The sequence below is a fragment of the Pinus tabuliformis genome, chromosome 3_1 (assembly GCF_031772625.1).
Source record: "Pinus tabuliformis cultivar Carrire ecotype Pingquan chromosome 3_1, CPIR1, whole genome shotgun sequence".
NCBI lineage: Eukaryota > Viridiplantae > Streptophyta > Pinopsida > Pinales > Pinaceae > Pinus > Pinus tabuliformis.
Window position 1 is genome coordinate 931,582,964 of NC_142301.1, and position 72,089 is coordinate 931,655,052.

General features: G+C 37.2%; 1 protein-coding gene and 1 pseudogene across 1 annotated transcript; one reads left to right on the plus strand and one right to left on the minus strand.

The window, feature by feature from the left end:
• Window positions 1-26,545: 26,545 nt before the first annotated feature.
• Window positions 26,546-27,115, minus strand: LOC149190811 (surfeit locus protein 1-like). The gene has a single exon (XM_089410596.1). It carries the CDS (start codon window positions 27,113-27,115, stop codon window positions 26,546-26,548), a length of 570 nt encoding a protein of 189 aa, XP_089266722.1.
• A 10,687-nt stretch (window positions 27,116-37,802) lies between these two features.
• Window positions 37,803-46,023, plus strand: LOC149190812 (putative E3 ubiquitin-protein ligase ARI1 pseudogene; annotated as a pseudogene).
• Window positions 46,024-72,089: the final 26,066 nt, after the last annotated feature.

Consider the following 72,089-nt stretch of genomic DNA (forward strand, 5'->3'; position numbering starts at 1 on the left):
AATGAATTTCATACATTGTTTGACAGCTTGCTATGGTCTATGTATCATATTGTTATAAGAGAAGAATTCACCTAGAGTTGGATGGAATTCTCAAAGCTTCACCAACATAATCAGAAACTGAAAATTAATTTTTTAATGTCTACACAAAGAAAATAGAAAATATAAAATTATGTATATACTATACGCTGTTATCTATAAAATTTCTTAGTCCTCTTCCAAAGCTTTCCCACCAGCGTAACAAGAAACTAAAAATTAATTTTTTAATATCTTGAATCTTTCATTGAGCTTTATCATATACTTTATAGCCTTCAGGTAATTGATAAATTAGCTATATATATTAAATACAATATCCACTATGTGGGGTTTCAAATAGGTGGAAAGACATCCTTTAGTAAAAATTCAAAAATCCCTAAAACTCTAATTTTATTTGCTTGGGATCTAGCATGTGAGGGGGAACTGGTAGAGGATTTTTTTTGCAGCAGTGGATCCATTTCTGGGCTTGAATGATCCATTTAATTGTCAAATCCTATACAAATGTGGGCTGATTTGTATTTGTATCTTGATCTGAAATGTGGATTTGCAGATCCAGCTTCAAGCCTTACAGATCTAGTAATACAAGGATTATTTACATCAATATGAGTGCTATAGGTCATGTGCTTTATATAACTTTAGATGTTATGAAACATATCAATATTACCAACACCGGATCAAAAACAAATCTGAAGTCTGAATATTGTGATTCTCCCCAGTGTAATCTACAACCACATATCTATGTACTACTTCAAGGTTGCTTGATGAAAATTTTTCTCATATTTCTGTGCATAATGTAACATATAAATAGAGAAGTTTAGATGATAAAATATGCTCAACGGTATGAATGTTTGATACAACAATGGCCATGATTTATTTATTTTTTATAATTGTTAAGTTTAGGTATGTTCTATGCTAGAGAAGTTTATTTAAATTTTCATAGTTAGCTCAATATATTTTCCAAATTAGCAATCACATCAGCATTAAAGTAAACTGCAGATAGAACATAAATATAAATCACAGAAGACAAGTCAAGACAAGAGGACATAAGATATGGTGTCAGCCAGGGACAAACCCGAATGTGGAGAAACCCTTGATCAATTCTTCTTTTATGTTCTTCAATAATTCAACAGAGAGAGAGAGAGATAGTACATATACAACAGAAGTGAACACTTTGACTTATCTAGATATGAGCATGGATCATCTCCTATCATGATGATATATGAGATCAGTTGAAGGCATTCTACTTCAACTAATTCTCCAAAGTGATGATTTCACCTAACTTAATCTTGTAGCTTGTACTCATGTTGTTATGTTGCACCTAGTCACCGAGTTGCTCCCATCTGCTCCTATCATCATGCTGCCCCTTACTGATATGCCCATCATGATGCATCTTTCATCATCATGTTACCCTTTACTAACATTCCCATAATTCTACATCTTCCTTCATCATTCCTTCCACTGAGATGCTCATTCACATTAGTTCCATCAAGATCAAGTTTGTGAGATCATCTTTTATACTACCATTCACTGAGATATGAGAGTTATATCGAGATCAAGAAATGATCCTATAACTGTCATAAGACTGTAATTAAGAACATATCACAGAGATCATTCCTTGTCATTAATATAGACTCATTGATCACCAAGTATGAAATCATAGTGATCTTCTATACTATTATAGTTATGCAGAGAACGTAGCTCTTATGCTTCAAACCCTAACTAATGCTGGCCATTATGCTGAGACTACTATAGGAATACCACCTGGATCTACTTCATCAATGGTCTGCCAAGATTGTAATGTTGCTTCAGTGATGACGGAGATCATTGAGACTGGGAGGAGACTGAAATTGAGTCTTCATGACTGCGTATGAATTCGGTTCCTTTTCATGATAGCAGATAATTGCGACTGCTTGTCTTAACTGTGGTTCCATATACCTTGACTGCGGCTCTTCTATCCCTGCAACTTCATATACCTTGGATCTCTGTGACTAGGTTTCTTCCTCATTGTGGCTACTACAGCTAGGGCATCACTGCGACTAGGGAATCAGTTGCCGCGGCTAGGTGTCTTCCTTACTGCGGCTACTGTGGCTAGGTGTCTTCCTTACTGTGGCTATTGTGGCTAGGTGTCTTCCTCACTACAACTACTATGGCTAGGGCATCACTACGGCCTTTGTTACCCTTACTGCATCTCCATTACCATGACTCTGGCTTCGTCACCCTTACTGCGGTTATGGGCAGACTTCTTTGCGGTTGTGGATGGACCCTTCCTGCGGTTATGGACAAACTTATTTGTAGCTATGGATATACCCTTCCTCTTCTTATGTATAGACTTCTCCATGACCTTTTCTAGGGCTTCTACGTTTTAGATATAGGGCATCATTCGTACATAGGCCAATGTATCCTCTATGTGTCTCTCCTTCACCAAAAACCCAAGTCGTGGAGAGGAGGAGATCACATGAAGAATGTGTGTCTCCTTGACTTCAAGTCCTCACATATTTATACTAAAATGTAGATGATGAATAGACATGAATATTGGGCTTCTGAGCCTACACAAGTTGTTTTCTGACTTGACAATTTGTCTTATAATACAAATAAATTCATAACTCCATGAATACTTATCGTAATCAGATGCTCTTTAGATCAATCCTACACCTCTCAACGAGAGGGATCCAATAAAAATATTAGCTTCTATAATTAAGATGACCCACATGGCGTTTGGCCCTAGTTGCAAATTTTAACAATAATAAGTACATTACTTCTTGGGTATCTTCTTTTTCTAATTGTAGCTATTAAAAATATATTTTTTATGATGATGCTCTAAGATATCAAGCCTTTTGATTGTTAGCTATTAGCTAATATTAGTAAAACTACATCACGTTTTGAGAATTTTCATTTTCCGATCATAGCTCCTAAAAATATATGTGAAATGACCTTTTGGTAGTCCTTTTGATTGTAAGCCAATATTGGTAAGGTGACTTTGATGATTTTATGAAACCAGATCATAAAAAGATAGAAAAGATAGGTCAACAACTTCAAAATTAGCCTCTTCGGGGGGGAAACCTCCTTTCAATTACACAAATGAATAATTCTTGGATGATACAAATAACAGGACCTCCTTTCTATATATAGGATTCTAAGGGGTCCTAATATAATGAGAACCTACATAACAATAATATTGTAGGGGCACAACAATAACAATAATGGGCTTCTATGGGGCACAATAATAACAACATGGGGACCATATGGAAAAAACAATACAATAAGGGGATTGCACTAATAATAAAAAGGGGCTACACTAGTAGTATAGGGACCTAACATGCCCCTCTCCTTCAAAAAGCGTTGTCCAAAACACTTGAGTAGTTCTTGATGCTTATGTATAAATTCTCCTCCTCCTAGGTGGAATATTTAGTAGTTAGGTTCTTCCACTTGATGAGATACTCGGAAATTGATCGATTTCGTAGTTTTTGGGCTTTTATTTCGATGACCTTTTCAGGTTCCACTATGATTTTTCCTTCCTCCTCAAGTTTTGGCAATATTGTTTGAACTAGGAGCTTGTCATCTATAACCTTCTTTAAGAATGAAACATGGAAAACTAGGGGAAGTCAGGAAGATGTAGGAAGCTCCAATTTGTATTCCATAGTACCAATCTTTTGCATCACCTTGTAAGGACCATAGTAAATTGTTGATAATTTATTATCCTTCTTAGCTTTCTTGACGGACATTTGTTTGTATGGTTGTAGCCGTAAAAATACCCAATCGCCTACATAAAAAATTCTTTCACTGTGATGTTTCTCTTTGTATCCTCATAATGTGCTATTATTTCCTCCGTGAAAATTAACGAGGTGACAGGTGGTTTACGGCAACAAATCCCTTTATACCATACAAACTGATTTGGTTCTAAATATAAAGATGCAATATGTACATTTTGTAACAATTGTGTATCATGTAGATGAAAATATTGATCCATCTGTAGTATCCAATTTACTGGATCCTTGCCATTAAACTTCCTCATATAGTTTTTTCTTGATTTTAGGAGCTTGGTCTTGAAATGACTTTAACTCTGTAATTTTGGATCTCCAAGTTCTGAAATTGCATGATGTGATAGCTCTCTGAGTCCTCTTTCTAACCCCACCATTTTGATAAATATTGGATTCTCCAAGAAAGATTTATGCCAAAACAACTACAATGACTTGATTATATATTCATTCAGTAGAGAGAACTTGTGCAAAGTTCCACGTGTCACTGTTTCAATCTTCATCCCCGAAAATGATACAAAGAGAACTACAGTCTATCCTCTCTCTGTAAATTCTTACGAAATTTCAATCTGATTCTCAGAGAGAAAGTTATGACAATTTTCCCAAGATCACCTGTTTGGGATGTAATTCGCGAGCCTGCAAAAACCCTAAATGTCTTGGACCATATCTCCGAAAATATAGCGAACCAAGATATGAAATATGGGCCCAATCTTCAAGAATATTGCGGCACAAATGGGTTTTAATTTTGGAGTTTGAACCTTCATAGAAAAAAACATATAAATGGAGTTTAAAGTTCCTCAGACGGAGTTATGGTCTGGTCACAATGTGCAACAGAAAAAAATGTGGGTTTTCCTAAGGGCTTTTTATCTCCAATTTAATTCATTTTCTAAGTGAGCTATGGTAAATTTGGATAGGAGTAGAAGGCCCTAAATCTCATGGAGATCATAGCAGAAAAATTGACCATCATAATTGACATCTATGACTTTCAGGCAAGTGGGCTTACTTGTCTAAAGATGGCCTTAATGCCTTTTGGAATGATGGTTCCTATTGAAGAATTGAGGGAAGATGAAAATGAGAATGAACTACTATAGGAGGTCTAGATCATCCTCACCCACTAAGTCAAACATGGGGACTATGTGGTAAAGCTGTTATGCTATAGAGTAGAATATTTGAAGATATGGTATCAAATGTATACGATATGCGATGTGAATATGGCTCACTGGAAAGGTTGGTAGGACAAACTATCCAAGGAATGGAATGATAATCAACCATACCTAGATTCAGTGGTATCTAGGACGAGACTTATCTTAACCAATAGAGAAGATGGCTAGGGGAAAATAATCATGCCCCCAAGCATGCTATACTGCCCGCAAACATATGTGATGGAGGGGACTGATCTAATATGAAAAGGTGGGAATGATGCCCCCTAACAAGAGCAGTTTATGGATCAACATTGTGTTTCAAGAGCTCAAAAAATGGATTCAAGCATCTCGGCCCAACTTGGCATGAGATCCTCCAAAGGATGATAAGGAGGTGTAAGGTCCTATGTGCCCCCTAGTATGTTATGGGCGTACTAGATTTATTTAGAGTGGTGGACTTCAAATATGGAAGGACGTACGCACGATGGTGCATATCATCCCAAGGATAATCAGGGGTAGCCATGGCTTCCATGATCCATCAGAATGGAAGATGGGGGGATGGGAGGAAGATTGACTAGATGATGTGGTAGCAGTACCTGGTGCATCATCCTGAGAAAGAAGGTTCACATACACATCATTTGAACTGTTAGATGACGAGCTAGTAGATGGAAAAACTACCGATGTTGAGACCTAGGTTTCTAATGAAGGAGGTTCGATAGAAATGCACGTAGAAACCTCAAAAAGTTTTTCCTACGAGGAACTCAAGGATGATGACAGGTAAAGGATATGGACTTTGGATTCTGTCATCTTGACATCAGGGGGAGGGATCATGATGGTGGGACTAGAGTCCCCATGTTCTAGTGTACTAGTGGTACCATAATCCATAGGTAGAGGAGTAGATAATCCACTACGAGTGGCCTTGTACTCGCAAAGCGTTTGAATGAAATCATGAAATTCATTGAGACGAGGGAAAAAATGGGAATAATGACCATAATGATCGTACAAGGCACAATGGTGATTTGTATGAAACGCTTTGAGTTCTTGGCTAGTCTCAGTAAGGTAACTTAGACCTTAAGGATCTTTTACTTAGGGAACATTTCATGAACCAAAGGTTTGAGATGAGGAAGCTCACGACAGTTATTAGTGGCATGCCTAACTACCTCACACTGGCACATGAAGGTGTCAGCTTTGGAGGTTTGGGAGTTAGAGGTGTTTGGGGATCCTTTTCCTTAGGTTCCTTCTTCTTGGCTTTTCCCCCCTGTCCAGATGTTATCACAACAAGAGTGGGTTCTTGTTGAGGTTGTTGTGGAATTGGAGCAGTGACAGGAATCGTAGGGACCAAGCAGAACTGGGGTTAAAGCATGATATGGTATGAGCTGACTAGGTAGAGTGTTAGATGGGTGATTAATGTACCACACTAGGATCCCCAAAGTCATATTAAGGAGAATGAATGAAGCCATGACACGGACATAAAATATTCCAAGAGGAGCAAACAAAAAATGTATTTGTCCTAAAGGGTAATGTCCCAGCGGAACAACTCTTCGATGGTTGAGACATAGAGGAATGGTTCTTGTAAGGAACAAAGGGGAGGCACCCAAAAAAGGAGGAGGTCTTGGGGGGGTGGGTCTGGATGTCTTGGATGAGATGGTAACAACGGGGTGCTACTGAGTTGGTTGTTGATCAGATGTACTCGACTACTTTTGAGCAGCCCGTGGAACTTGTAACATGCAAAATCAAAAAGCTAGGCTTAGAGACAGGAAGGGGAGGACCGAGGAAAGAACCTAATAATGAGGAATATTTGTATACTCCAGGTGAAACATCATATGATCTAGTCTGAACATGATTCATTGATTATCTGCATATCGATGATATTCAATATATTGTTATTCTGGTTTGTTCATATGTGTGGAGGCTACTTTCCTAAAGGCTTATTTGTTTTAACTTTATCAGCTGAAAAAAGTTGGTTTAATTGTGTTTGCTAAAAATCTATTTCTTTGAGGTAAATGCCTATTGTCTGTTTATTCTGTAGGAAAAAGAAAGAATAGCTAAATGGATTGATAATTAGTTAACTAGTCAATGTTTGGTTAAATATCATCTCTATTTACGTTAACTTTCTCTTTTTGAGGAAAAGACTCATCGAATGTGGTTTTTGCAAGCTAGAGTAGGAATAGACTATGAATCATCATATCAAAAAGTCCGTCCAAATCATACGATATTGAAGCTTTAGAGGACAACACCATATTAGAAAATAAACCGTGCTCATGTATATAGTTTCTATGTTCCAAGTGGGTGTACATGTGTTGCTAAATATCCATATCGGCATGAGATGCCTATAACAAGGGAACTTTCTCAGTAGAATATAAAATATTGACATTATCGGTAAGTATTATTGTCTAAATATTATTGATTCAGTTGATTCTTTTGTGAGTTGAATTTATTGTCTGATATCTTTTGAGGTGCAATCCATAATAATTTTTTGAAGTGTCGCATAACTTCCATATACAAAATTTTGCATGTTTGGGTGCTGGACCAGTGTTACCAGACTCCTTTGAGTCAAGCCAACTTGAAAGTTTGTCTCTCCTATGTGAGGAAACTGAATTGAGTCAGCACTTCCTTTTCTAGTTTAGCCCTGATTCATGCTCACTATTATGATTTGTGATTATGACTCAGTCTTGCAAGTTAAACACAAATTGTATTGACTCGGTGAGTCAGACTTGGTTGTGATTAGTATGTCTATAAGATACGGAGAAAAATGAATTCTCATTTTACCTTTTGTTAACCAATAGTAAAGTAGAAAATGAACAAGTTTGTTAACTTCAGTGCAATTCCATACCTAACTCTAAAAGAGTCATGACGTTTGGTCATTTTGAGCCTACATGGAGGTAAGGCCGACCTTGACAATTTACATAAGAGTGGGTATAAATTCAAAAATACATTTCTACTTATCCAAATTTGATGATCTTTAGGTCAATTTTGGTCCTCTCGAAACGAGGAATTCAATGCCATAATTATCTTCTTCACAACACTTGCCCAAAGTGGAATTTGGCCTTAGTTGCCAATTTTAAGAAAACTATTTGAAACTAAGAATCTAATGTGGGAGTTTGTTTTGGCACCATCGATACTATATCACTTATTTGGGTAATTTTGCTTCTATTTAGGGCATGAGAATTAGAAAGTTATTGAGCTAAAAATTTATTGGAAAATAGTGGTTGCAGTTAACATCAAAGAGTGTTATTGGGATGTGATAGACAAGTTGAAAAACTGCCTCTAATGTATCTAACATACATAATTAAAGGTTTTAGTCAAGCCTTTCTCATGGTCAATTCTTGATGTTTCTAAGTGTTTGCTAATTTATGAAATCTTGTTGTTTTCCTTGTTGCACGAGTCTTTAGTCAAGAGTATCTGTACATTCTAGACCATATTTTCAAGAATAGACTCAAAATGGAATTTTCAAGTGGCATCATATTGATGTTTTTCATGCCCTTTTACTATTGATCCATTTTCTTGAAAGGCATATTTATCATTTAAATGGTGTTTTTTGGTTCCAGACAAACATTGTTAATGAGATATGTACAAGCTTTGAGACGGTAGTGTCATGAAAGGAACATCATGTTCTGTTGGCATTATTTTGAAAGGATATAACAACCCTGAAAAGAGGCGTGGACAAATATATGCATTCTTATGTATTGGCAATTAATCATTACGTCATTCTGTTCTGCTTGTTAATTGCTAAATTATACTTTTTCTGCAAGGTTGGAGTAAGAATATTTTGTCAGAATGAAAAAGAATGGGGCCTTTTCTTGACCATGATTCAACAAATTTCATTAAATCCTTAAATTGTTGTCAATATAGATAACTTCCTTCTTGAATCTAATGGTTTTTTACAATTTATCTCTGAGTAGAGTAAATTATCCAGTTGCAGCAAGGTTGTTGAATAAATCTGGTGAGATGCCATCCCTTGTTCCTTTGGAAGATGAGAGTATAAAGACTATGTATGTGAGCATGCTTGATTCAAGGGTTACTATTAATAAGTATTCTTCTCAAAGATGTACGACAATGAACCACTTAAGACCGCGTATGGCAAACAATCCTAACAATATAAATGACTATTAAACAGTGTAGATCTGCAACAAATGATAGAAACAAAACCTGCCAAAGCCTTGATCTATGCCACAAACATAGTTAAACAACAAAATGGAATAGTAAAATAAGCACAAATAACTCCAATAATCTAATGGAAACCAGATATATAAAGAATATATTTTATTAAACAACACCTGTGAAGGGAACAAATAATGTTACCAGTCCCCCTCTATGGGATGGGTTCTTGGCTATCCTCAATGTCTTCAGCTTTTGTAGAGTCTCTCTCCTCTATAATGTGTAAAACCCAGAAAACAAAATGTTTGAGCTCAATGAGAACTCAAATGAAAAAGAAGATGGTGTGCAATAGTGATAATAATCAGAGCCGCAACAATGAGTGCAACCATGAAAATAATCGAAAGTGAAGAATGAATGGAAAACCCTTCTATTTATAACAAAATATTAGGTTATCCTCTAATAATGAGAAATAATAAAATATTACTGACCCCATTCTAGAATTAACCATTTGGAATATTTTATTATATTTGGTTTGGAGGGAAAAATATTTAAACTTTTATTTAGAAATAATAAATAAATAAATTAGTTATTTATCATATCAAGAAATATTGTTAAGGAATAATAAACAAATAATGATTTATTTAATTATTCCTAAGGGATTTGGTCAAACTTAACAAGGAATAATAACTAATTAGTGATCAATTAATTATTCCTAGAGAAAAATAAGATAAGTAATGATTTATCTATTTATTTCTCATAATTGGGTCAAATGTGACAAGGAATATTAATTAAACAATGTTTCAATTAATTATTACTAGAAGATAATTAAATAAATAGTGATTTATTTAATTATTATTTATGGGTTTAATTATAAATTACTTAACAAATGTGGTTTATTAAGTAATTTCTCAGAGTGAAAGCAATTTTACTATGGTAAAATTATCCTTACATGGTGTACTTTGATCCATCTAGTACATTATAGCTAGATGATAATTTTTTGTCATAACAAATTGCCCCCCAATGTACGAGTGTTAGGAGAAAAACGTATGACCAAAGTACGTTTTAAAGACACAATAACTAGACAACAAAGTGGAGTCTGAGAGAGATAGAGAGAGACCAATGGAGCTAAAGCAAAAGAGGATACTGACAGAGGGGGCGAGACGAATGTAAGTCTCCTTTTATTTTATGGCACTGAATCTCAGTGAGGCGGGGGAGGCATACCTATACTCACTGAGATAATGTAATACAAAAATAATGATGCACCCAGAAACATGAAACTGAGCAATAAAATACATGTTGAATGGCACATGACATGCTCACATAAATGAGCTAGAAAATAATACAATGTGTCGCATATACATAATGTGCCTGGAAAAAACTTGATCCATGACTAAATACCATAACATCTGAGTACATGAGATATAATTTCCCTTCTCACAAAAAATGGGTGGGAGGGAGGGTAGAACAACCAAAGGAGCCCTGCTAAACAGGAAAGGGCCCCGCAAACTGAATGGATCATCTGAAAGAGACATGCATGTTATGAGCACAAAAAGTGGCAAGAATCAAATGATCCAGATGGATGTTGGTGGCCACCCACCTATCCAATTTGGACCCCCACAACTGTCTCTTTCAATCTTTCAGTTTCCATAATTGTAGCACAATTTATTATTTTTAGCAGTTTTTCAGGTCCTGAACTTCCGAAGCCGTTTGAGGCCCTAAACGACATTTTTTTGGAAATCTGGGAGTAACATGGGTCCATCAATTGATGGTGCTATTCTCAAAGTTTTAATGCTCGAATAGATCTTTTTGACGAGCTATTGTATGCGCCAAATGAAGATCGGGTGCCAAAGTTACGACCCCGGGAAGTTGATGTACCAACTTACCCAAAACGGGGCCCACAGTTTGGCGTTTCACATTCTAGGGTTAGGTTTTAGGATGTTAAGGGTTTTCCATTGCTTCTCAACAATAAACAGGCCTTTGTGCATGATTTAACACAATTTAGAGGCATGTAGCTACCACATCTCTTCTCAGAGATAAGCTGCCATCGCCCTAGCTGGTTTATTTCCATTTTTGTTTGCAAGCATATTTTAGTATTTTACATTAATGAAATGAAGTATTATTTCAGTTGCATCTTTGTGTATATGGTTATCTCTGTATTTTGTTGCGTTCTTGTTTAAATCCAGATCAGTGGTATCAGAGCAGTCTACTTTTTCTCTACTTTTCTTTGCATGTCCCCAACGAGGTCGGAAATCCTATCAAAATCTTGCTCGAAGAAGCCCTTGAGCGATAAAGGAACACAATGATGGACAACTTTGCCCAAATCCTTTAGGGGCTACCCAAAGGTGACGCATCGACTTCCAATAGCTACTCTGGAAATGCCACACCATTTAAGGTACAAGTTAATTTTGAAATCCCCATCTTCGAGGGTCAAATAGACGCAGATGTCGTAGATAAATGGTTAAATCTGCTAGATGGGTATTTTTCTATTCATGAATTTTCGAGTTGAGAAAAGATTGTTTTCACTCTTCTCAAAGTAGCCCCCCATGTCAAGCACTGGTGAGAAACCTATTGCGAGCAGAAGAATGAAAGTATGGGATCACTATTTTCAGCCGCACCTACTTGGGGTTCATTCCGGGATGTCGATAAGGAGCAGTACTACCCTGTCAAAAGCTATGAGGACAAATACATCAAATGGACCACACTGTGGCAAGGAAGGGACCAAGATGTGCTGGAGTTCACAAACATTTTTCATACCCTTCGCACACAATTGGGTATTAAGGACTCTGAGCTGCATTTGGTACTCAAATATTGCGGTTGCCTACACAAATACATCCAGGAAGAGATGGAGTTCTTGAGCATCTCCTCGCTTGACATGGCGTACCTTTACACTGTCAAAATCGAGCAAAAGTTCAAACAGAAGAAGCGAGACTTTAGATCTGCAAATCCGAAGACCAAAGGACAAAGCCAAGGTGGGGTGACCGAAGACAATTCGTTGAAGCCGCACAAAAAGAAAAACAGCACAAAGTCGAAGAAGGACACAGGAAAGTGGCGTGAGTTCCACAACAGTCCCACTCATAACACAAGTGAGTGTCAGACCAAGTAGTAGCTGGTGGCCGAGTTGAAGGCTTTAAAATCAGATGCATGTTTCGACCTTGAGTCAAAACATGACAAGGGGAATGCCAAAGGGAAGTAGATCATTGATGTAGAGCCTAGCGTCATTGTTGCCACTAGCAAGATCCAAAATAATGAGCTCGAAGACCCAAAGGAGGGGGATAATCTTTTCCACTTACAGATGTGAGTGAAGGGTTCACCACTGCAATTCATTGTCGACGGTGGCAGCCAAAAGAACCTCATTTCAGTAGAGGTTGTGAAGTGGTTGGGCCTACCGACTACACCACACTCGCAACCCTACAGTATCAGGTGGATTCATGAAGGACAAGATCTCAAAGTTCACCAGTAGTGTCGCCTTCCTTATAGCATCAAGCCCTTCACAGATGAGGTATTGTGTGATGTTACACCTCTGGATGTTTGTGATGTACTATTAGGCCAACCATACTTATGGAGGCGACATGTTGTGTATGAGTCAAGGCCTCGCACTGTTATTATTTCTTTGGGTAATTCATTATACCGGATATCGGAGATAACCCCACCTACCACCACCTCTTTGATCGCTATTAATAAAGGCAACAAGCTCGTCTCACAAACTAGGAAATTTATTTTATGTTTGGTTCACTCCCAAAGTAAGGGGAAGATCGTTGTTACATCCATGACCCCCACGAAGGGTTCCTCCACACAGTAGTAGTAGCAAAGTGATACGGTCATGACAGAATAGAAGAAAAAATTCTCCTCATCCACAGGGGTACCACACAAGTTTCAGGTGGTCAACAAAGTCTGGTTGCATCTGCAGAAAGAACGCCTTACAAGAACCCATCAGAAACTCAGACCACTCCGATATGGTCCTTACACCAGTACCAAGGCTACAGGAAAAAATGCTTTGAAGCATAGCATTCCCCCATTCCTTCGATTGCACTAAGTGTTCAATGTGTACCACCCTCGACCATGCTTCCCACCATTACTGGACACATCCAAGATTGTAGAATAGCTCACCAGGGACCAAGTTCAGCAGATGGAGGAACTTAACGCAATGGGGACCATTGCTTCCTAAGGGGGGAGGAATGATCCAGGTGCATTTTGGTGGCCACCCACCTATCCCATTTGGACCCCCACAACTATCTCTTTCAGTTTTTTATTTTTTGTAATTGTAGCACAATTTACTATTTTTAGCAGTTTTTCGGGTCCTGAACTTCCGGAGCCGTTTTGAGGCCCTAAACGACTTTTTTTGGAAATTTGGGAGCAACATGGGTCCATGGACCAATTTTTCTCTTCCCAAAGTTCTAGTGCTCGGATAGATCTTCCTAATGAGCTATTGTACGCGTCAAACAAAGATTGGGTGCCAAAGTTACGACCCCGGGAAGTTGATGTACCAACTTACCCAAAACAGGGCCCATAGTTTGGCATTTCATCTTCTAGGGTTAGATTTTAGGATTTTAAGGGTTTTTCGTTATTTCTCAACAACAAATAGGCTTTCGAGCCTCATTGTAACACAGTTCAGAGGCATGTAGCTACCACATCTCTTCTCAGAGATAAGCTACCATCAGCCTTGCTGGTTTATTTCCATTTCTGTTTGTAAGCATATTTCAGTTTTTTACATTAATGAAATGAAGTATTATTTCCACTGCATCTTTGTGTATATGGTTGTCTCTATATTTTTTTTGCGTTCCTATTTAAATATGGATCACCGAACCCATCAAATCTTCGGAACTACATCTGAGTCCGTAGCATAAGATGAATTCATCTGGGCATTTGGGGTATACCTGAATGGCCATCGCCTCATGAGGTCTAAAACATCTCTCACACACAGGAATCATTAGTATAATCTATTGCATCACTGGACCATCAAGTGTATGAATCACAAGCATGAAATAACCAAGTCAAAAGGCAATGATGATTCCCTTTTCTTGATCCGAGGCATCGAACAAGATCGGAAGCTGGAAACAAGATACACCGCTCTCTAGGTTGTTCTTCTGGAATATATGTGCAGATGTCGATAGAATAGGGCTCACCATAGGTGAGGCAATGAGGATCCTCAACTAAGGCACAAGGGAAAATAGTAATGTGACTGATGGATTGACACTCGGGAAAATGGAGAAAATGGGACTGAGGGACAAAAAATATTCTAGGAAGAGGAAACAAGAAAAGCATCTATCCTACAGGGTAATGTCCCAGTGAAACATCTCCTAGATGGTTGAGACCTGGAGGAATGGTTCCTGGTGGTAACAAAGGGGAAGCACCCACAAAAGGAGGAGGTCCTAGGGGGGTGGATCCTGATGGCTTGGCTGAGATGGTAACAACGGGGTGCTAAGGAGCTGAATGTTGATTAGATGTACCCAAATTCTTTTGAACAACCCATGACACTTGTAACAAGCAAACACTCAAAGAGCTAGGCTCACAGGTAGGAGGGGGAGGACTGGGGAAAGCACCTAATAATGAGGAATATTTGTAGACACCATTGTGCTTAGAGTCCCTATTAATTTCATTCATACCAATAAGTATGATCTAGTTTCTTCCAGATCCAATAAGATCAAGGATTGGGGGTTCCAATAAATCACCAATCCCCCTGTTGAGCCCTACAGTTCCACCTCCACTTTATCATACCTACTCCCTAATCTCCTACTTAACTTCTTTATTTTCTATGTAGAGCACTATGAATCTTGCAAAAAAAATATCAAGTTGTTCCATTTGAATCTTTTTTTTAGTAGACGTTGTTTCTTAAAGCTACTACTACCTCTTATATTCCATGATAAAACTTTCATGATTTAACTGCAATTTAGAGTGGGCGAGAATAATTCTCTCATCTTACCTGAATTTATAAGCATAAATCCAAACTCCTTGAGGGCGACACTACTCGACTTCCTCCCTCTTTTATGATGGCTCTTCTATGGCGCCAAAAATGTTTGACATCCCATTACATTCACTCCTAACTCATCTTTTTCTGGATGCAGTATTTTCTACCGCTTTAATCTTGTTTCTTCTCTCATCATGTATAGATATTGGATTCTATCTATTTGATCCACATTCATTGCTTCTATCCCCTGTTTTCTCACCTGTTCCACCAAATCCTGGATATTAATTCTCTCCTGCTCGATTATCTCCTGCAATTTTGGATCTTGTGTTCCTACTTCACTTGAGGTCATTTCCGTATCTCCATCAAAACCTTAAGGTAGATCTGGGATATCCCATTGCTATTCAAACTCCTCGTTCAACTTTAGCCTTTCTTCCTCTCTTCCTTCTCTTTTTTCCTCATTGTCCTCTTTCCCCCTCCTTGTTTCTTTGTGTTTTACTTAGATAGGACTTCAAAGTTGTTTCTCTGAGCTTTTCTTTCCCCCTGATTTTGTTGTTGTTGTATTATATTAGGTCTACCCCTTCGAGTGGGTCTGACAAAACCGTCTACATCCTTTTGGTTTGTCTCTTTGTTTTGTTCCTCCATTTTTCTTAAAGGGAATTCCCTTATCAAGTGTCCATGTTCATGACATCTTCTGCATCTGAAAGGGATTTGTTTATAGTCCATTGGTTGTACCGAAATTCATCATGAAACTCTAGTTTGACTGTTTCAGGTAATGCCCCAGAGACATCCATTTCAATACAGATTTTTGCATACGTTGTGTATCTTCCTTATAAAGGAGAGGCACCCACAAAAGGAGGTCCTCGAGGGGTGGATCCTGATGGCTTGGTTGAGATGGTAACAACGGGCTGCTGAGGAGTTGAATGTTGATTAGATGTACCTGACTTTTTTTGAACATCCCATGATGCTTGTAACATGCAAACACTCAAAGATCTAGGCTCAAAGATAGGAGGGGGAGGACCGGGGAAAGCACCTATTAATGAGGAATATTTGTAGACACCATTTTTCCTGGAGTCCCTATTACTTGAATTATACCAATAAGTATGATCTAGATTCTTCCAAATCCACTAAGATCAAGGATTGGGGGTTCTAGTAGGCCGCCAATCCTCCTACTGAGCCCTACAGTTCCACCTCCACTTTATCATACCTTCTCCCTAACTACTACTTAACTCTTTTACTTTCTCTACAGAGCACTTTGAATCTTACAAAAGAAAATATCAAGTTGTTCTATTTGAATCTTTTTTTTAGCAGACATTGTTTCTTAAAGCTACTACTACCTCCTATATTCCATGATAAAACTTTCATTATTTAACTATAGTTTAGAGTGGGCAAGAATAACGCTCTCATCTTACCTAAATTTATTAGCATAACTCCCAACTCCTTGAGGGTGATGTAACTCGACTTCCTCCCTCTTTTATGATGGCTCTTCAATGGCGCCAAAAATGTCTGAGATCCCATTACTTTCACTCCTAACTCATATTTTTCTGGATACAGTATTTTGTACACCATTAGTCTTGTTTTTTCTCTCATCATGTATAGATACTGGATTCTATCTATTTGATCTATATTGATTGCTTCTATCCCCTAGTTTCTTGCCTATTCCACCAAATCCTCGATATTAATTCTCTCGTGCTCGATTATCTCCTGCAATTCCGGATCCTATGTTCCTACTTCACTTGGGGTAATTTTTGTATCTCCATCAAAACCTTTCGGTAGATCTAGGATATCCCATTGCTATTCAAACTCCTCGTTCAACTGTAGCCTTTCTTCCTCACTTTTTTCTCTTTATTCCTCACTGTCCTCTTTTTCCCCTCCTTGTTCCTCTGTGTTTTACTTGGCTAGGACTTCATAGCCATTTCCCTAAGCTTTTATTTCCCCCTTATTTTGTTGTTGTTTCCTTCTATTAGGTCTGCTCCTCGGAGTGGGCCTGACAAAACCATCTGCATCCTTTTGGTCTATCTCTTTGTTTTGTTCCTCCATTTTTCTTAAAGGGAATTCCCTTATCAAGTGTCCATGTCCATGACATTTTTTGCATCTGAAAGGGATTTTTTCATAGTCCATTGGTTGTAACCAAAATTCATCACGAAACTCTAGTTTGATTGCTTCAGGCAATGCCCCATAGACATCCATTTAAATACATATTTTTTCATATGTTGTGTATATTCCTTGTAAAGTTTCTTTTGATATTTTAATGTATTTTCTGAGAGAATCTCCTATAATATTTAGAGTTTTATGGATCAAATAGTCCAAGTAAAGGGAATACAACCTGACCCAAACTGGGACGCATGTAAAGGTTTCTTTCTCTGGGTGAAATTCCGCATCCATGGCCTCATGCATAAACCAGTTGATGCAAAAAATAAGGGCCACCATAAAAAATTCAGTCTCTGTCTTCCATATTGGAAAACACCACTGTAAAAAAGCATTTAGACCCTAGATGTAACTATATTTCTCCTCGCCATTTCCAATGATGTTTAGTCCAATCAAACAAGTCTTTTTATGTGGGCCAAAGACCCATAAACTTGTATATGACAACATATGACCTCATGTGTTCCTTGAATGCCTTGGTCTTAGGATCAATGATCAATGTCATTGGGATCACCATTGTTTGTGGCTTACATGACCCAGTGGAGCCTTTTGACATCTGATGTTACTGTTGGTTCATTTTCTTTCATGTTGGGTCCTTGTCATCATTTATTCTCTATCCTTTCCCACCTACTTCTGCCAAACCTTGAACATTCTCTGACAAAAAATATGCATATGCACCGAAGCCCATCCTGAGCCCCTTGCCTTTGTCCATTACCGCATTCTGATATGAGGGATCCCTACTCCCTCCTCTAAAATCCATCCACGTAAAACCATAGCTACTGATATACAGAAACCCTTTCTTCTCCCTCTTCAAAATACTGTATGAAATTTATTCCCAATATCATGTCTTATCAATACCACATGCATATGATAATTCTTTTAATTAATGAGTTTAATTAAAAGGAAAAAGTGAACATAACTAGTTTGGAGATAAATTTCAACCTTTGATTCACAATACTATTAGAAATATTTTAGAATATTTAGAGGAGGACATAGGGTAAATCCCTACCATCTTCTTAATAATTATTGATAATTAAATTAAGATTCTCAAATCTTTATTCCAAATAAACATGTCTATGGTCATAATTAAAAAATATTAAAAAATTAAAATAAAAGAAAATATTTATAAAATATTTTGATTGCGAAATGAGTTATGGTTTTTGGACATATGGTATTTATAAGGCATGGTATTATAGCAAAGATACAATAGACATAATGGAGATAATGTAGGTGTTAGATGTTAGATGTTAGATGTTAGACATTGGATGTTAGATATAATTTTTTTTTAAATTCATTTTTTTTAATACTCTAAGTTTGTTTTCATTAATAAAATTATGAACACATTTGTAGAGAAATGATTATGTAACCATATGTAAATTTAATTAATGACCACATAAAATTTTAATACTTTCAACATAACAAGATTCTTAGATCCATCTTAACTCTGGATCTACCAAGTCCTAAGTGGGATCAAATCTATTTTCACTCTAAAAGAGGGTTGCATCTCAAGAGATCCCTCTAAGGGCTTGGTAGATCCAGAGTTGATGGATCTACACTGGTTTTATTATTATTATTTTATTTGTTGTTTTTAGTTTTATGTAATTTGACCAATTCAAAATGTTTTATCGATAACCATCACCATTATTATTATTATTATTTTATTTTGAATGAGTCAAAATGTTTATAGGACATTACAACATCTTGCTATATTATAAATATTAAATTTTTATGTGATTATTACAAAATTATTATTTTAATTGATATGATAAAATGCATGTTAATTTATAACTACTATTTACTATTTATATGTTATATATTTTAATGTGATATTTATATTATGATTTTTATTATCCATAAATTTGTTGGTAGCTTTTTTTTTGCTAATGCAAGAGTCAGACCTTCCAATTCATTAATTAAGAATAAAGTACATAGAATACAACAAAACTTTCAGGGTCGATGACTGTGGGTAAAAACTAAGCAAAAATTTTCCTTGCACCCTACCATCAAACTATACCTTTCTCAAAAAAGAAAAAATAATGAGTTTGGGCTTGGTAACTAAAAAACTAAGAGTGGTTTACACGGAAAAATGGTACAAAAACACGAGTTTTAAAACAAAGACACGACCTCCCGTGAAAGACTTTTCCCGCCACCCCAGACGAACCAAATTAATTACTATCCATAAGCCTTTCCTTATTAACCATGGGCTGCTGTCGAAATCGTACTAACGAGCTGCTGTCCTGTACCACCCAGGACCACCAACTTGTGTGATTGATTTGAACCGTTGAGTCGCAACAACCCATTCGACGATGGAAATTAATATCGGACTGGCCAACATTCATGGAGGATAACTCGTGATGGGGGCAGTTTTCCTCCCGACCCCACTGCCATGTGGAGCTTGGCGAATGTGATCACTCCCGAACAGGAAAAACCACTTTCCGCCTTTTTGAGTCGCGATCACATGAAAACCACTCGGGTTGCAAAAAGGGAATAGAAGTGAAAGAACTCTGGTTTTGTGAACGCCGAAATTCCTATACTCCCGTACAAACACAACATCAACCCTTTTCTCCCCAATGCGCCATTCAATCGCCACCCTCCTCTCTGCAGCCCCTGAAACTCTTTCAATCTTAACAATGCCACTGACATTAGCATTGAACCAGAAAATATGGGGATCACCAGTACATCTATCCAACCCTTTACCCAAAGACTCCATTCTAAAAATACCTCTGGTCTGCCATCTGCTAATATACTGTACCCGCCTCCGTGGTTCACTTAAGGAACCAGTGAGGAAGAGGAATACTCCCTTAAAGAAGGAATAGTGATGACTATTAATCATTTCCTGTCCTTCGAGCCAAGTAATCGTAAATTTCCTCGTCCTCTGCGGCTTGAGCATCACAGATAGCTTTTAGCCTGCTTGGAAGCATCTCCTGCCATTTCATTTCGATTCTGTAATCAGAATTAATCACTCCTTGGTTGGCTAGTAGATCTACAAGTTTATTGGTTCTGCCAAACATGATTGAAGCTAACCATTCGAAGGCCCTGTAGATGATTTTGGATTCTCTGGTACACTTGAATAAGCCTCCAATGTTTTGAGACCCTTTCCGGCACTGTACCATAGTTGATTTTCTTCACTACATTTATAGCAATCTCTGAGTCTGCTTCGATGAGAACATTCGAGCTATGATTGAGTTTAAGCAGCTCCAGACATTGTTCCAAAGCCATTAATTCAGCCATGTTATTGGTGGCCTTGCCTAGGTGGCAGTGGAAAGTGAAAATTATTTTTCCATCTTCATCTCTTAACACTCCTCCATAACCTTTGTCCCCGGGTTGCTTTTTGAGGCCCCATCAATGTTGCATTTCAGATACCATTTTGGTGGAGGATGCCAGAAATAATTTTCCCTCTCCAGCACCCTTTCTTTTTTACTAAGACCCTTGAGGATGATCTCGTGCATACCCAGCTTCTTGAGAGTTCTCAATTCAAGCGTAGTGGGAGGATTTAGGGGATGGCTATGCACAGTGGTGGATACAGTTTCCTTAATCTACTTTAAGATTAATTCCATTTGGCCAAGGAGAGTAGTTTTTTCATCCTTGAAAAATCTTTTATTTCTCTCCTTCCAGACATTCTAGATAATGAAGCTTGGTGTCAAGGTCCAGGCCAAATTAAGGATCTCATGCTCTAAAACGTTTTCTCGCCACTTGTTCAGGGTATTAATGATGCTACCTTTTTCTCTATCTATATATTGAAAAATTATGTTGAAAGCATCCCATAACTAGTTTCTATAGGTACATTTTTTGAGAATATGCTCCATTTTCTCCTCTTGAACCTCACATAATTGGCATCTAGAGGGCCCCATGACCCCCCTCTTCTGAATGTTTTCCCAGGTTAATATTTTCTTGTGATGAAATAACCACATAAACAGTTTGATCTTCATCCATCCTTGGTGGCTCCAAAGTTTATGCCAGGACTTTGTCAGAATGCAGGGATCTAGATTAAGGATAATTCTTTTTTCTTATTGAATGTTAAAGATGCCTTCTCTGTTTCGTCCCCATATTAACTGATCCTGCCCATCTATAACCAAGATCTTCCTTTGTTCTATAATTTTCATGAGTTCTTATGTTTTTTCTTTTACGGGGACGTCCCTTCTACTTTCTATTTTCCTCCAGCTTCTCCATTTTGCAGTGACATGAGGAAGATTCCAGAAATCCCTGACTCTAATTAGTCCCTAGGAATTAGTTTCCTGCTTGATGCTCATAAAGCCCTCCCTCAACAACATCGGTTCTTGTTGCCATTTATCTTCCCAAAAAAGAGCTTGTTCTCCTTCTCTGATTTTCCAGAAGCTGTTGTTTTGAACTAGGCTTCTATTGTCCCATGCTTTATTCTAGATGTGTGAGCCTTTTATGTTCCTAGACATTCTAATTAGATTACTTGTTTTCCAGGTGCTTGCATACTTTTCCTTCTAGGTTTTAGCCCATTGCACCCCTGGTTCTTTAACCCGTCTCCACCAGAGTTTGGCTCCTAAAACATTACTTAGTATCTCTTGATCGTCTAAGCCTAAGCCTCCATGACTTTTGGGTTTACAGACTTTATCCCAAGACACAAGGGCCCATTTCTTTCTTGTTTCCTCCTTGCCCTAGAGAAAGTCTCTTTGAATGTTCCTGAGTTGTTGTAAGACCCCTTTGGGTGCTAGTAGGGCTGATAAAAAGAAAATAGGGATGGATTGAAGAACAACATTCGTCAAAATCAATCTGCCAGCTAGGTTCAGTGCTCTAAAATTCCATCTTTTGATCTTGTCTTGCATCTTGTTGAGCACCGGTTCCCAAACACTCTTGCGCATTGTTTTATCTGTAAGGGGGATTCCCAAATACTTTGAGGGGAGGACCTCCCTTTGGAAGCCCAAAATTCTGGAGATGTTTCTTTGACTAGCTATGTTAGTATTAAAGAAAAAAAAATTGTTTTGGAGAGATTGACTTCCATACCTGAAGCCGAGGCAAATTCATTTAAGATATTTTTGTACGCTATAGCTTCCTTGACCGTGGGGATCCCCTGTAACATGGTGTCATCCACAAATTTTTTATGAGTCAAGGCTTGGCTGTTCTCCGTCAATTGAAGGCCCTTGATCTCTCCTAAAACCTTAGCATTTTTTATGGTTTGGCCCAATCCTTCCATCACGAGGATGAAAAGGAAGGGAGAGAGTGGGTCTCCCTTCCTGAGGCCTCTAGAAGGAGAGAACATCTCCGAGGGCGAGCCATTCACTAGGATTGAAAAGCTTGGTGAAGTAACCAAAGCCATAACCCATCTGATCCAATCATGGTCAAACCCAAAAGCGGCAAGGACCTTTTTGATGTACATCTAGCTTACCTTATCATACGCTTTTGCAATGTCTAATTTCATGATCATACCTACCTACTTTTTTCTGGTGAGAGAGTGAACCACCTCGTGGGCCTGAATGATGTTATCCAAGATCTATCTCCTTTCCACATAACCCGACTGTTCCCCAGAAATCAAAGAAGGCAGAAGGGGTTTGAGTCTGTTGGCCAAGATCTTAGAAATGATTTTGTAAACAACATTGCATAAAGAAATGGGTCTAAACTTATCTAGGGTTAGGGCAGAGTCCTGTTTGGGGATCAGGGAGATTAGGGTGGTGTTGAGGGCTTTCAAAATGGATCTGCTTCTTCTCAAATCCTCAACCACATCCAAAATATCCTGTTTGACAATATTCCAGCAGGCTTTGAAAAAGTCCACATTAAAACCATCTGGACCCGAAGCTTTTCCATTCTGCATCTCTTTGATCACCGTATTAACCTCTGCTTCAGTTACTGGTTTGTTTGGGTTAAATTTATCTTCTCTGGACACCATCCTAGGAATATTCTTTATAATTTCCTTTGGTCTCTATCTAGGTTATTTTCATCGGTGATGCCTCTGAAATGTTGTACCATCACAGCTGCGATATTCTTGTGAGTGGTTTGAAGCTCCCCATCTTCATTCAATATGGAGCAGATTATATTGTGCATTCTATTATCTATGGTGGAATGGTGTAAAAACCTGGTGTTCCGTTCCCCTTCTCTGAGCCATTGGACTCTCGACTTTTGTCTCCAAAAAATTTCCTCATGATTGCATAAATTCTCCTAATCAAGGTTGAGTTTTTCCGCTTGCTCATTTTTGGATTTATCAAAACCTTCAGCGATTATTGCTTGGTTTAGTTCCTACATTTTGATCTCGACATATTTTTTGTTTGCAAAAATGTTACCAAAATCCTTCTTGTTCCATTCTTTGAGTTTGATTTTTACGTGATTTAGCCTTTTATGGAGGAGAAACATTTTGGAGCCCTGCACCTGTAGATCTTCGGACCACAATTCTTCAATGTTGCTGATGAAATCTGGGTGGGAGAGCCAGATATTTTCAAATCTGAAGGGTTTGTTCTTGGGAGCATCAATTCCCTTGATTTCTAATTGAATCGGCCAGTGATTAGAGCCTCCAAATGGGATAACACTTGCAGATATTTTAGAATTTGTGAGCATCAGATTCTCGGAGATAAAAAATCTATCTAACTTGGAGGCAACCTAAGCATTACCTACTCTTTTGTTGTTCCAAGTGAAAAGACCATTATGCATTTCCGAGTCAACCATTTTCATGTCTTTTTTGAAGGAATGGAATCCTACTGAATATTTAATGAGGATTCTGGTGCCTCCTTTTTTCTCCAAAAGAGATTTAATCATATTAAAGTCTCCTCCAAGGACCCAAGGGATCTCTTTGCATCTCAACCAGGGAGTTCAGAAAACCAAGCTTCTCATCTACTCTCTGAGGACCATAGACATTCATAACTAGGAAGGTCTCTGACATCCCCGTTGGTTGAATGATAGCTGATAAGTAATTCCTCGTTGGCTCCACATCTACAATGATGATTTTTTGGGGGTTCCAAAGAGTAAGAATGCCTCCCGCTATGCTTTCTACTTTAACTTCTAGAAACTCAAATTTATTGAGCCATTTGTTATGGATTTGTTTTATTTTCTGAATGGAGCATTTTGTTTCTTGAATTAAAATCATGTCCGGCATTGCTAGTTTCATTCTGTTGCTTAGCATTCTTTGATTTCTTTTACTGCCTAGACCTCTGATATTCCATGAAACAAAATTCATAATTAAAGATTTGTACAGGAGTAACTGGTTAGATCTTTCATCTTACCTGAATCTATCATTAGCTTTCCACACTCCATCAAGAGTTCATTTTTCTTTTTTCTGCCTCTCTTCTTTCCTGGATTTCTGGTGGCTAATCCTGGATTTACTTTCATTGTTTTCACCCATCTGTGCTCCTATTTGTGGATTTTTTTATCGGTCTCCAGTCCTTGTTCTTGAGTTTTCCATAAAAACAACTACTGTATTTTGTTGCATTCATCTTGAGGCAGAGAATCTATTCCTCCTTTGGTTCCTTGCATGAGTAATCCTTCCAGATCCAAATTTTCCTTGTCAAGGATTTCTTGTAGTTTGTGTTCTTCCAGATCTGTTTCACTTTGAATCATTTCCTAGTCCATTTCCATGTCAGTTTCACTTCTCGTGGATTCTTTAGGAGATTCAAAGTCCAGAGAGTGATTTATGTTCTCTTTCTTTTCTTTTCCTTCAGCATCTTCGTCTTGATCTTGATTTTCTTTTGTGATTTCTGTTGGACACCTAATCCTAAAGGGTTAGCGTGGAAGTTGAATGGACAAAGCAGTCCAAGAGACCTTGGGATCTGAATCCCAAGAGTCACACATTGTACTATAAATGTATATCTGATGTTAATAAAAAGAAGCACTCACTGATTTATCTTTCCTATTGTTTTTCTATCCATGCGTGTTTAACATGGTATCAGAGCCACTTGTGTTTCTGTGGCCTGTTATGTGCACGTCAGTACTGCGCCCTCTGCCCTGCTGAATGTGCTCTACACCTGAGCGTTGATGCGTTTTTTACCTGAGCGTTGATGAATGGTATTAAACGCTGCACTCTCTCACGCTGTTGACCTGATTCGAAACGCTGCTCCTCTCTGCCATAAGGTATTTTTAATCATTGTCTGCACTCTGGGCTCACTGAGCTAAACATAATTGCCTGACTGCATTCTGGAAACACTCTCTCTCTCTGCCTCTGTCATTCTGTCTTTGCGCTGTTCCTGACATAACGCTCTCTGGCTGCCTCTGTCCTGCTTTGTAACTCCTTTGCATCGATTTTTCCACTATTATGACTCTGCCATCAGAGCTGGCACTCTATGTTGTGATTTCTGAGCTTTGCATGAAATATCCGGCGACATTGAAGGCCGAAAGAGCTCATGCATTCCAAACTTAGGGCGGGATATCAACCGGACAGTTACTTTCTTCTGAGTTTCGGCGTTTTGCTGGTCTGCGTTTTCGTAAGCTTTGAAGGCTAGTTTCTGCGATTTCTGGTCTTCATGAGGAGCATAATCATAGAGGAAATGGTTATATTTCAATTTCTGGCCATAGAGCTGGAGAAGCCACTATAGTATACGAGCATGGTGCAGACATTGAAGCCCTTATGCCTAAACTTCGGCATTCAGACTACTACACAGAACCAAAGATACAGGAATTGGCTGCTAAAGAGCGTACTGAGCCAGGTTATTGCCGCCGGGTAAAATACTTTGTGGTTGGTAGAAGAGGCTATGGTTCTGTGAAATTTTTGGGGAAACTGATGTGAGACGTCTAGAGGTAGAGAGTGTTATTCAGTTTAACAAATGCGAGGTTCTAGTGTACATGGACGAAAGCAAAAAGCCACCTGCAGGTCAGTAGGAGAACGGCTTTATCAAACATGAATCTTACGACACCCAGAGGATTTCTCAAGCAATCAAATGCGGGACCCCCCATTGGAGATTAATTCGATATCTGGTAGCAAAACAGCCTGTGTCAGTTCTGAATTAGCAGAATGTTTCGCCTGAAAGAAAATATGGCATGAAAGTTTCGTGGGCGATATGAGATTCATCACAAGCTTCGTTATACTGATGAGTCTTTGGTGGCTACTGCAAAGTTGTCGTATCAATATATCAGTGATCGTTTCCTTCCTGACAAAGCAATTGATCTGATTGATGAGGCTGGTTCTCGAGTGAGATTGAGGCATGCACAGCTTCCTGAGGAGGCAAGAGAGCTTGAAAAAGAACTTAGACAAATAACAAAAGAAAAGATCAGTCGGCTTCCGAGTTTTTCGACAATATCAAGCCGGCGGAGTTCGTGAAAATTTGAAGAGGAGTCTGAAGGCGACTCCAACAGATTCCCAAGATGTGAAGGATGTGGCACCATTGGATGTTCCAGAGCTTTTGGCAAGTCTTGTTAAGCAATAGATAAAAGGCGTCACAGGCCAGTCCATCGACTTTCTTCTTCTGCAATCTCTTTTTAGCCATGAAAGTTGTTGCAGCAGAGAGAGCATACCTTCACATTAGCAGGTTCTTTTAACCAAAATTTCCACCAAGGGCCTCCTTTAGATTTATCCTTCTCTGATGAGATCATATTCTCATGTGACGTGGCTTTAAGTGAGTTCTGAGAAGATTTATTTCGCCAACTGCGTGGAACCCATCCTCGATTAACCAGTACAGGTATCTTCCATTCTGTTGCACAGGCATTAGTGGTGTCACGACATAATACCCATTCTCTGTAACGCCAGAGACACTCCTTGAACGAGGACCAATATAAATTGATTTACTTTCATCATAAACCCCTTCACAGACCACCTTCCTGAACTCTAAAGAGCTTATTTTTTCCTTTGATTGGCTATCGGAAGCTTCTGGCAACACACTAGTTACAAGAACGGGATCTTGCTCCAGCCATTTTTGTCTGTGTTCAATCAGCTCCATCTTCTTCAGGCGTCTGAAAAGCTGCCATGTGCCCAGTCCAAAAGTAGCAACTCCTGGTATAAATTTTTGTGTGCGTTTCTGGGTCGAGGGGAAAGTCTGTCCAAGAATGGTTAATGAGCTGTAAGTATCTGGGCAAGATCCATGTCCGTAGCCATTTTTTATATAAATTCTTTTTAATGTGGTGCGCTGTTGCAGAGAGGATGAGCGGGCATCATGTCCCATCGAGATAACAGGCGGGCCCTGTTTGAACCTGTTGAGGTTACAAAATTTTTTAATGCGTTTCTCTGCACTGCAATTGGCATTGAATGTGTGGGATGAGTTTGGGATTCTTTTAAGAAGGCAATTGATATGCGCGATCCATCTCTATTTCCACTCCACTCATTGCTGCGCGATCTTATCTTTATCTCTAGTGACCCATTCGTGTATTGTTCGGTAAAGTGGTCTGGGTTAAACTTTGGCTGCCATGTGAAGAGTTTTGCTGTTGACAGAGAAAACCTATTGATTTTGTAAATTTGAAGGGAAGGAAGAAGCTTTTGTTCTGCTTGGGCTAATTTTCAGAGAGAGATTTGCTGAATTTTTACATCTAGATATATTTTTTTCTGTTTAGTAAAGATATAAAGAAATGACTCAAATTACCGAAATATTAGAGTTCTTAAAAACTCTCATACATTCCTCAGATCATGATACAGTGAAAATAAGCAAAGTTTCTCTGGTTGATATTAGAACCTGTTTGTATAATGTACAAGAAGATATTGAGTTTTTGCAGCTTGAGACAAAGCTACAGCAGGAAGAATTACAGCGGTGGAGTCATCATTCTGAACCTGTTTCTGTTCAGAGGATTGAAACAGACTCCCATAAACAGCAAGTCAATAATGTTACCATTCATTCAAATAAAGCAGCAGCTGTACATGCAGATGCAGAAACCAAGACTGCACTTCCCAAGCCCATCATCAGACCTTGGGAACAGCTTGTCCACAACAAGCACAAAACTGGTCTTGGATATGACAAGGACTTGTCCTTTCATATTCCAGACTATGCCAAGCCCATTCAGTTTCAGAGTGCTGGATTCATTAATGACAGTTCACCTGCTTCTCATGACAGTTCAGCTTCAGCTATTCCAGAATCTGCCCCTCTTCCACAGCAACAGCAGCAACAACAACAACAACAACAGATCGTGAAATGCCAACACTGTGACCGAGTTGGCCATTTGAAAGATCACTGTTTTGATCTTCATCCATGTAAGCACTGTCATAAAACCAGTCATTCTTCACACAGATGCTTCAGAAACAAACGTCCTGCAAGAACAAAGATTCATCTTGGATGGATCGCTTCTTGGCAATGGGCATCAACAGCCAAGAAGATATTCCAAACACATGTTAGAACTTGTTCCAGAGTATTGAACAGTCTTGCAGTTGAGTTTTCTCCATCTTCTCACCTTGTACCTGACAGGGGGGAAATGATGGTCATCTACAAGCTTCAAAGCCACATCAAGCGAGCCTGAGCCACAACCTGCCACACCAGTTTCAGAGTTGCAGCCAGAGACAAAGATGCCCGTGAACACAGATTGAGAACACTTCCTCTAGCAGAAGACTCCAGCTTCTTGCCAGTTTTGGAAGAGTTCCAGGAATTGCATTAAGCATTCCAGAGTTGTTGGTTATCCTTAAACCATCACAGGTTGAGACTTCCCTTTTCAGGTTGAAGTTTTACCTTTTATGCGGGGTGAAACCTCCCTTTTATGGTTGAAGGTTTCCCTCTTTGAAACAATAGGATCACTTCCTCTAGCAGAAAACTTCAGTTTCTTGCCAGTTTTGGAAGAGTTCCGGGAACTGCACTAAGTGTTCCAGTGTTGGTGGTCATCCTTAAACCACCGCCCTTTATACCAACATTTCATAGAGCACAATCAGCCTAGTGCTGCCATGCATTCTTTGCACATTTTGTATTACAGCTCTCTTCTTGGACTCATACATAACCCTTCGGATTAAGGGGGGGAATGTTGGACACCTAATCCTAAAGGGTTAGCGTGGAAGTTGAATGGACAAAGCAGTCCAAGAGACCTTGGGATCTGAATCCCAAGAGTCACACATTGTACTATAAATGTATATCTGATGTTAATAAAAAGAAGCACTCACTGATTTATCTTTCCTATTGTTTTTCTATCCATGTGTGTTTAACAATTTCTTCAGGGTCTTCTAGAACTTTAAAATTATCCTGACTTCCCTTTTTCCCTTCAGTATGTTGTTTTTTTGATCCATTCCCCCCCCCTTCCTCTACTCGTCACTCTCTGAAAGTTTTCAGTCTCCTTCATTGTATTAAGTTTTTCTTTGGGATCTTCTTTGCTGAGAGGGAAGTATCTTAACAAATTCCCATGTTCATGGCATCTGTGGCATATGAAGGGTATATGCTCATAGTCTACCTCTTGCACCCATTCCTCATCAAAAACTTCCAGGATAACTTCATCCAGAAGAGCTCCTGATAGATCCATTTCTACACAGATTCTAAGAAAGGAGGTATATTTTTTCCTTCTTATGGCTTCAGAAGCTTTGACATAGCATCGTTGTTTATTTCCAATAGCAGCCAATGATTCAGTTTTCCAATAATCAAGAGGTATAGAGTAGAGCCTTACCCACACAAGAACCAAAGAGAAAGTCTCCCTTTTTGGGACAAAGTTCATTTTCCAAGGTCTCATATAGAGGCCTGCTGCAGCGAAAAAATAGGGTCCTCCTTCGAATATTTTGTCTTTGTCTTCGATGTTGGAGAACACTACTATGAAGAATCCTTTTGACCCAAGATGTAGGTCAATGCCCCCTTTGGGCTTCCAATGATACTTGATCCACATTTGTAAATCCTTTTCAGTGGGCCATAGTCCCATGAATTTATAGATAATGGTGTAGGTTCCCATATGTTCCCTGTGCTCCTATAGAGAAAGATCCTTTAATATTACTCGAGGAGTGATTTCTGCTTTTGGTTTGCAGGGTCCTTTTTGTTTTTTGTCTCTTGGACCCAGAATTTTGTCTTCTTCCTCTTTGTCCTTTGTGCTACTATTTTCCTTTGTTCTGGACTCGACTGTTTCCTTTTCCTTGTCCCAGTTTTTGTAGTTCCTATCATTTTTACTGTTTCCAGTTGGAGATTTACTTCCACTATCCACTGCATCTTTTTAGGAGGGAGCCGAGCTCCCGACCCTGCCACTCTCCATTTGAATCATCCTCTGTTCGCTGAGAAACCCTATCTGCTACGCTTCTCCTGCTCCCAAGTTTGTTGGTAGCTTTATTAATAAAAAAAATTACAATTTAAAAAAAATAAATTTAAAAAATATTTACAGATCTAACATCTAACATCTAATATCTAATGCCTACACATCTAAACTAATACTTACACCAATGTAGATACATCTTAACCCCGGATCTATCAAGCTTTGAGAGCGATCAAACCTCTTGAGGTGAAAACCTCTTTTTTGAGTGAAAAACTTGAGGAAAGGTTTGCACCTCCAGATATATCAAACCTTTAGAGGTGAAACCCTCTTTTTTGAGTGAAAAACTTGAGGAAAGATCTAACATATAATATCGAATGCCTACACATCTAAACTAACACTTACACCAACCTAGATCCATCTTAACCCCAGATCTATCAAGCGTTGAGAGGGATCAAACCTCTCAAGGTGCAAACCTCTTTTTTGAGTGAAAAATTTGAGGAAAGGTTTACACCTCGAGAGATATCAAACTTCTCAAGGTGAAGACCTCTTTTTTGAGTGAAAAACTTGAGGAAAGGTTTGAACCTTGGGAGATTTGATCCCTCTCAGCGCTTGATAGATCCGGGGTTAAGATGGATCTTGATTGGTTTCAATCGTGTGCAGTCATAAAAAAATTATTGAACATATAATTATTTTGATCATTTTAAATATGCTAAATATGTCTAATATTAATTTGGTCAATTTAACTTTAACTTTGATTAGTTACCTCAATTTTTTGAGATGAGAGACACTGTTAATAACTTAATGATGAAAATGATAATGTGAATAATAAGAATATAGTGAATTACAAACAATATTCATTACGATCAATCTAAAACTATTTTCTTCTACTATTCGTATTGTCATACCTATTAGTTATCTTATATTACTGTGTTTGAATGTAAAATGATTAAAAATGTTGAGTGATGGAAAATGGGAATAATAATAATTTAGCCAATTACAAATAGTTCACAGTTTTAAGATGAAGACATTTAAGGTAAGTGAAAATTTTATTTAGGAAGAAAATTCAAGTATTTTATTTATGGTTGAATTACTGTAACAAAGAAGTCAATCCACATTATGAATACTTTTTATATGCGTACACTGAGAGAGTTTATATGTTTTGGGGGTGAGATAGAGATTTAGATGGAGGGGGGGAGAGGGAGGAAGAGAGAGGCAAACACATGGAGGGAGGAAGAGATATAGATATAGAAAGAGAAGTGTTAGAGAGAGAAATAAGGGAAAGAGAGGGAGAGGGAGTGGAGATAGAGATAGATAGATAGATATGGAGAGGGAGTGTGTATGTTTAGGGGGTGAGATAGAGAGGTAAGCAAGGAGAGACAATGGGAGATAGAGATACAGATGGAGGGGACAAATATGTGCCTAAACTAAAATCAATGCAAACTATTAATCTAATTACCTTGAAATTAATGTACATCATACGCTGCATCAAATCAACATATACATTGAAATCAATGCATCTAGTGCAAGCAATCAAATAGGATTAAAAATCAACATCTACACTAAAATCAATGCATCTAGTGAAAACAATAAAATAGGATTAGAAATCAAAATCTACACTAAAATCAATGCATCTAGTGCAAGAAATCAAATAGGATTAGAAATCAATATCTACACTAAAACCAATGCATCCAGTGCAAGCAATAAAATAGAAGTAGAAATCAACATATACACTGAAATCAATGCATCCAGTGTAAGGTATTAAATAGTATTAGAATTTGACATCTACACTAAAATCAATGCATTTAGTGCAAGTGATCATATATGAGTATAAATCAATATCAACATTAAAACCAATGCATCCAGTGCAAGCAATTAAATAGGAGTAGAAATTGACATCTACACTGAAGTCAATGCATATAGTATAAGGTATTTTATAAAATTAAAAATAAATATCTACAATAAAATCAATGCATCTAGTGCAAGTGATCAAATATGATTAGAAATCAATATTGGCATTGAAACCAATGCATCTAGTGCAAGTAATCAAATAGGAATATAAATCTACATCTACACTGAAATCAATGCATCTAGTGTAAGGTATTAAATAGTATTAGAAATAGACTTCTATACTAAAATCAATGAATCTAGTGCAAGGGATCAAATAGGATTAGAAATCAACAAATACACTAAAACCAATACATCTATTTTTAGTGAAAAACCAAAATATTCATGACTTTCTAGATCTAGCTTATATGTCTATATTTTTCTTTGTGTGTCTCTTTCTTCTTCCCTCTCTCTCCACCTTCTATTATGTGTCTATCTCCCCCCCCACAACCTTCTCTCCCCCCGTCCCTCTCTCCCCCATCTCTCTCTCTCCACCTTTCCCTCCCTTTCTCTATCTTCCTCTTCTTCCCTATCCCCTCCTGCCATCTATAATTATAGCTTCCTCCATCTCTCCTTATTTGTCTCTCTATCTCATCCCCCTAAACACATCTCTCTCTCTCTTTCTCTCTCTCTCTCTCTCCCTTTATTTTTCTCTCTCTTATTCCCTCTTTCCCCATCCATCTACATCTCTATCTCCCTTTGTCTCTCCTTATTTATCTCTCTATATCAGCCTGCATACACTCTCTCTCTCCATATATATCTATTTCTCTATCTCCCCCTCTTCCTCTCCATCTCTCTGCCCCCCCCTCTCTCTACCCCCTCCATCTATATCTCTATCTTAGACCCCAAACATACACACACTCTCTCCATATCTATTTATCTATCTCTCTCTCATTCTCTCTCTCTCTCTCCCCCCCCTCTCTCTCTCTCCATATCTATCTCTCTTCCCCCCTCCCTCTCTTTGCATCTCTCTTCTAACCTCTCTCACCCCTCCATGTATATCTCTATCTGTCCTTGTCTTTCCTTCTCACCCCCAAAACATACACTCTCTCTCCATATGTATCTATCTCTCTCTCCCTCCCTCTCTTTGCATCTCTCTTTTAACCTCTCTCACCCCTCCATGTATATCTCTATCTGCCCTTGTCTTTCCTTCTCGCCCCCAAAACATACACTCTCTCTCCATATGTATCTATCTCTCTATCCCTCCCTCTTTCTCTCTCTCTTTCTCTACCCCTTATCTCTCTCTCTCTCTCACACGCACACACCATAACTCCCTTCTCACTCCCTCTCCCTCTCCACCTTTCTTTGTCTATGTCTTTCTTGCCCTTACAACTCCATCTCTCTCTGTCTTCTCTCTCTTCCTTCCTCTCTCCCCCTTTCTCTCCCACCTCCCTCTGTCTCTACCCTTCATCACACATACTATGTCTCTCCACCCTCCAACTCTGTCACTCTATCCCTCCCTCTCTCCTTCTCGCTCTCCCCTTCTCTCCCCCTTCCATATTTATGTTTCCCTATCTCTCTCTTCCACTTCTTTCCCTATCTCTATACTCTCCTTTTCTTTCCCTTCCCTTATCTCCTCTCTCCCTCATTCCATATTCATCTCTCCCTTATCACTCCATATCTCTCTCCACCTCTCTCTCTCAATGTCTTTTTTCTTTCCTTCCTCTCTTTTCCCTTCCAGATCCATCCCTCTCCCCTCCTCTCTCTCCTCTCTCTCAAGTCCCCTCTCCCTTCCTTCCTCTCTCTCTCTCCCTTTCTCTCTTTCCTCCCTCTATCTCTCCCCCCATCACACATACTCTCCCTCTCCATCCTCCAACTTTGTCACTATCTCCCTCTCTCTCCCCTTATCGTTCTCCCCCATCCATATCTATGTCTCTCTTCCTTTCTCTTCCCCTTCTTTCCCTATCTATATCTTCTCCATTTCTCTCCCTTCCCTCATCTCCTCTCTCCCTCATCCCATCTTCATATCCCCTTGATCATTCCATCTCTCTCTCCACCTCTATCTGTCAATGTCTTGTTCTTCCCTCCCTCTCTTTCCCCCTCCAAATCCATCTTTCCCTCCCTCCATCTCTCCTCCCTCCTATCACTCTTTCGTCCTCTCTCCCCCTATCTCTCCCACCTGTATGTCTTTCTCCCCCACTCTATTCTCCCTCCATCATGCACTATATTTCATCTATCATTGTTAGTCACTTTGGTTTCTCTCTTTACTTGGATCCTTGGTTAAAATGCATCTATCCTCGATTTAATCTCTATGGGAACATTTTTAGTAGTCATGAGGATCGAGGGTTTAGATATACCTCAAAAGTAATTATAATATTTTTTTCTTTTAGATTTAATTAAAAAATGTTATAAAAGAAAATTAACATAAAGTATTTGTAAAATATTTTGATTTTGAAATAAGTTATAGTTTTTGGGGATGTATATTGATAAGCCATGGTTTTGGCCCATGGTATTGTAATAGAATAATTTAATCCATAACATAATAATCAAAAGCATAGATGGTTGATGGTATTGATAAACCATGGTATTAGCCATGGTATTATGATTTTCTTCTATCCTCTACTTCTATTTATTTTTCTTTTACGGGTATTAGCCCATGGTATTGTAAAAAGTCCTATTTAGAAGTTAATAATATCCATGGTAAATATTCATGATTAAAAATCTTGTTATATTATAAATATTAAATTTTAATGCGCTTACTAATTAAATTTAAAGATGGCTATGCAATCATTATTTATATGTTATATATTTGAATGTGATATGTATCTAAATTGGGTTGTATAGCCTCAATGCAAATATAACAAGATTCTTAACCATAAATATTCGCCCTTACTTTATCATGGATATAATTATCTTCTTAATAGGCTTTGTTACAATATCATGGGCCAATACCATGGCTTTTCAATACCAAATGTCCAAAAACCATAACTAATTTCAAAACCAAAATACTTTATAAATATTTTATTTTAATCAATTTTATAATTTTTTTTAAGTTAAATATAAAAGCAAAAGGTATGGGGGAGATGTTGTAGTAGTGTAAATGTTTGTAAACATTTACATGTGGGCCCAATTAAAAAATAATAACTAAATGTAATGACAATAATTATAACTTAAAATATAATTATAATTCAATTAATTGTTATTGTTATTATTATTATTTCAATCTTTTCAATGTGAGATGTAACACAATGTAAGTGTTTTGATACATATCATGGTTTGATACCTATCAATGTTTAGTAAGTGTTAAATAGGAGTTGAAATCAACATCTACACTGAAATCAATGCATCTAGTGTAAGGTATTAAATAGGATTAGAATTTGACATCTACACTAAAATCAATGCATCTAGTGCAAGCGATCATATATGATTATAAATCAATATCTACATTAAAATCAATGCATATAGTGCAAGTAATCAAATGGGAGCAAAAATCAACATATACACTAAAATCAATGCATCTATTATAAGGTATTTTATAGGATTAGAAATCAACATCTACAATAAATCAATGCATCTAGTGCAAGCGATCAAATAAGATTGTAAATCAATATATACATTGAAACCAATCCATCTAGTGCAAGCAATCAAATAGGAGTATAAATCAACATCTACACTGAAATCAATGCATCTAGTGTAAGGTATGAAATAGGATTAGAAATCGACTTCTATATTGAAATCAATGAATCTAGTGCAAGCAATAAAATGGGATTAGAAACCAACAACTACATTAAATCAATATATCTATTTTTAGTGAAAAACCAAAATATTCATCACTTTCTAGATATAAATTCTATGCCTATATTTTTCTTTGTGTGTCTCTTTCTTCTTCCTTCTCTCTCCACCTTCTATTATGTGCCTATCTCCCTCCCTCTCTCCTTCTCCCCCCCACCTCACTCCCCTGTCTCTCTCTATCCACCTCTCCCTCCCTTTCTCTATCTTTATCTTCTTCCTTATCCCCTCCTGCCATCTATATTTATAGCTTCCTCCATCTCTCCTTATTTGTTTCTCTATCTCATCCCCATAAACACATATCATGTTCTCTCTCTCTCTCTCTCTCTCTCTCTCTCTCTCTCTCTATTTGTCTCTCTCTTCTTCCCTCTTCCCCCCTCCATATATATCTCTATCTCCCTTTGTCTCTCCTTATTTATCTCTCTATATCAGCCTGCATACACTCAATCTCTCCATATATATCTATTTATCTATCACTCCCTCTTCCTCTCCATCTCTATCTCTTCCTCCCTCCCTCTCTCTCTACCCCCTCCATCTGTGTCTCTATCTTAGACCCCAAATGTACACACACTATCTCTATATCTATTTATCTCTCTCTCTCTCCCTATTCCTCCCTCTCTCTCCCCCTCCCTATTCCTCTCTCTCTCTCTCTCTCTCTCTCTCTCTCTCTCTTCTACCCTCTCTCCCCCCTCCATCTATATCTCTATCTACCCTTGTCTCTCCTTCTCACCCTAAAAACATATACTCTCTCTCCATATGTATCTATCTCTCTCTTCCTTCCTCTTTATCTCCCTCTCTCTCTTCCCATCCTCTCTCTCTCTTCCCTTTCTCTCTCTCTCCCCCCTTCTCTCTCTCCCATCATCTCACCATATCTCCCTTGTCACTCCCTCTCCCTCTCCAAATTTCTCTCTCTACATTTCTTCCCCTTCCAACTCCATCTCTCTCTCTCTCTCTCTCTCTCTCTCTCTTCCTTCCTCTCTCCCCCTTTCTCTCCCACCTCCCTCTATCTCTAGACCCCATCACACATATTCTCTCTCTCTCTCTCTCTCTCTCTCTCTCTCTCTCTCTTCCTTCCTCTCTCCCCCTTTCTCTCCCACCTCCCTCTATCTCTAGACCCCATCACACATATTCTCTCTCTCTCCACCCTCCAACTCTGTCACTATATCCTTCTCTCTCTCCTTCTCACTCTCCCCTTCTCTCCCCCTTCCATATCTATGTTTCCCTGTCTCTCTCTTTCACTCCATTCCCTATCTCTATACTCTCCTTTTCTTTCCCTTCCCTCGTCTCCTCTCTCCCTCATTCCATCTTCATCTCTCCCTTATCACTCCATCTCTCTCTCCACCTCTCTCTCTCAATGTCTTTGTTCTTCCCTTCCTCTCTTTTCCCTTCCAACTGCATCCCTCTCCCCCCCCTCTCTCTCCTCTCTCTCAGGTCCCCTCTCCCTTCCTTTCTCTCTCTCCCTCTCCACCCTCCAACTTTGTTACTATCTCCCTCTCTCTCCCCTTCTCGTTCTTTGCCTCTTTGCCCCCTCCATATCTATGTCTCCCTTTCTTTCTCTTCCCCTTCTTTCCCTATCTCTATCCTCTCATTTTCTCTCCCTTCCCTTAGTTGAATTAATTGTTATTGTTATTATTATTATTATTTTAATCTTCTCAATGTGAGATGTACCATAAAGTAGGTGTTTTGATACATATCATGGTTTGATACCTATCAATGTTTAGTAAGCATTAAATTTATATCACTATACCAATGAATAACGAGGTAGTCTAATTTATAGACTAAATGACCTTTTTCACGACCATTTTTTTAGTTAATTTCAATCAAAACACGACAAATATTTTTAAAAGTTTGAGTTTAAATTATTTAACCTGCATAATTCGAGTAGCCTTGGAATTTTTCAAGGTACTGAATCTATTTTTGTATTTTAAACAACAACAAAAATATTGAAATTGTATTATAAATTTTGATGAATTTCTCAACAAAGAAATAAAAATAAATAAATAAATAAAAATAATTTATTTCTTTTATATACACCGTATAAAAAATGGTGTCCAGTTTTCGTAGTTACAAAACAGTTATCAAATTCTAGGGTGACAAACGGTTTTCATGGACCAAGAGACTTTACCGTTGTGCAAAGCAACGCCGTGTAAGTCGGCCCAAAGAGTCTCCGTTATATTTATGTTTATAAATGGTAACATTGTCGCATCTTTTCATCCTGCTCTCATCGCCCTTCTTGATATCGAGCAGCTTTTTTCTTCTTCTTTGCTTCTAGCACCAACAGCATTGTCTGATAAATATCGACAAGGAACGGCATTGTCTGATAAATATCGACAAGGAACAGCATTGTCTGATAAATATCGAGAAGGATTTGTCATGGCGGAGTGGACGATGAGCAGCGAGGAGGAGGATTTGATGAGCGGCGATGAGGAGGATTTGATGGAGGAAAATGAAGTGTACGTAGAAGATGTTTCAGCAACCTCCATCCCTGACCGCGCACAGAACATCAACATCAGGCTCATCTCTCAACAAACTTTATTGCCGTCACAGAGGGAGGATTTACGTAAGGTGATGGATATCCTTGCTGTAAAAGAACAGTTTGCTCGCACACTCTTGATTCATTATCGCTGGGATTTTGCAAGATTATTTGATGCATTTGTGGACAGGGGGAATGACTGGTTATTTTCCCAAGCAGGGTCGCTATTAGACCGGAATCCACAAATTCCCTCTTTGTTTCCATCTGCATTGTCTGTGCAGAGCAAGATTTGAAGGAAGAGGACACCACAATGATGAATTGTGGTCACACTTTCTGCAATGTGTGTTGGACGAAGCACTTCCTTTTTAAGATAAACGAGGGACAAAGCAAGCGGATTAAGTGCATGGCTCCCGACTGTAATGTCATCTGTGATGAAGACATTATACGAAAGCTAGTCACTGTAAAAGATCCTGGAGCAGCCCAACGCTTCGATCGCTTCCTATTTGAGTCCTATATTGACGACAATGACAAAGTGAAGTGGTGCCCTAGTGCTCCCAATTGTGGAAATGCAGTTCGAGTTGAAGGAGATGTTTACTGTGAGATCCAGTGCACTTGTGGACATCAGTTTTGCTTTAATTGTTCGATTTGGAAGCTTTGGGATAAGAAATGTCAGGACGACTCTGAGACATTAAATTGGATTGCAGTTAATACCAAGTTGTGCCCCAAATGTGGGAAGAACGTGAATAAAGATGGTGGCTGCAACTTGGTGAGCTGCGTATGTGGCCAAAACTTTTGTTGGTTGTGTGGTGGCGCCACTGGAGGTAGACATACCCAAACAAGCATTTTGTTAAATGTGTAATTTCAACGCAGCCGAAAACCACCAAACAAAACCACCTATCTTGTTCGCACCGCCTTTTGGCAAAGGCTGTTTTTCCTTGGAGCCCTCCGAACACATTCACTGGCCGCCACGCGTCCCATGTACGAGCACCCAAAAACCACTTTCACCGGACAGTAAAGTTCGTTTGAGTTGTGTGAGGTTGGTGTGCGAATTGCGTCCGATCGGGTCAACACATGTGGACTCACTCCAACCTGCCAGAACGTTAATCTTACTCTTACCGTCGGCTTCTAATTAATGCATTTAATGCATAGTCATAGTTTTAGGTAGAAATTTTAAATTTTAATGTTTTTATTACTTACGGAGGTATGGGTAAGTCTTTTTTTATTTAATTTTGGTTGCACGTAAGTATGGGGAAATTAAGATAGGTATGGGCAAGTCAACGTGTGATTAAGTTTTTGTTTTTTTTTTATATATGTAATTTTGTGTTCATTTTGTGAAAAAAGTGAAATGAAAAAAAAACAGAGCACAGCAGTGCCATGAAAAAAAACAGAGCTGGGGTTAATTCGTGGATATGTAATGCATCAAGCGTAGAAGCGTGAAAAGGATGAAAGAAGTTTTTTTTTTGTGATTGAAATGTATTCTCCGGCATTATGAATATAATGAAAATATAAGATTTTCTTTTACAGCAGTAAAAGTAAGTTTTCATGTAAGGAATTTTTATTCTTACAACAGTAAATGTAAATGCTCTTTTACAGTAGTAAATGTGAATGAAGATTTTACACAGCAGTGTAAAAATCATTTTGTAAAAGAGAGACCGAGTTTGTTTTGTAAATTCCTCTCTGCACAGAGGATGAAATATGTAACAGTCTTTTGTTTTAATCAATAGAAATGCTTTATGGTGTTGCAATGGTCTCTTCTGAGTTAATTTGGTTTTAAAGAGGTTCTCTGCAAAAGATCCTGGACAGAGGAAACAGAGAATTGTCTCTGTAGTGAATTTTATTTGGTTTTGGTATTTTCTCCATTAAAAATACCCAACAGTGGTATCAGAGCAAGGCTTAGGCTCTTTGTAGGAGACAAAGAAGCTGAAGGGAGAAGGTTGTTGCTGCAGCAAAACCTCTCAGGCAGTTAGAAGACTCAGACAGCGAAGGATTCAGGTATTCCCCAAAAGCATTTCTCTTGTTATTGCTGAAGACAGTCAGTTTTTTAAAAAAAAATCACAGTCAAGGATTTAAAACCATAGTTCAAGATGCAAGGAATGGCAAGCACAAGCATGGGTATGTTCAACACCCAGCTCCCACACTTTAATGGGAAGAACTATGACTACTGGTCTATAACCATGAGAGCTTTGTTCATCGCTCAAGATATATGGGAACTAGTAGAATATGGGTTTGAGGAACCAGCAGATGAAAATGAGTTCAATGCACTAACTCAGGGAGAGAAGGATCAGCTGAAGCTCAATAGGAAGAAGGATGCAAAGGCCATTGTCTTGTTGTATCAAGCAGTGGACCAGAGTATATTCCCAAGGATAGCAGCAGCTACAACATCACACAATGCATGGAAAACCCTCAAGACTGCCTATCAAGGCATGGAGAGAGTAAAGACAGCAAAATTGCAAATGCTGAGAAAGGATTTTGAAAACTTGAACATGAAGGAGTCAGATAACATTGACTCATTCTTCACTCATGTGATTGGTGTAATCACACAAATGAGAACTCATGGAGAAACAATTGAAGATAGAAGAATAGTGGAGAAAATATTGAGGGTCTTACCCTCAAGGTTTGATGCCATAGTCACCACCATTGAAGAGACAAAGGATCTCTCAAGATATTCAGTTGATGAGCTACATGCATCACTGATAACTCATGAGCAGAGGTTGAGTAGGAATGAAAACTCATCCCTTGAGCAAGCCTTCAAGACCCAGATGTCTTTTGGAAGAGGAAGGGGTCAAGGAAGAGGAAACCGAAGAGGAAGAGGCAGAAGCCAGAACAGAGGTGGAAGGAACAGCCCAGCAAATGCACAAGGAAGAGGCAGCAATACAAATCAGAACCAAGGCCAAGGCAGCAGCCAACAAAGAGATCAGTATCATGCTCAAGGACAAAGGTATGATAAATCTAATGTTCAATGCTATTATTGCAAAAAGTATGGACATTATGCTAGTGATTGTAGAAAGAAACAGCATGATATGAACAGCAGACAAAATGCAAATGTTACAAGAGAAAACAGCAGTCAAGAAAATGTCCTGTTAGCTTGTAACATGGCTGAAACACATAGTGAGGACATATGGTTTTTAGACTCAGGTTGCAGCAACCATATGACAGGGAATGTAGCCCTCTTTTCAGCCTTAAATCAGAATTTGAAATCAGAGGTCACACTAGGAACTGATAGTAAAGTGTCTGTTATGGGAAAAGGGGAGGTAAAAATATTTACAAAGCAAGGAGAAAGGAAAACCATAGCAGATGTCTACTATGTCCCCGGAATGAGATGTAACCTATTGAGTGTTGGACAACTTATCCAAAAGGGTTACAATGTTTACTTTGTAAATGATGTGTGCACCATCATGGACATACCACCTAGCAAAAGATGCATTGCTGAAGTGAAGATGACAAGGAACAGGATGTTCCCTCTCCAGATCAGGGCAGATTTGAAAAACAAAGGAGAAATTGCAGCAGTCACCCAAGAGGCCTTCCAAAGCGTGCCAAAGGATGAGAACTGGTTATGGCACTTGAGATTCGGGCATCTAAATTTTGGAGGTCTAAATCTATTAAGCAGAAAAGGAATGGTAAGAGGATTACCATTGATAGAGAAGCCGGACAGCCTTTGTGAAGGTTGTATATTGGGCAAACAACATAGAGAGAGTTTTCCATCAGGTAAGAGCATAAGGGCAAAGGCACCCTTAGAGATCATCCACTCAGATTTGTGTGGACCAATGCAAGCTCCATCATTAGCTGGCAGCCTATATTTCTTGACATTCATTGATGATTTTACAAGAAAGACATGGATATATTTCCTCAAGAACAAAAGTGAAGTGTTTGTGAAATTCCAAAATTTCAAAGCACTTGTGGAGAACCAAAGCGGGCTGCACATAAAAGTATTGAGAACTGATAGAGGAGGTGAGTATATCTCAAATGAATTCCTAAAGTTTTGTAGAGAAAATGGAATACATAAACAGTTCACAACTCGGTACACCCCACAGCAAAATGGAGTTGCTGAAAGGAAGAACAGAACCATCATGGAGATGGCAAGGAGCATGTTGAAGGCAAAGCATTTGCCAAATGAGTATTGGGCTGAAGCTGTGCATTGTGCAGTGTATATTTTGAACAGGTGTCCTACAAAGGCAGTCATGAACAAAGTGCCAGAAGAGGCATGGAGTGGGAGAAAGCAAGGAGTCACCCACATGAGAGTTTTTGGGTGTGTGGCCTATGCACACATTCCAGATAAACTAAGGAGGAAGTTGGACAGCAAAGGGGAGAAATGCATCTTCATTGGATACAGTGATGAATCCAAAGCCTACAGGCTATACATTCCATCTACCAAGAAGTTCTTTGTCAACAGGGATGTTCAATTCATTGAAGAGGAAGCTTGGGATGGAAGCATAGAGAAAACAGTGAACATTAAAAGCTGTTTGCCTCATGATGAAGATGAAGAGGAGGTGGCTGAAATGAATCCCCAAACAACAGCACCAACACAAGGACAGCAAGGGACACCATTGAGGATCAATGAGAGTGCTTCTCCAAGCACACCACAAGGAGGAAATTCAAGTGCATCTTCAAGCACTTGCACACCAAGTGAAAGAGGTAAGAAGTTTAGAAATCTAAGTGAAATTTATGAAGAAGGAATGAATTCCTTATTTGTCTTGTATTGTCATGTTGATGATCCTATTCATTTTGAAGAAGCTATTAAAGATAGAAAATGGATAGAAGCTATGGATGAGGAGATGAATGCCATAGAGAGGAACAAAACATGGGATTTGGTTGAGCTACCAAAAGGCAAAGAAGTCATTGGTGTGAAATGGGTCTACAAGACCAAGAGCAATGCTGAAGGCAAGATTGAAAGGCATAAAGCAAGGCTGGTTGTCAAAGGGTACAAGCAGCAGTATGGGAGAGATTATGAGGAGACTTTCGCCCCGGTTGCAAGAATGGAAACCGTGAGAGCAGTGCTGTCCATAGCAGCTCAAAACAAATGGAAAGTCTACCAAATGGATGTGAAATCAGCATTCCTAAATGGAGTGTTAATGGAAGAGGTTTATGTGGAACAGCCTCTCGGATATGAGAAGAAAGGAGAAGAGCACAAAGTGTGCAAATTGAAGAAAGCTCTTTATGGGCTGAAGCAAGCGCCAAGAGCATGGTACAGCAGGATAGATTCATATCTATTGGAGAATGAATTTGACAAATGTGAAGGAGAACCCACAGTCTACATCAAGGAAAAGGATGGTAAAATTTTAATTGTTGTCTTGTATGTAGATGATGTTATTTTCACTGGAAATGATATTTATCTTATTGAGAATTTTAAATCAGTCATGAAGAATGAATTTGAAATGACTGACATGGGTTTCTTGAGATGCTTCTTAGGCATAGAAGTAGATCAAAATGAAAAAGGAATTTTTATATCTCAAGCAAGATATGTAAATCAAGTTTTGGGTAGATTTAAGATGCAAGAATGCAAGGCAGCCATCACTCCCACAGTGATGGGATTAAAACTCAGCAGAGAGGACAGCAGCAAGGATTTTGATCCTAGCCTATACAAAAGCATTGTGGGCAGCCTTATGTATTTAACAGCAACTAGGCCTGATATTATGTATGCTGTTAGTTTGATTTCCAGATTTATGGAGAGGCCAAAGGAGGCACATTGGCAGGCAGCAAAGAGAATTTTGAGGTATGTCAAAGGTACCAAAATGTTTGGAATTCTATATCATGCCTCAGAACATTCAGATTTGGTTGGGTACACAGATAGCGATTGGGCTGGAAGTGTAGATGATCGGAAGAGCACTTCCGGTTATGTTTTTAACATGGGTTCAGGAGCCATTTCATGGGCTTCTAAGAAGCAATCCATTGTAGCGTTATCTACAGCAGAGGCAGAATATGTGGCAGCCACAGCAGCAGCATGCCAGGCAGTATGGATGAGAAGAATGTTGAGAAGCTTAGGCCAAGAGCAGGCAAAAGCGACAGTGGTCTTTTGTGACAATAGCTCTGCTATTGCTTTGTCAAAGAATTCAGTGTTTCATAAGAGAACGAAACACATTGATACAAGGTTTCACTACATCAGAGAATTAGTGAACAATGGAGAAATTGTCCTAGAACATTGCAGGACCCAGGAACAGGTTGCAGACATCTTGACAAAGCCACTAGTTCAGAAGAGTTTCGAATTTTTGAGGAAGTGTTTGGGAATGACCGAATGCCCAGCTGTTGAAATTAAAGGGGAGTGTTAAATGTGTAATTTCAACGCAGCCGAAAACCACCAAACAAAACCACCTATCTTGTTCGCACCGCCTTTTGGCAAAGGCTGTTTTTCCTTGGAGCCCTCCGAACACATTCACTGGCCGCCACGCGTCCCATGTACGAGCACCCAAAAACCACTTTCCCCGGACAGTAAAGTTCGTTTGAGTTGTGTGAGGTTGGTGTGCGAATTGCGTCCGATCGGGTCAACACATGTGGACTCACTCCAACCTGCCAGAACGTTAATCTTACTCTTACCGTCGGCTTCTAATTAATGCATTTAATGCATAGTCATAGTTTTAGGTAGAAATTTTAAATTTTAATGTTTTTATTACTTACGGAGGTATGGGTAAGTCTTTTTTTATTTAATTTTGGTTGCACGTAAGTATGGGGAAATTAAGATAGGTATGGGCAAGTCAACGTGTGATTAAGTTTTTGTTTTTTTTTTATATATGTAATTTTGTGTTCATTTTGTGAGTGAAGTGAAATGAAAAAAAAACAGAGCACAGCAGTGCCATGAAAAAAAACAGAGCTGGGGTTAATTCGTGGATATGTAATGCATCAAGCGCAGAAGCGTGAAAAGGATGAAAGAAGTTTTTTTTGTGATTGAAATGTATTCTCCGGCATTATGAATATAATGAAAATATAAGATTTTCTTTTACAGCAGTAAAAGTAAGTTTTCATGTAAGGAATTTTTATTCTTACAACAGTAAATGTAAATGCTCTTTTACAGTAGTAAATGTGAATGAAGATTTTACACAGCAGTGTAAAAATCATTTTGTAAAAGAGAGACCGAGTTTGTTTTGTAAATTCCTCTCTGCACAGAGGATGAAATATGTAACAGTCTTTTGTTTTAATCAATAGAAATGCTTTATGGTGTTGCAATGGTCTCTTCTGAGTTAATTTGGTTTTAAAGAGGTTCTCTGCAAAAGATCCTGGACAGAGGAAACAGAGAATTGTCTCTGTAGTGAATTTTATTTGGTTTTGGTATTTTCTCCATTAAAAATACCCAACAATTGATGGGCACAGCTGTGGTCGATATAAAGAAGATGAGGGGAAGGATATTGAGAAGGCAGCACGTGATTTGAAAAGGTACACACATTATTACTCCAGATGGAAAGCTCATAAGGATTCTCTGGAGCTTGAAACAAAGCAAAGGAAATTATTAGAGAAAAATATTTTAGTGACTATAGGTGGCTACTAAATGCACTGCAAAGGCTGTTTAGATCAAGGCGTGCCCTTGCTTATTCTTATGCTTTTGCATTTCACATGTTTGGTGATGACATACTCAGACATATATTGACACCAACACAAAAAGAAATGAAACAGAATCTTTTTGAAGATCAACAGCAGCAGCTAGAGGGAACAGTAGAAAGGCTTTCAAAGATTATTGAGGGGCCTCCTGATCAACTGAGTGTAATGGCCAACCGAACGCAAGTTATTGATCTCACTGACCTCGTGGATACAATGTGTCGAAGAATGTATGAGTTTATCCAAAATGATTTGGTCGGTAACCTTCATTTGATAGCACATCCAATTGCTACCTTCTATCTGATACGTAATCGACATCACAATACAAGTTAGTTGATACTATATTATTCAGCGCCATCTATGACACAAACCATCCATTTTGAGTAGTCTTTGTTCTTCTGAACGTCTCTTACATTTATTGTCTTTGGAGTTCTATTTCATATTAAGTAATACTAATGGCGTTAGCCATATAGTTGACATTAAGTCAATGGTCGAACGCCTCTTACATTCATTGGTTTTTGGATACCGGGCAAACTATGAGAATGGTGTTTGGATGAAATAACGTAGATTCTATCTTTTTTGAGTTAACTAATATTAACATAACGTAGATCCTATAATCTTTACCTCATTCTTTGTTGTGTGCTTCCCATTTAAGCTAAAATATCTTTATTAAACCTAGATTTAGTAAAGACTAATTGGTATCAAAATCTATAGTAAACAATGGTCAGGAAAAAAGCGGCTTTCTCATGTCCCACGGTATTTCTAAAGTTCTTTTATATCATGTTTATGGTAATTTTGCGGAGAAACATGATCTCAAGGTGCATTTTTTCTAGTTTTGTCAATCTCTAATTCTATTTTATGTAGGAAACTCAATAGTAGATTCCAAGTGTAATGCTAGTTTCTATTTGCATTTTATTTAACTATTTATTAAGGAAGATTCTCTATTTTGCAATTTCAATTTTTAGGTTTTTTTTGGTTCTCAATAGTTATGATTTTGTAATGTTTTTAAATATACACCCATTTCGTTTTTAGAATCTAGCCAAACTGAATGTCCCATAGAACTATAGGTGGCATCCCCTCATTTTTCTTGGAATTGTTTTAGATTTGTGGTGTAAAGATCTAAATGTGTTACTTTTGATTCACCATAGTGTGTCTGTTGGGGAAACCCACATGGAATTTCCCCTCATCTTGGTATACAAGGTAAATTGGATTCTTCAAGGCTCAAGGCCACATCAACATCTCAACAATGTTTGGTTACTTTATTCACCATAGTGCGCTTTTTGGCGTGACAAGTTTGAGTGGCCACATCAACATCTCAACAATGTTTGGTTACTTTATTCACCATAGTGTGTTTTTTGGCGAAACCCACATCATCAGTGAAGAGTTTGAGCTAACCCCTTGGGCTTCCCGAAGCATTTGTACATTTTTCTACTGTATAAGTATAATTATAGGTGGCCTCTCCTCATTTTTCTTGGAATTGTTTTAGATTTGTGGTGTAAAGATCTAGATGTGTTACTTTTATTCACCATAATGTGTTGTTTGGGGGAAACCATATGGAATTTCCCCTCATCTTGGTATACAAGGTAAATTGGATTCTTTAGGGCTCAAGGCCAGATCAATATCTCAAAATTGTTTGGCTCATCAGGAGAAAAAATGTCACAAAGCGATTTGAACTAACACATCCCCTATTGTAACAAGTTCTCGTAGATCCCCTAAACTGAGAACTAGTGAAAATTAGAATGAAAATGGTAATACCATAACAAAAAATTGTTAATATCTTAACACTACTCCTGGAAACCTCCAACTAATTCCCTGAGACTCCGATTTCTAAACTCCAAACCTCTTTCAAATCTACTAGTTCCTCCTATAACTTCTTCTTCGAGATTTGACACAATTGATTTGGTTGTGAATGACGTTGCACAACTTGAATCCTTTTGCGTGAAGTGTGGCTTGCACTAGGCTGCACTATACCTCGCTTGGCTTTATTCTTACTATCTTCATTGAATGAAAAGGCCTTGGATATAATTCGAGAACCAATGCAGAGATGATCCTGTAGATCCTGTAATGCAGCACCTGCAGTGACCTTAGTCTTCTTCTATCATCCTGTTCTACCAAGATACTTTTGCTTTTTCTTATAGTTTGAGTGGGATAAATATCCTTTCTAAAAGCCCCCTAACCATCTTCAGTTAAAATGTGACTAGGGTTTTTGGAGGGAGTAAAATAGTATCTCTTGTTCCTTGTTAGACTCCATATCCAGTGACACTAAGTCACATTCCAATAAGATAATAGCTCATCCCTTGACTTGAATACAGAATAAGTTCTTCTCCCCCCTCCCAATATTCTTCAATATCACAATATATTATTATATGGTATATTATTTAGTGCCATGTATGACACAAACCATTTTGAGTAGTCTTTGTTCTTCTAAATATCGCTTACATTCAATGTCTATGGAGTTCACTTTCATAATAAGTAATACTAATGGCATTAGTCATATAGTTGAGATTAAGTCAATGGTCGAACGCCTCTTACATTCATTCGTTTAGGATATCTGTTTCATGTCGCATTAGTCATATGGATGAGATTAATTTAATTTATTATTTTATCAATTCTTACTTCTTTATGGTTTCAAGAACACTCTACCAACACATTATTGTCCTCTAGTGACGAGACAACATCCAGTATTTTGTCGGGTTGTGACACAAAAAAACAAAATGCAAAAAGGACAATATCCCAAGAGATCTCATACCGGATGTAAATTTTTCATTAAAGGATTTATTGCAATTTTCTTTGAAGATTGTCATATGAGGAAAAAAAGGAAGGATATAACAATTGTTGATATCAATATAAAAGATTATCGTATTCTCATCCTACAAGGGATGTATGGGTCCAAATTGGGCTAATAACTACTAGATTTTGTCTAATAAAGTTATTGTAACATACATAAATACAATAGTAATAATAATAATAATACTCATAATCAGAATAAACAATATTAAATAACCAGAGATTACATGTCAATTGTATGGATAATTTCATGTGTTGTTGCAATCAATACTCATATTCTATATTCAGTACATTATTTTTATCTCTGCATATTCTTTCATGTAATCCCTTACAAATTGGAATTATTGAAGTGAATGGATATATCTCTTAAACATATAATCCCAGCCAAGCTAAAATTGAAACCAAAGATTGAGTTCACTTCAAATTTCGGACTATGTTGTTAAGTGAAACAATTCTATGCCTTTGTAAGGGAGGATCCATAAAGAACCAATTAAATTGCCATTGTGATAACACATTCCCCATCGTAACACGTTCTCCCATGACCAACTTGACCTCCTGTTTTAGATCATGCACACCTTTTCCTTCTTCCCAACCCCACCTCAAACTTCTCTATCTTTTCGTTTCCTTCCTTTCACTCCTGGGAAATGTTGTCAGAATCGAATTGTCAACAGAACTGGTATATCCCCTAAACTGAGAACACATGAAAAATAGACTGAAACTGGTCATACCATAACAAAATTGTTAATACCATAACACTACTCCTGGAAACCTCTAACTAATTCCTCAAGACTAAGATTTCTAAACTCCAAACCTCTTTCAAATGTGCTAGTTCCTCCTATAACTTCTTCTTATCATAGAAGAGGGGCTCTATAGATATGCACATCTTCGAGATTTGACACCTTTGATCTAGCTGTGAATGAAGTTGCGCATTCTGACTTCTTTTGCGTGAAGTGTGGCTTGCACCAGGCTGCATTCTACCTCCCTTGACTTTACTCTTATGATCTTCATTGAATGAAAAGCCCTTGGATATAATGCTAGAACAAATGGAGAGATGATCATGTACTGCAACACCTGTAGTGACCTTAGTGCATGTCCTTGACTTTACTCTTATTATCTTCATTGAATGAAAAGCCCTTGGATATAATGCTAGAACAAATGGAGAGATGATCATGTACTGCAACACCTGTAGTGACCTTAGTGCATGTTCTATCATCTTGACTTTACTCTTATGATCTTCATTGAATGAAAAGCCCTTGGATATAATGCTAGAACAAATGGAGAGATGATCATGTACTGCAACACCTGTAGTGACCTTAGTGCATGTTCTATCATCTTGTTCTACCAGGATTCTTTTGTATTCTCTTATAGTTTGAGCGGGATAAATATCCTTTCTAGAAGCCCCCTTGCCATCTGCAATTAGAATGTGACTAGGGTTTATGGAGGGAGCTAGAATAGGATCTTGTGTTCCTTGTTAGACTCCATATCGTGTAATACTAAGTCTCATTCCAATGAGAAAATAACTCGTCCCTTGACTTGTCTTATTCAAATGTGAAAATAGCTCATCCCTTGACCTGAATACAGAATGAGTTCTTATGCCCCCTCCAAATAATCCTCAGTTTCTTCTTCCTCGATCGTTATATTCTCATTCTATTTTCCATTATCAAATAAATACCATATTCTACACAACATATTTTTGTGAACGTTATGAATTCCTTTACACTGCAGATGTGCAAGTAACGTAAGCCAAATTCTGGGAAATTTTATGGAATATTGGCTTGTTGGTGTTTTAATCATATTATTCTGCAAAATGTCTTGCAATGTAGATTAAGAAGTAGTGGTATGAGGAATTGGCAAGTATACCCAGTTCATTCATCCATTAAAATTAGAACATAAAGAGGGATTACCAGAAGATTTCTTACATAAAAATCATGTTCATTATATGAATTTGCACAAGTAAATATGAATACCAGAAGCTAGTTAATAAAATGTTCAAGGTCCGAGGATCATCCTAAGTTACTCAGGAACATATCTAGGTCTGGATTATGGATCTACCAGACTTTTGAAAATCTAGGATCTGGATACCGTGGGGAATGCCATGTATAGAAAAAAGTAAAAAGAAAAGAATAAGAAAATGTATTCAAAGTTAAGAATCAAAACCATTCATGAATCGCAACATTATAACTGAAATAATTAGATAATTTATAACTTTCAAGAATGAAATCATGATGCATCATGCATTATACAAAAAGGATAAAATTGTAAATACAAAATAGAGTCTTATCAATCATCACTCTGTTAGAAAATCAAGGGCAGCTAAATTAGGGTGATTTCTCTTAAGTTTGATAACTACTTTTGATGTTCTTTTACTTAATTTGATGTACTTATAGTTAGCGTCTTCTTTACTTGATTATTATAGTGTTCTTTTATCATCAAACCTATACCAAACCATGAAGATCAATAACACAAGAGGGCACAAGATATAGACTGTAAGCCAATGCCAAAATCTCTCCTCTTGAGAGGAAAACCCACAAGAATCCTTCTCTTCTTTTAGAATATTCAAATGATGAATTCCAAGAGAAGGTCTAACAACATATCTCAAAATGGCTCTACATCCTCATCAACTAAATATTTCAACTTTACATTATACAAACCACTTGTCTTCTTGGAAATCTGCCTTAAAGTCTAAAAATTCTGAGCAGGGTATGATGGTAAATGAATTTCATACATTGTTTGACAGCTTGCTATGGTCTATGGAATTCTCAAAGCTTCACCAACATAATCAGAAACTGAAAATTAATTTTTTAATGTCTACACAAAGAAAATAGAAAATAGAAAATTATGTATATACTATACATTGTTATCTATAAAATTTCTTAGTCCTCTTCCATAACTTTCCCACCAGCGTAACAAGAAACTAAAAATTAATTTTTTAATGTCTTGAATCTTTCATTGAGCTTTATCATATACTTTATAGCCTTCAGGTAATTGATAAATTAGCTATATATATTAAATACAATATCCACTATGTGGGGTTTCAAACAGGTGGAAAGACATCCTTTAGTAAAAATTCAAAAATCCCTAGAACTCTAATTTTATTTGCTTGGGATCTAGCATGTGAGGGGGACTTGGTAGAGGATTTTTTTTGCAGCAGTGGATCCATTTATGGGCTTGAATGATCCATTTACTTGTCAGATCCTATACAGATGTGGGCTGATTTGTATTTGTATCTTGATCTGAAATGTGGATCTGCAGATCTAACTTCAAGCCCTTGCAGATCTGGAAATACAAGGATTATTTATACCAATATGAGTGTTACAGGCCATGTGCTTTATATAACTTTATATGTTATGCAACATATCAATATTACCAGCACCAGGTGAAAAACAAATATGAACTCTCAATATTGTGATTCTCCCCTGTGTAATCTACAACCACATATCTATGTACTACTTCAAGGTTGGTTGATGAATTTTTTTTTCATATTTCTGCGCATAATGTAACATATAAACAGAGAAGTGCATGATACACGTTTAGAATGATAAAATATGCTCAGTGGTATGAACGTTTGATACAAAAATGGCTATGATTTGTTTATTGTTGATAATAAGTACATTATTTCCTGTGTATCTTCTTTTTCTGATTGTAGGTATTAAAAATATATTTTTTATGATGATGCTCTAAAATATCAAGCATTTTGATTGTTAGCTATTAGCTAATAATGGTAAAAGTACATAAGTGCCTGGAATTTTCATTTTCTGATCATAGCTCCTAAGAATATATGTGAAATGACATTTTGGTAGTCCTTTTGATTGTAAGCCAATACTGGTAAGGTGACTTTATTTGATGATGTTATGAAACTAGCTCATAGAAAGATAGAGAATATAGGTCAACGACTTCAAAATTATCCTCTTTGAGGGGGAAACCTCCTTCAAATTATACAAATGAACAATTATTAAATGATACAAATGACAAGACCTCATAGGAGTCTAAGGATCCCAATATAATGAGAGCCTACATAACAATAATATTCTAGGGGCACAACAATAATAATAATGGGCTTTTATGGGGCACAATAATAACACCATGGGGTCTACTTTGCCATAATAATAACAACATGGGGACCATATGGGAAAAACAATACAATAAGGGGATTGCACTAATAATAAAAAGGGGCTACACTAGTAGTATAGGGACCTAACATGCCCCGCTCCTTCAAAAAGTGTTGTCCTCAACGCTTGAGTAGTTTTTGATGCTTATGTATAAAATTCTCCTCCTCCCATGCAAAATATTCAGTAGTTAAGTTCTTCCACTTGATGAGATACTCGGAAATTGATCGATTTCGTAGTTGTTGGATTCTTATTTACCTGACTTTTTTAGGTTCCACTTTGGTTTTCCCTTCCTCTTCAAGTTTTGGAAATATTGTTTGAACTAGGAGCTTGTCACCTATAACCTTCTTTAAGAATGAAACATGACAAACTGGGGGAACTCGGGAAGATGTAGGAAGCTCCAATTCATATTCCATAATACCAATAATTTGCATCACCTTGTAAGGACCATAATAATTTGGTTATAATTTATTATCCTTATTAGCTTTCTTGAGAGACATTTGTTTGTATGGTTGTAGCCATAAAAATACCCAATTGCCTACATCCAAACTTCTTTCACTACAATGTTGGTCTTCCTATTGTTTCATTTGATTCTGCACCAAAGTGGGGTTATCCTTTAAAAGTTTGAGAACTTGTTGTTGATGCCCAATGTGATATTTCACTGTTTAAACCTTTTTCTTCTTGATATGTCCTTATATATTGAGAGTTTGAGGAGTGGTAATTCCTGCCAATGCATTAAAATATATGGTCATATTCCTTTCTTGATGCTCGATTTGTTTTTTCACTTCTTGAACCTTTTTCTTCTTGATATGTCCTTCTATCTTGGGAGTTTGAGGAATGGTACTTCTTGCCAATGCTATACAAGATATGGTTAGATTCATTTCTTCTTTCTCTGGGGTTGGTTACTGGTGTATATCCTCTTCTTTTGATGTTTCTCAATCATTTTCTTGCTCTTCTTCACAATCTATGTAAAATAATTTCTTCTCAGCCAACTTATGACCTTTAGTGTATTTGCTATCACAACTGTAACAAAGCCCTTTTTCTTTTTTTTCTTCCAATTGTTGTGGTGTAAACCTTGTATGTTGTGGAAGGCTAGGAGAAAAAACACTTCCATATTTATAGTTGTGAGTGGTAGGATTCCTTATTTCCATAATTCCACTTTCAATTTTTCTTGCCAACCTGAATTCCTTCTCCAATGAATCAAGTTCCCAAAGAAGAACCTCATGTTGAATGTTATCGTTTAAGGTCCATATGAAGACATTAATCCTTTGCTTCTATGGAATATCATTTACCCTTATATTTAATTTTTGGAATTCGTCAATGTGCTCTATCATTGAACCCTTTTGTTTGAGATTTATCAATTGGCTAAAGAAGGTGTTTCTCTTTGTATCCTCATAATGTGCTATCATTTCTCTGTGAAAATTCACAAGGTGACAAGAGGTTTACAAAAACAAAGCCCTCTCTACCATACAAACTGATTTGGTTCTAAATATAAAGATGCAATATGTACCTTTTGTAACAGTTGTACATCATGTAGATCAAAATATTGCTCCATTTGTAGTATGCAATTTACTGGATCCTTGCCATCAAACTTCCTCATATAGCTTTTTCTTGATTTTAGGTGCTCGATCTTGAAACGACTGTAACTCTGTAATTTTGGATCTCTAAGTTCTGAAATTGCGTCCTCTGGTAGCTCTTTGAGTCCCCTTTCTAACCCCACCATTTTGATAAAAATTGGATTCTCCAAGAAAGAGTTATGCCAAAATGCCTGCGATGACCTAATTATAGACTCATTCAATAGAGAGAAATTATACAAAGTGCCACATGTCACTGTTTCAATATTCCTATTTGAAAATGATACAAAGAGAAGTACAATCCATCCTCTCTCTATAAATTATTATGAAATTTCAATCTGATTCTCAGAGAGAAAGTTATGACAATTTTCCCAAGGTCACTTGTTTGGGATGTAATTTGGGAGGCTGTAAAAACCCTAAATTTCTTGGACCATATATCCGAAAATATAGCGAGCCAAGATCTGAAATATGGGCCTGAGCTTCAAGAATATTGTAGCTCAAATGGGTCTTAATTTCAGAATTTGAACCTTCGTAAAAAAAAACATATAGTGAAAATTCCATGATGACCTGTTTGAGATGGAATTCTGGAGCTTGCAAAAACCCTAACTTCCTCAGATCATATCTCTGAATCCATGGATGTAAAGGTGACACATTGCGGATGCTCTGAACAAGGGTGACTCGATGATGCTGGGACACAAAATAGGCCCAGTGGGGACCATGAAACATGAGAAAATGAGGTTACTCATGACATATCAACACATGAGACGACAAGCATTAAGAGGAGGAGGTGCTCAAGGTACAAGCATCGCATATGAAGAAATTCGATTTTGAGAGGCGACGAAGAGGCCATTCTTGGAAAAATGGTTTCATGGTGAAGTATCAAATCATCACAATGAAGAGAGATCCATTAGAGTACTTGGTGAGATATTTCTAATGGAGTTTAAAGTTCGTCAGACAGAGCTATGGTCTGGTCACAATGTGCAACAGAAAAATTGTGGGTTTTCCTAGAAAAGGGTTGTTTCCATCTAATTTAATTCATTTTCTAAGTGAGTTGTGGTGAATTTTGATAGGAGTAGAAGGCTTTAAATATCATGGAGATCATAGCAGAAAAACTGACCATCAGAATTGGCATTTGTGACTTTCAGGCAAGTGGCCTTAGTTGTCTAAAGATGGCTTTAATACGTTTTGGAATCATGGTTCCTATTGAAGAATTAATGGAAGAGGAAAATGAGAATGAACTACTATGGAACATCCAGAATCATCCTCGCCCACTAAATCAAACATGGGGACTACGTGGTAAAGCTAGTATGACATAGAGTAGAATATTTGAAGATGTGGTATCAAATGTCTATGATATGTGATGTGAATATGGCTTGCTGAAAAGGCTGGTAGGACAAACTATCCAAGGAATGCGAGGATAATCGACCATACCTAGATTCGGTGGGATCTAGGATGAGACTTATGTTAATCAATTCAGAAGATGTCTAGTGGAAAATCATCATGCCCCCAAGCACAGGATACTACCCAGAAACATATGTGATGGAGGGGACTGATCTGGTATGCAAACATGGAGATGAAGCCCCCTAACAAGAAGAGTTTATGGAGCACCATTGTGTTTCGAGAGCTCAGAAAATGGATTCAAGCATCTCGGCCCAACTTGGCATGAGATCCCATAGAAATAAAAAAATGCAGGAGCCATTTTGGGGATTGGCTTTCTTCTTTCCATGGAAAAACTTTGTGGGAAACCTAAGGGAAGCTTCTTCACATTCAGTGACAAGTTTGAGCTAACCCCTTCGGCTTTGGGAAGCATTTGTACATTTTTCTGCTATATAAGTAGAATTATAGGTGGCGTCTCCTCATTTTTCTTAGAATTGTTTTAGATTTGTGGTGTAAAGATCTAAATGTGTTACTTTTGATTCGCCATAATGTGTCTTTTGGGGAAACCCACATGGAATTTCCCCTCATCTTGGTATACAAGGTAAATTGGATTCTTCAAGGCTCAAGGCCACATCAACATCTCAACAATGTTTGGTTACTTTATTCGCCATAATGTGCCTTTTGGGGAAACCCACATCATCAGTGATGAGTTTGAGCTAACGCCTTGGGCTTTGGGAGGCATTTGTACATTTGTCTACTATATAACTATAATTATAGGTGGCATCTCCTCAATTTTCTTGGAATTGTTTTACATTTGTGGTGTAAAGATCTAAATGTGTTACTTTTATTCACCATAATGCATATTTTGGGGCAACCCACATCATCAGTGACGAGTTTGAGCTAACCCCTTGGGCTTTGGGAAGCATTTGTACATTTGTCTACTATATAAGTATAATTATAGCTGGCGTCTTCTCATTTTTCTTGGAATTGTTTTAGATTTGTGGTGTAAAGATCTAAATGTGTTACTTTTATTCACCATAATGTGTCTTTTGGGGAAACCCACATGGAATTTCCCCTCATCTTGGTATACAACGTAAATTGGATTCTACATCTAAAAAATGTTTTGCTCATGAAGATCGAAAATGTCACACATTTTTCTTGGAATTGTTTTAGATTTGTGGTGTAAAGATCTAGATGTGTTACTTTTATTAACCATAATGTGTCTTTTGAGGAAAACCACATGGAAGTTCCCCTCATCTTGGTATACAAGGTAAATTGGATTCTTCAGGGCTCAAGGCCACATCAACATCTCAACAATGTTTGGCTCATGAAGAGCAAAAATTTCACAATGGGAAGAAAAAACTTTCCTTATTAGCCACTTGAGATACACTCAATTGATAATATAAGTGTATTACTACGGAGGTGGTGAATCAATTATTACTTTTTATGGTTTCAAGAACACTCTACCAACACATTATTGTCCTCTAGTGACGAGACAACATCCAATATTTTTTCCAGTTGTGACACCAAAAAAGAAAATGCAAAAAGGACAATATCCTGAGAGGACTTATTGCAATTTTCTTCGAAGATTGTCACCTAAGGTAAAAAGGGAAGGATATAACAATTGTTGATCCCCCTATAAAATATCACCATATTCTCATCCTACAAGGGATGTATGCGCCCAAATTGGCCAATAATTACAAGATTGTGTCCAATAAAGTTATTGTAACTTACATAAATACAATAGTAGCAATAACAATACCAATACTCATAATCAAAATAAACAATATTAAATAACCAAAGATTACATGTCAATTGTATGGATAATTTCATGTGTTGTTGCAATCAATACTCATATTACATGTTAATTGTACGGATAATTTCATGTGTTGCTGCAATCAATACTCATATTCTATATTCAGTACATTATTTGTATATGTACAAATTCTTTCATGTAATCCCTTACAAATTAGATTTATTGAAGTGAATGGATATCGCTTAAACATGTAATCCTAGCCAAGTTAAAAATGAAACCAAAGATTCAGTTCACCTCTAATTTCAGAGTATGTTGTGGAGTGAAACAATTCTATGCATTTGTAAGGGAGGATCCATAATGAACCCATTCAAATTTCCATTGCAATAACACATCCCCTATTGTAACACGTTCTCCCAGGACCAATTTGATCGCCTGTTTTAGATCATGCACACCTTTTCCTTCATCCCACCCTCACCTAAAACTTCTTTATCCTTTCATTCCCTTCCTTTCACTCCTTGGCAATGTTATCGGAATCTAATTGTCAACAGAACTCGTAGATCCCCTAAACTGAGAACTGGTGAAAAATAGACTGAAACTAGTAATACCATAACAAAAAAATGTTAATAGCATAACACTACTCCTGGAAACCTCCAACTAATTCCTCCACACTTAGATTTCTAAACTCCAAACCTCTTTCAAATCTACTAGTTCCTCCTATAACTTCTTCTTAGCATAGAAGAAGGGCTCTATAGGTATGCATATGTTCAATATTTAACACATTTGATCTAGTTGTTAATGGGGTTGCACATTCTGACTCCTTTAGTGTGAAGTATGGCTTGCACCAGGCTTCACTGCACCTCCCTTGACTTTATTCTTACTATCTTCATTGAATGAAAAACCATTGGATATAATTCCAGAACCAATGGAGAGAGGATCTTGTAATGCAGCACCTGCAGTGACCTTAGTTCTTGTTTTTTCATCCTGTTCTACCACTATACTTTTGCATTTTCTTATAGTTTGAGTGGGATAAATATCCTTTCTAGAAGCCCCCTTGCCATCTGCAGTTAGAATGTGACTAGGGTTTGGAGAGGGAGTAAAATAATATCTCTTGTTCCTTGTTAGACTACATATCCCATGACACTAAGTCTCATTCCAATGAGAAAATAGCTCATCCCTTGACCTGAATACAGAATAAGTTCTTCTCCCCCTTCCCAATAATCCTCAATATCACAATATATTATTATATAGTATATTATTCAGCGCCATGTATGACACAAACCATTTTGAGTAGGCTTTCTTTTTCTCTTACATTCATTGTCTTTGGAGTTCCATTTCATAATAAGTAATTATACTAATGTCATTAGTCATATAGTTGAGATTAAGTCAATGGTCGAACCTCTCTTACATTCATTCGTTTGGGATTTCTGTTCCATATCGCATTAGTCATATGGATTAGATAATTTAATGGTTAATATCAATTGATAAATGACTAATTTTAAATTAAATTAAAGGAATTTATTATAATTATTTTTGCATTTATTTTGGAATAATATTTTTATAATTTTAGTTCAATTATCTTATTGGATTATTGACAAGTTTGTTGGAAACCTAATCTTCTATGGGTTGATGTGGAACGTGAAAAACCATTATAGTCCAAGAGACATTGAAAGATTAATCCAACAATCATGCACAATGTATTATAAATTCATATATTGTGAATAGTAAAGACAATCTAATGCTTTTCATTTACATTAGCTGGTGTGGAATGTGAACAACCATTAGATTCCAAGAGACATTGAAAGATTAATCCAACAGTCATGCACAATGTATTATAAATTAACATCTTGTGAATAGTAAAGACAATCTAATGCTTTTCATTTACATTAGTTGTTTACATTCATATTACTCTAACAAAGTTAATAACTTACATAATAAAGTAGAACTGAAATTTTGTGATTTAGAAATTTGTATTGCTCTTTTTTAAATACATGTTATGTTAAATTTTTTATTATCAATAATATGGTACTAATTTAAAATATGTAATTTAACTAACATTTATGATTTTTTAATGTTGGTGATGTGAGATGTATAATAAAGTAATTGTTATGATGTTTGTTAGATATTGATGTTTAGTAGTCATTATGCCAAGAGGCATTCTGGAGCTCAATATGTTAGACGTTCTAATATGATGTTCTATCCTATCTTGTGTGTTTAACATTTTGACTCAATCAATTTACATAAAAATAAAAATAAAATAAAATAAATTAATTTAAATAAAATAACAAAGTTTCTGCTACCTTGAAACTCCTTAATACCATTATAAATTCTCTTATATCTCTCAAAGATCCTACAAACCCTAAAGACATGAAAGGGGTCTACTCCATCCCATGTTCTTGTGGGACTCCCTACATTGGGGAAACTGATCGCTCCATTAACCAGAGAATCCAAGAACATGCAATAGAAATTAAGCACAACCACTCTTGTTCCTCAACTTTAGCTAAACATGCAGTGAAATCCAATCACCATGTTTACATCGAGGATTATTGTGTCATTGCGAGGGTAGATCACTTCCATCATAGGAAGCTTCTAGAAGCCATTGAAATTGAAAAGTGTGAGGGTTGATCAATTCCATAATAGGAAGCTTCTAGAAGCCATTGAAATTGAAAAGCGCAAAGGGACAATGGTTGGAAGTTAAGTAGAAGTTGGATCCCAACCTTCTTTTCATAAATTGCTTTTGTTTTTTTTATTTACTATATATATATATATATATATATATATATATATATATATATATATATATATATATATATATATATAGATAGATATATAATAACCAATAATTTATCAATTTATTATTTTTAATTTTATATTGAAATATATATTCTCTTTGACTTCCCTATTAAAATACTATCCAATATTTTAATATAATAATATTTAAATATAATTGTTTAATATTATTCATTTTTTAATAATAACCATATTAAACTTATTTTTAATTATATATTTACAAATATTCAGTTATTATTAAATTAATCTAATGAATTTGAATTCAATATTATTTTAATTAAAAATATTAATAAACTAAAATAAAACACAACAAAATAATAATAAATTTATCCAACTAATTTTTAACGGCTAATTCCTAACAATTATTCCCTAACAACTAACTCGAACCATATGCATCCTTGCTATTTAAACATTCACACTCACTAATTTTTCACCTTTGTCCTGAGGATGAACCACACTAGATGACTGATTTTTTCACATTTGTCCTGAGGATGAGCCACATTAGATGGTTTGAAACGTGGACCAAAAACTAGGTTATTTTACTATTGGCATGTTTTAGCCTCTAGGTTATTTAATATTATATTTTAAAATATAATTTTCATTTTGAAATATAATATTTAAAAAAATTACTCAATTTTTATATTTAAAAAATAATTACTACAACCTTCTATTTTCTAAACTCTAATGATCCAATCATAACCCAAATTAAGGTTTGCAATTTCACATTTTCTCACAAAATATATACTAGTTATCTTGTATTTGGTATTTCATATCTCCATATTCATTGGTTGAGGTGGAGAGATAGGAATCTAAGGTAGGTGTTATTTGAGTTAGGCCACAATGGTTTGTTTGGCACTAGGGAGAAACTTGTCAAATGAAAACTAGAGTGTGAGTATTTTCAAAATAATGTGAAAATGAGATCATCTTGTTCAAACCCTTATCACGATTAGCACTTTATATACAACAACATCAATGACTAGTTTGAGTTAACCCCTTGGGATTTGGGAAGTATTTGTACATTTGTTTGTTATATAAATACAATTATAGGTGGCATCTCCTCATTTGTGTTGGAATTGTTTTTTATTTGTGTTTTATAGATCTAAATGTGTTACTTTTATTCACCATAATGTGTCTCTTGGGGAAACCCACATGGAATTTCCCCTCATCTTAGTATACAAGGTAAATTGGATTCTTCAAGGATCAAGGCCAGATCAACATCTCAACCATGTTTGGTTACTTTTATTCACCATAATATGTCTTTTGGGGAAACCCACATCATCAGTGACAAGTTTGAACTAACCCCTTGGGCTTTGGGAAGCATTTTCATATTTGTCTGCTATATAAGTACAATTATAGGTGGCATATCCTCATTTGTCTTGGAATTTTTTTACATTTGTGGTTTATACATCTAAATGTGTTCCTTTTATTCACCATAATGTGTCTTTTGGGGAAATTCACATCGAATTTCCCCTCATCTTGGTATACAAGGTAAATTGGATTCTTCAGGGCTCAAGGGCAGATCAACATCTCAACAATGTTTAGATCATGGAGAGAAAAAATCAATGTTTAGGTCATGGAGAGAAAAATTGTCACAGTGGGATTTGAACCTGGTCAGGGGAAGAAACAACTTTTCTTATCAGCCACTTGAGATCCACTCAATTGATAATCTAAGTTTATTACTATAGAGGAGGTGAATCAATTATTACTTTTTTATGGTTTCAAGAACACTCTACCAACACATTATTGTCCTCTAGTGACGAGATAACATCCAGTATTTTTTCGAGTTGTGAAACCAGACAACAAAATGCAAAAAGGACAACATCCTGAGAGATCTCATAGCGGATGTAAATTTTTCATTAAAGGATTTATTGCAATTTTCTTCAAATATTGTCACTTGAGGAAAAAAGGAAGGGTATAACAATTGTTGATCTCACTATAAAAGATCACCACATTCTCATCCTACAAGGGATGTATGGGTCCAAATTGGGCCAATAATTGCTAGATTTTGTCCAATAAAGTTATTGTAAGTCATATAAATACAATAGTAGTAATAATAATAACAATACTCATAATTAGAATAAACAATATTAAATAACCAAAGATTACATGTCAATTGTATGGATAATTTCATGTGTTGTTGCAATCAATACTCATATTCTATATTCAGTAAATTATTTGTATCTGTACAAATTCTTTCATGTAATCCCTTATGAATTGGATTTATTGAAGTGAATGGATATCGCTTAAATATGTAATCCCAGCCAAATTAAAATTGAAACCAAAGATTTATTTCACTTCGAATTTCAAAGTAAGTTGTCGATTGAAATAATTCTATGCCTTTGTAAGGGAGGATCCATAATGAACCCATGCAAATTGCTATTGTAATAACACACCCCCTATTGTAACACATTCTCTCGGGACCAACTTGAACTCCTATTTTAGATCATGCACACCATTTCCTTCTTTCCACCCTCACCTCAAACTTCTCTATCCTTTCGTTCCCTTCCTTTCACTCCTGGGCAATGTTATCGGAATCGAATTGTCAACAGAACTAGTAGATCCCCTAAGCTAAGAACTGGTGATAGATAAACTAAAATTGGTAATACCATAACAAAAAAATGGTAATACCATAACACTACTCCTGGAAACCTCCAACTAATTCCTCGAGAGTAAGATTTCTAAACTCCAAACATCTTTCAAATGTACTAGTTCCTTCTGTAACTTCTTCTTAGCATAGAAGAGGGGCTCTATAGATATGTACATCTTCGAGATTTGACACCTTTGATATGGTTGTGAATGAGGTTGCACATTCTGACTTCTTTTTCGTGAAGTGTGGCTTGCACCAAGCTACATTGTACCTCCCTTGACTTTACTCTTATGATCTTCATTGAATGAAAAACCCTTGGATATAATGCCAGAACCAATAGAGAGATGATCCTGTACTGCAACACCTGTAGTGACCTTAGCGCTTGTTTTGTCATCCTATTCTACTAGGATATTGTAACTTTCTCTTATAGTTTGAGTGGGATAAATATCCTTTCTAGAAGCCCCCTTGCCATTTGCAGTTAGAATGTGACTAGGGTTTGTGGAGGGAGCTAGAATAGGGTCTCTTATTCCTCGTTAGACTCCATATTGTGTGACACTAAGTCTTGTTCCAACGAGAAAATAACTCGTATCTTGACATTCCTTATTCAAATGAGTAAATAGCTCATCCCTGGACCTAAATACAGAATAAGTTCTTATCCCCCCTCCAAATAATCCTCAGTTTCTTCTTCCTCCATCATTATATTCTCATTCTATTGTCCATTATCAAATAAATACCATATTCTACACAACATATTCTTTTGAACGTTATGAATTCCTTTACACTGCAAATTTGCAAGTAACGTAAGCCAAATTCTGGGAAATTTTATGGAATATTGGCTTGCTGGTATTTTAATCATATTATTCTGCAAAATGTCTTGCAATGTAGATTAAGAATGAGTGGTACGAGGAATTGGAAAGTATATCTAGTTCATTCATCCATTAAAAGTAGAACATGAAGAGGGATTACCAGAAAATTTCTTACATAAAAATCATGTTCATTGTATTAATTTGCACAAGTAAATATGAATACCAAAAGCAAGTTAAGAAAATGTTCAAGGTCTGAGGATCATTCTGAGTTGCTAGGGAACATGTCAAGATCTGGATTATGGATCTACCAGACTTTTGAAAGTCTAGGATCTTGATATTGTGGGGAATGCCATGTATAGAAAAAAGTAAAAAGAAAAGAATAAGAAAATGTATTCAAAGTTAAGAATCAAAACCATTCATGAATCGCAACATTATAACTGAAATAATTAGATAGTTTATAACTTTCAAGAATGAAATCATGATGCATCATGCATTATACAAAAAGGATAAAATTGTAAATACAAAATAGAGTCTTATCAATCATCACTCTATTAGAAAATCAAGGGCAGCTAAATTAGGGTGATTTCTCTTAAGTTTGATAACTACTTTTGATGTTCTTTTACTTAATTTGATGTACTTATAGTTAGCCTCTTCTTTACTTGATTATTATAGTGTTCTTTTATCATCAAACCTATACCAAACCATGAAGATCAATAACACAAGAGGACACAAGATATAGACTGTAAGCCAATGCCAAAATCTCTCCTCTTGAGAGGAAAACCCACAAGAATTCTTCTCTTCTTTTAGAATATTCAAATGATGAATTCCAAGAGTAAGTCTAACAACATATCTCAAAATGGCTCTACATCCTCATCAACTAAATATTTCAACTTTACATTATACAAACCACTTGTCTTCTTGGAAACCTGCCTTAAAGTCTAAATATTCTGAGCAGGGTATGATGGTAAATGAATTTCATACATTGTTTGACAGCTTGCTATGGTCTATGTATCATATTGTTATAAGAGAAGACTTCACCTAGAGTTGGATGGAATTCTCAAAGCTTCACCAACATAATCAGAAACTGAAAATTAATTTTTTAATGTCTACACAAAGAAAATAGAAAATTATGTAAATACTATACACTGTTATCTATAAAATTTCTTAGTCCTCTTCCAGAGCTTTCCCACCAGCGTAACAAGAAACTAAAAATTAATTTTTTAATGTCTTGAATCTTTCATTGAGCTTTATCATATACTTTATAGCCTTCAGGTAATTGATAAATTAGCTATATATATTAAATACAATATCCACTATGTGGGGTTTCAAACAGGTGGAAAGACATCCTTTAGTAAAAATTCAAAAATCCCTAAAACTCTAATTTTATTTGCTTGGGATCTAGCATGTGAGGGGGAACTGGTAGAGGATTTTTTTTGGTAGCAGTGGATCCATTTCCAGGCTTGAATGATCCATTTACGTGTCAAATCCTATGCAGATGTTGGCTGATTTGTATTTGTATCTTGATCTGAAATGTGGATTTGCAGATCCAGCTTCAAGCCTGTACAGATCTAGTAATACAAGGATTATTTACATCAATATGAGTGCTATAGGTCATGTGATTTATATAAATTTAGATGTTATGAAACATATTAATATTACCAACACCGAATCAAAAACAAATCTGAAGTCTGAATATTGTGATTCTCCCCAGTGTAATCTACAACCACATATCTATGTACTACTTCAAGGTTGCTTGATGAAAATTTTTCTCATATTTCTGTGCATAATGTAACATATAAATAGAGAAGTTTAGAATGATAAAATATGCTCAACAGTATGAATGTTTGATACAACAATGGCCATGATTTATTTATTTTTTATAATTGTTAAGTTTAGGTATGTTCTATGCTAGAGAAGTTTATTTAAATTTTCATAGTTAGCGCAATATATTTTCCAAATTAGCAATCACATCAGCATTAAAGTAAACTGCAGATAGAACATAAATATAAATCACAGAAGACAAGCCAAGACAAGAGGACATAAGATATGGTGTCAGCTAGGGACAAACCCGAATGTGGAGAAACCCTTGATCAATTCTTCTTTTATGTTCTTCAATAATTCAACAGAGAGAGAGAGAGAGATAGTACATATACAACAGAAGTGAACACTTTGACTTATCTAGATATGAGCATGGATCATCTCCTATCATGATGATATATGAGATCAGTTGAAGGCATTCTACTTCAACTGATTCTCCAAAGTGATGATTTCACCTAACTTAATCTTGTAGCTTGTACTCATGTTGTTGTGCTGCACCTAGTCACCGAGTTGCTCCCATCTGCTCCTATCATCATGCTGCCCCTTACTGATATGCCCATCATGATGCATCTTTCATCATCATGTTACCCTTTACTAACATGCCCATAATTCTACATCTTCCTTCATCATCCTTCCACTGAGATGCTCGTTCACATTAGTTCCATCAAGATCAAGTTTGTGAGATCATCTTTTATACTACCATTCACTGAGATATGAGAGTTATATCGAGATCAAGAAATGATCCTATAACTGTCACAAGACTGTAATTAAGAACATATCACAGAGATCATTCCTTGTCATTAGTATAGACTCATTGATCACCAAGTATGAAATCATAGTGATCTTCTATACTATTATAGTTATGCAGAGAACGTAGCCCTTCTGCTTCAAACACTAACTAATGCTGGCCATTATGCTGAGACTACTATAGGAATACCACCTGGATCTACTTCATCAATGGTCTGCCAAGATTGTAATGTTGCTTTAGTGATGACGGAGATCATTGAGACTGGGAGGAGACTGAAATTGAGTCTTCATGACTGCGTATGAATTCGATTCCTTTTCATGATAGCAGATAATTGCGACTGCTTGTCTTAACTGTGGTTCCATATACCTTGACTGCGGCTCTTCTATCCCTGCAACTTCATATACCTTGGATCTCTGTGACTAGGTTTCTTCCTCATTGTGGCTACTATAGCTAGGGCATCACTGCGACTAGGGAATCAGCTGCCGCGGCTAGGTGTCTTCCTTACTGCGGCTACTGTGGCTAGGTGTCTTCCTTACTGCGGCTATTGTGGCTAGGTGTCTTCCTCACTACGGCTACTGCGGCTAGGGCATCACTGCGGCCTTTGTTACCCTTACTGCGTCTCCATTACCATGACTGCAGCTTCGTTACCCTTACTGCAGTTATGGACAGACTTCTTTGCGGTTGTGGATAGACCCTTCCTGCGGTTATGGACAAACTTCTCTGCAGCTGTGGATAGACCCTTCCTCTTGCTGCGTATAGACTTCTCCATGACCGTTTCTAGGGCTTCTGCGTTTTAGATCTAGGGCATCATTCGTACATAGGCCAGCGTATCCTTTATGTGTCTGTCCTTCACCAAAAACCCAAGACGTGGAGAGGAGGAGATCACATGAAGAATGTGTCTCCATGACTTCAAGTCCTCACCTATTTATACTAAAATGTAGATGATGAATAGACATGACTATTGGGCTTCTGAGCCTACACAAGTTGCTGGCTGACTTGACAATTTGTCTTATAATACAAATAAATTCATAACTCCATGAATACTTATCGGAATCAGATGATCTTTAGATCAATCCTACACCTCTCGATGAGAGGGATCCAATAAAAATATTAGCTTCTATAATTAAGATGACCCACATGGAGTTTGGCCCTAGTTGCAAATTTTAACAATAATAAGTACATTACTTCTTGGGTATCTTCTTTTTCTAATTGTAGCTATTAAAAATATATTTTTTATGATGATGCTCTAAAATATCAAGCCTTTTGATTGTTAGCTATTAGCTAATATTAGTAAAACTACATCACATTTCGAGAATTTTCATTTTCTGATCATAGCTCCTAAAAATATATGTGAAATGACCTTTTGGTAGTCCTTTTGATTGTAAGCCAATACTGGTAAGGTGACTTTCTTTGATGATTTTATGAAACCAGTTCACAAAAATATAGAAAAGATAGGTCAACAACTTCAAAATTAGTCTCTTCGGGGGGGAAACCTCCTTTCAATTACACAAATGAATAATTCTTGGATGATACAAATAACAGGCCCTCCTTTCTATATATAGGATTCTAAGGGGTCCTAATATAATGAGAACCTACATAACAATAATATTGTAGGGGCACAACAATAACAATAATGGGCTTCTATGGGGCACAATAATAACAACATGGGGACCATATGGAAAAAACAATACAATAAGGGGATTGCACTAATAATAAAAAGGGGCTACACTAGTAGTATAGGGACCTAACATGCCCCTCTCCTTCAAAAAGTGTTGTCCAAAACGCTTGATTAGTTCTTGATGCTTATGTATAAATTCTCCTCCTCCCAGGTGGAATATTTAGTAGTTAGGTTCTTCCACTTGATGAGATACTCGGAAATTGATCGATTTCGTAGTTTTTGGGCTTTTATTTCGATGACCTTTTCAGGTTCCACTATGATTTTTCCTTCCTCCTCAAGTTTTGGCAATATTGTTTGAACTAGGAGCTTGCCATCTATAACCTTCTTTAAGAATGAAACATGGAAAACTAGGGGAAGTCAGGAAGATGTAGGAAGCTCCAATTTGTATTCCATAGTACCAATCTTTTGCATCACCTTGTAAGGACCATAGTAATTTGTTGATAATTTATTATCCTTCTTAGCTTTCTTGACGGACATTTGTTTGTATGGTTGTAGCCGTAAAAATACCCAATCGCCTACATGAAAACTTCTTTCACTGTGATGTTTCTCTTTGTATCCTCATAATGTGCTATTATTTCCTCCGTGAAAATTAACGAGGTGACAAGTGGTTTACGGCAACAAATCCCTTTATACCATACAAACTGATTTGGTTCTAAATATAAAGATGCAATATGTACATTTTGTAACAATTGTGTATCATGTAGATGAAAATATTGATCCATCTGTAGTATCCAATTTACTGGATCCTTGCCATTAAACTTCCTCATATAGTTTTTTCTTGATTTTAGGAGCTTGGTCTTGAAATGACTTTAACTCTGTAATTTTGGATCTCCAAGTTCTAAAATTGCATGATGTGGTAGCTCTCTAAGTCCTCTTTCTAACCCCACCATTTTGATAAATATTGGATTCTCTAAGAAAGAGTTATGCCAAAACAACTACAACGAACTGATTATATACTCATTCAGTAGAGAGAACTTGTGCAAAGTTCCACGTGTCACTGTTTCAATATTCATACCCGAAAATGATACAAAGAGAACTACAGTCTATCCTCTCTCTGTAAATTCTTACGAAATTTCAATCTGATTCTCAGAGAGAAAGTTATGACAATTTTCCCAAGATCACCTGTTTGGGATGTAATTCGCGAGCCTGCAAAAACCCTAAATGTCTTGGACCATATCTCCGAAAATATAGCGAACCAAGATATGAAATATGGGCCCAAGCTTCAAGAATATTGCGGCACAAATGGGTTTTCATTTTGGAGTTTGAACCTTCATAGAAAAAAACATATAGCGAATATTCCATGGTGACACATTTGAGATGGAATTTTGGAGCTTGCAAAAACCCTAACTTCCTCAGATCATATCTCTGAATCCATGGATTTAGAGGTGACACATTGTGAATGCTCTGAACAAGGGTGACTCGATGACATTGTGACACAACATAGGCCCGGTGGGGACCATGAAAACATGATAAAATGATGGTTACTCATGACATATCGACACATGAGATGACAAGCATTAAGAGGAATTGGTGCTCAAGGTACAAGCGTCGCATCTGAAAAAAATCAATTTTGAGACACGACAAAGAGGCCCCTCCTGGAAAAATGGTTTCCTAGTGAAGTATCAAATCATCAAAATGAATAAAGACCCATTAGAGTACTCGGTGAGATATTTCCAATGGATTTGAAAGTTCCTCAGACGGAGCTATGGTCTAATCACAATGTGCAACAGAAAAAAATGTGGGTTTTCCTAGAAAAGGGATTTTTCCCTCCAATTTAATTCATTTTCTAAGTGAGCTGTGGTGAATTTGGATAGGAGTAGAACACCCTAAATCTCATGGAGATCATAGCGGAAAAACTTACCATCAGAATCGACATCTATGACTTTCAGGCAAGTGGGCTTACTTGTCTAAAGATGGCCTTAATTCTTTTTGGAATGATGGTTCCTATTGAAGAATTAAGGGAAGATGAAAATGAGAATGAACTACTATAGGAGGTCTAGAATCATCCTCACCCACTAAGTGTGGCATGGGGACTATGTGGTAAAGCTAGTATGACATAGAGTAGAATATTTGAAGATATGGTATCAAACATCTACGATATGTGATGTGAATATGGCTCGCTGGAAAGGCTAGTAGGACAAACTATCCAAGGAATGAGAGGATAATCGACCATACCTAGATTCAGTGGTATCTAGGCCGAGACTTATCTTAATCAATTGAGAAGATGACCAGGGTAAAATCATCATGCCCCCAAGCATGCAATACTACCCGCAAACATATGTTATGGAGGGGACTGATTTGGTATGCAAAGGTGGGAATGATGCCTTGTTACAAGAGGAGTTTATGGATCACCATTGTGTTTCGAGCACTCAAAAAATGGATTCAAGCATCTCGGCCCAACTTGGCACGAGATCATCCAAAGGATGATAAGGAGGTGTAGGGTCCTATGTGCCCCCTAGTATGTTAAGGGCGTACTGGATGTATTTAGAGTGGTGGACACCAAATATGGAAGGACATACACACGATGGTGCATAGAATCCCAAGGATAATTAGGGGTAGCCATGTCTTCCATGATTCCATCATCAAAATGGAAGATGGGGGGATGGGAAGAAGATTGACTAGATGATGCGGTAACGATACCTGGTGCTTCGTCTTGAGAAAGAAGGTTCACATACACATCATTTGAACTGTTAGATGACGATCTAGTAGATGGAAAAACTATCGATGTTGAGACCTAGGTTTCTAATGAAGGAGGTTCGATAGAAGCGCACGTAGAAACCTCAGAAATTTTTTCCTAGGAGGAACTCAAGGATGATGACAGGTAAAGGATATGGACTTTGGATTCTGTCATCTCGACATCAAGGGGAGGGATCATGATGGTGCGACCAGAGTCCCCATGTTCTGGTGTACTAGTGGTACCAGAATCCACAGGTAGAGGAGTAGATAATCCACTATGAGTGGCCTTTTACTTGCAAAGCGCTTGAATGAAATCACGAAATTCGTCGAGATGAGGGAAACAATCGGAATAATGACCATAATGATCGCACAAGGAACAAGGGTGATTTGTGCGCAACGCTTTGAGGTCTTGGCTGGTCTCGGTAAGGTAACTTAGACCTCAGGGATCTTTGACTCAGGGAACATTTCATGAACCAAAGGTTTGAGATGAGGAAGCTCACGAACCATATTGGTGGCATGCCTAACTAACTCACACATAGCGCATGAAGGTGTCAGATTTGGAGGTTTGGGAGTTAGAGGTGCTTGGGGATCCTTTTCCTTAGGTTCCTTCTTCTTGGATTTTCCCCTTGTCTAGATGCTATCGCAACAAGAGTGGGTTCCTGTTGAGGTTGCGATGGAACTGGAGCAGTGACAGGGGTCGTAGGGACCAAGCGGAACTGGGATTAAAGCATGATATGGTATAACCTAACCATGCAGAGTGTTTGATCGGGGATTAATGTATCAAACCGGGATCCCCAAAGTCATATTAGGGAGAATCAAGGGAGCCATTACACGGACATAAAATATTCGAAGAGGAGGAAACAAAAAATGTATTTATCCTGTAGGGTAATGTCCTAGCAGAACAACTCTTGGATGGTTGAGATGTAGAGGAATGGTTCTTGCAGGGAACAAAGGGGAGGCACCCACAAAAGGAGGAGGTCTTGGGGGGGTGGATCCAGATGTCTTGGATGAGATGGTAAAAACGGAGTGCTGCTGAGTTGGTTGTTGATCAGATGTAGCTGACTACTTTTGAGCAACCCATGGCACTTGTAACATGCAAAATCAAAGAGCTAGGCTTAGAGACAGAAGGGGGACGACTCAGGAAAGAACCTAATAATGAGGAATATTTGTATACTCCAGGTGAAACATCATATGATCTAGTCTAAACATGATTCATTGATTATATACATATCGATGATATTCACTATATTGTTATTCTGGGTTTTTCATATGTGTGGAGACTACTTTCGTAAAGGCTTATTTGTTTTAACTTTATCAGTTGAAAAAAGTTGGTTTAATTGTGTTTGGTGATATCTATTTCTTTGAGGTAAATGCTTATTGTCTGTTTATTTTGCAGGACAAAGAAAGAATAGCTAAATGGATTGATAATTAGTTAATTGGTCAATGTTTGGTTAGATATCATCTCTCTTTACTGTTAGTGTCAGTCTTTCCAGCCTTCCTATAGTGATCAAATATGCTCTTACAAAGTGGTCTCAGAGTGTTAAGGTCAAATTTTGTCATTTCAGTGAGTCTTCAAGCAAAATTTGGTCACTAGGCATTAGGTCTAGGGTTTGCCCAAATGTCAGTCCATGTCATCATTCATCTGAGCCTATCATCATTCAGAGGGTTGTCATTATCATGTCAGTGTCTAATGAGTCAT

Excerpts from the sequence above, each read along its gene's own strand:
- LOC149190811 (XM_089410596.1), bottom strand. The coding sequence starts at position 27,115 with ATGGGACATGATGCCCGCTCATCCTCTCTGCAACAGCGCACCACATTA.